The following is a 72,089-nucleotide window of genomic DNA, read 5'->3' on the forward strand; positions in this document are numbered from 1 at the left end:
GATCATGGGGCCCCCGTGTCCTTGCCCATACTCAAACCACTCCCAAAAAAGCTTATGAAAGGTACCAGGGGCATGTCATCATGGGGCCCCCAGACAATAGGGGATCATGGGGCCCGTGTCCTCGCCCATACTCAAACCACTCCCAAAAAAGCCTATGAAAGGTACCAGGGGAAGGTCATGGGGCCCCAACTGATCCCGGGCCCTCGGGCAGTGCCCGAGTGTCTGAATGATCAGTCCGCCCCTGTCCCTGCGTTGTATCCACACACCACCGTGCCACCCGGCATCCTCCGACCTCCGACCTCCTGCATCAGATACATTGGATGACTGGGGAACCCCACCAGATCTATTGTATCATCAGACATGGTGTAGGCAGGATTGAGGTACGCTCCACTTCATGAGACTAAGCCCCACGGGGGTCCAGATCCAGCCAAGTTATAGGGAAAGCGGGTCTTCCCTTCCCGGTATGATCCAAGTATCAGTACAGAGGTGTACACACAGTGGGGGGTCTCCAACTGTAATATCTGATCCAATAGCAGTGGAAGAAGAGCAGTTTGAGGATCTCCCACAGCTACAGGGAAAGTTCTGGAACCAACACCTGATTGATATCACCAGTCCCACTCAACTGTCCCGGGGGTGCCTGAGCTCCATGGCCTGGTGACACCCATTTGCCTAATTTTCTTTCCTGGTGTCACAATGACAGGAAGTGAAGGTGAGCATCCCCAGTTGGCTGAGAGGCAACAATAAAAACCCAACAGAGGTTCCAACTCTCCTCCCCTCCAGTCCAGTGGAGCTTTACTGGCCATTTCCATTGTTGACTTTTGCATGTGTTTGGTTTGGATGGCTTCTGCTTTGCATGTGCTTTGCTTCTGGTTTGCATGTTGACGTTCCCCATGCTTGGCCTCTGAACACAATGCAGGGAGGGAGGAACCTGCTGGACGCATTTTGTTAAACCACCACCTATGGGAAGGAACAGTCAGAAGCTTCGCTTCAAGTTCTACACTGTGGACTTTTTCTGGGGGTTTCTTTGGTTACTTCCCAAAAGGCAGCAACAGAACAAACGGGCCGAACCAGAATAACAATTCACACTATGATATCGATTTCAAGGGGCTTTTTCAACATTTTAGAAATTCTAGATATTAGAGATATTGGGTGTAAACATGAATAGGAAAATAGTTATATTGTTGGCAGGGGCGGACTGACCATTTGGGAACTCGGGCACTGCCCAAGCGCCCTGGGTCAGTAGGGGGCCCCATGATCCCCTATTGCCCGGGGGCCCCATGAATTGTCAGTCCGCCCCTGATTGCTGGCAAGGTTGGATAAAGACACCAGTCCACCTGAGAGTCCAGTCCACCTGAGCGTCCAGTCCACCTGAGCGTCCAGTCCACCAGAGCGTCCAGTCCACAAGAGCATCCAGTCCACCAGAGCGTCCAGTCCACAAGAGCATCCAGTCCACCTGAGCGTCCAGTCCTACAGAGTCCAGTCCACCGGAGCGTCCAGTCCACCTGAGAGTCCAGTCCACCTGAGAGTCCAGTCCACCTGAGTGTCCAGTCCATCAGATTCCAGTCCACCGGAGCGTCCAGTCCACCGGAGCGTCCAGTCCACCGGAGCGTTCCAGTCCACCGGAGCGTCCAGTCCACCAGATTCCAGTCCACCGGAGCGTCCAGTCCACCCGAGTCCAGTCCACCCGAGTCCAGTCCACCTGAGAGTTCAGTCAATCAGATTCCAGTCCACCTGAGAGTCCAGCTTGAGGAGGTCCGAAGTGTTGTGAAAGTATGGGTCTTCTCTTTTCTCCAGGTTTGGTAATCCCACATCGGGGTCTGGAATCTGAAGCCTTCAAAGAGCCTTGGGTGGGACAAAACCTTCAATCCCGTGTCCAGGTCATAATGAAGAACCAAGACATACTTTGACGCGGTTGGTCGGCTCAAACGTGTATTGCAATATGTGTGAAGTGAAAATTCCTGTTTTATATCGCGAAGCTTGCTCAGAAAAGGGGTACACAGCAGTGTGCAGGGGGGTTACCTAGCATATCCCGATCTTATTGAAGGCCTGGAGGTGTCCACACTCGTTATAAGCAAACACCTGACCAACAGGGGTGTATTTAGGGTTTGTGCTGCCCTAGGCAACACAAAAATTGTCCGACTACCACCTACACCCCCCCACCGAGAGGAGAGAGCCTGACACCGACCAACACCACAGCATTCCACCCCATCCCCCCTGTGGCCACTAACACCTGCCAAAAGCCCTCCCACCAGCCGAGAGAACCTTCCACTAACAGCCCCCAAGCCAGGGGCAGACTGACCAATTGGGAACTCGGGCACTGCCTGAGGGCCTGGGGTCAGTAGGGGGCCCCATGAGATGCCCCTGGTACCTTTCATAGGCTTTTTTGGGTGTGGTTTGAGTGTGGGCGAGGACATAGGGGCCCCATGAGTTGTCAGTCTACCCTGCCCCCAGCCAAGAGAACCACCCTTCATGCACCCACAACCACCCCACTCCCCCCTGGCGAGAGAAAGAAGAACACCCACCTTTGCAGCTCCAGACATCACCGGGAGATGCAACACTGGCCCACAGCCTCTCTCGGATCCCACCTGGTCCCCATGCTACAGATGTTCATTCTTCTGGGGGGTGACCCCGCCCCCCCTGTAAAATGCCACCCTAGGCAACTGCCTTGTGGTAAATATGCCCCTGCTGACCAAAGGTGTAGGTTCCCTGTCCAGGAGACAAATGGCAGTGCGTGTGTCCAGCTCCGTCCAGGGATCCCCTATTCAGAGGCTAGGGTGTAGGCCCATGCAACTGAAGGCTGAGAGCCAGGAGAGCTGGGTGAGATGGTCTGAGGGATCAATCAAAAGCCAAAGGTGAAGGTTTGGGGCCTACGCCATGGAACGGCTGAGAAGAGAGTTGGGTGGCTCGATCATTGACTCTTGTATCTTGTAGAGCATTAGTGTGATATCTGAGTTCCGTCCTCCTAAACCTCACTACTTCTTCTCCTGGGAGGAGAGTACGGGGGTGTGGAGGCCTATTTGCAGCCCTATATATGAGCCCTTGGTTCTCACGGGTCCTTCTCCTTCCAGGTTCTCCTCTTGTTTTTTTGGTTTTCTCTCCATCCACCCTTTTTGTTTTGTTTTTTTATACATTTAGATTGTGCCCAGGGGCAGACTGACCATTTGGAAACTAGGGCACTGCCTGAGGACCTGGCGTCAGTAGGGGGCCCCATGAGATGCCCCTGGTACCTTTCTCATAGGCTTTTTTGAGTTTGGGCGAGGACACAGGGGCCCTATGATCCCCTATTGCCTGGGCGCCCCATGAGTTGTCAGTCCACCCCTGATTGTGCCTAGTGCCATGCCTTTATTGTGGGGTTTCACATCCTATCAAGGCCCTCAGTGATTTGAAGGACTGGAACCAGCGTAACTCTCAGAACCGCTTCTTTATCTGTGTTCCGTATTTTCTATTGTTTGATGGTTAATTTGTGTCTTTTATTGATCTCCTACCTCTGGCATATCCAAGTGTTGAAATTCTTCATTTTGTTTATCACTTATTGTTCCCACTTCCTCCTACCATTGTGTCCTAAAGATGTGATTCCTCGTATGTCTTTCTGTATTTCCAGTCATCTGTTCATTTACTATACTGGAAAAGCTTTGACTGGACATTGTACCTACTTGTGTTATTAATAAAGCTTTTACGGAACAAAAAAAAAAAGAGAGCCAGGTGGCTTGGTATTATTTTGACTGTGTCTGTGATTTCAGGGTGAAGACCCCTGTGTGGGCTTTGCTTTCATTTATTTATTAAAAGGGGACTGACAAGCCCTGAACCACAGTTGTGAGGGGCGTGGTGTCACTAAAAACACAATTATCACCCCCAGAATATCACACCCTTTGCATATCTGTATTCACTAAGAAACACATTTGTACAATAAGTTGACCAAAAAACATTGAAAGTTTTTTTGAATGAATCTACACTGTCTTCTGACACCACCAACTGTGGAAGGGAGTGCCGCATCCGTACCGCTCTAACAGTAAAGAACCCCTTACTCTGTTTAAGATTGAACTGATTGTCATCCAACTTCACCGTGTGGCTGTGTGTCTGCCTTATGCAGGCCATAGACGGGTCAAAAACCGGCCGTTTTAAAAAAAAAAAAAAAAAATCGTCTGTCGTTACCACCAACGGTAAAAAAAATCGGCCGGCATTTTTACTTCTGTCCCTGCAGAGAGCTCCGCTATTATATTTGACATGAAAAGTCTTGCGGTTGCAACAATGTATCCATTTGTATCTATTTGTATCCATTTCGGATACGGATGTTTTTATTTGGATACAAATAGATACATTGTTGCAACCACAAGACTTTTCATGTCAGATATAATAGTGGACTGGAATTCTTTTTTTTTTTCTTTTTCTTCTTTCTTCTTCTTGCAGGTCACGGCTCATGAGCAGATTTTTTTATCGGTAAAAAATGTGCCAAAACCCCGAAAAACGGCCGACCAATTAACCAATAATGGTGCAAAAATCGGTCGATAGACCCATCTATGGTCGGCATTAGAGACCTAAACCGCTCTAAACTGCATTGCAGGAAAATCATTGTAACCGCAACAAATACATTGAATGATAATCATTGTATCAATCCATCCGATGACACAGCTACAATGTCATTGTCATGGTTACAATGTATTTGTCGCGGTTACAATGTATTTCTCGCGGTTGCAATGTATTTGTCGCGGTTGCAATGTAATTGTCACGGTTGCAATGTATTTCTCGCGGTTACAATGTATTTGTCGCAGTTGCAATGTAATTGTCGCGGTTACAATGTATTTCTTGCGGTTACAATGTATTTGTCGCGGTTGCAATGTAATTGTCACGGTTGCAATGTATTTCTCGCGGTTACAATGTATTTGTCACGGTTACAATGTATTTGTCACGGTTGCAATGTAATTGTTGCGGTTACAATATATTTGTCGCGGTTACAATGTAATTCTCGCGGTTGCAATGTATTTCTCGCGGTTGCAATGTATTTCTCGCGGTTGCAATGTATTTCTCGCGGTTGCAATGTATTTGTCGCGGTTGCAATGTATTTCTCGCGGTTGCAATGTATTTGTCGCGGTTACAATGTATTTGTCACGGTTACAATGTATTTCTCGCGGTTGCAATGTATTTGTCGCGGTTACAATGTATTTGTCGCGGTTGCAATGTATTTCTCGTGGTTGCAATGTATTTCTCGTGGTTGCAATGTATTTCTCGCGGTTGCAATGTATTTTTCGCGGTTACAATGTATTTTTCGCGGTTACAATGTCATTGTCACGGTTACAATGATTTTCCTGCAATGCAGTTTAAACATTGTTTTCTCTATCAATCCCATGACGTGTTTTATTGTATTTATACCAGAGTGTGTTTTCCTGTTCTGTGTATATTCCGTACCCCTCCCCCTCCAGAGGATTCCCCCCCCCCTCTTCCTGACCAGGCCATTTTTATTGCGATACGGCGCTACGTTACTGTAACTGACAATTGCGCGGTCATGCAACACTGCACCCAAATTAAATTTACATCTTCTTTTCCCCACAAATAGAGCTTTCTTTCGGTGGTATTTTCCTGTTCGTTTATTTTTTGCACTATAAAAAAAAAAAATAGACCGACAATTTTGAGAAAAAAAAACAATATTTTGGACTTTTTGCTATTAAACACGTCTGGTAAAAAATAAAAACAATTACATTTCGTCATAAATTTCAGCCAAAATGTATTCTGCTCCGTGTCTTCGCTGAACAAAATCCCAAGACGTGTAAATTAATTGGTTTACGTGACAGTTACAGCGTCTACAAATGGCGGGATTTTTTTTTCTACTGGTAATGGCGGCGATCAGCGACTTATAGCGGGACTGCGGTGGGCGTTCTGACACTGGGGGGGGGGGGGGGGGACTGACTTTGTGTCACTGACATCCCCAGTGACACCAATACAGTGATCAGTGCTTATGAAAAGTACTAATGGCACTGGGCAGGGAGGGGTTAACATCTGGGGCCATCAGACAGGTAACTGTGCGCTGGGTGTGTGCTTCACTGTAAATACATTGCTTTGGATGGCTGAGCTATACAGAGCCATACAAAGTAGTGCGCAGGAGCTGACAGGGGAGAGATCTGTATTGTCTGTATGTTTACAAACAGTTCCTCAACCCCCCCCCCCCTTGGCAATCACCGGGCGCTGGTGAGTAGTCACCGTCCAGGCCCGGGGGATTGACAGCCGCGGCCATGAATGATGGTGCGGATAGGGTGCACGCGCACCTCGTCGTCGCCCCCTACCCAGAAATGCGAAATCACGTATATATACATGATTTTGCACACCCGTGCCACCCTGTAGCAGTACTTCTACTACAGGGCGGATGGGAGGCGGTTATTACTACGGGCCATTTTATCGGGTTTATTCCAATTATTTGTTCTAATCTTTGGAGTTAACTGCCATTTATTACTGTCATTTCCCTAAACAATGACTTGTCCTTTTATCCAGCAATGTACATGCCGGGAGGGTAATTGGCTCCTGTGCAGGGGCGGACTGACCATTTGGAAAGTCGGGCACTGCCCGAGGGCCCGGGGTCAGTAGGGGGTCCCATGAGATGCCCCTGGTTCCTTTTTCATTTTTCCTTTTTTTTTGAGTTTGGGCAAGGACACAGGGGCCCCATAATCCCCTATTGCCCGGGGGTCCCATGAGTTGTCAGTCCGCCCCTACTCCTGTGTACACTGGCCCTAGTATCTGTATGTATGTGAGGGACCTTAGATTGTACGCCCCTTGAGGGTCAGGGACCCTCATATATATGTAATGTCGGTGTACAACCATCACCTTCACATTTACAATGTTAGTTGTCCCTATATTTTTACGAGGATCGTTCAAGTCAAACAAAGACTTTTGGGTTCATATAATAAACAAAAAACAGATTTCAAGGAGTGAAAACTGCATTTATTTTCAAGCATCCTCCCCTGCTACATTTATACACTTATGCCAGTGTGACACTAATGCCTGGAAGCAGGGGCAGACTGATAACTCATGGGGCCCCAGGGCAATAGGGGATTATGGGGCCCCCGTGTCCTCGCCCACACTCAAACCACACCCAAAAAAGCCTATGAAAGGTACCAGGGGCATCTCATTGTACCCACTTCGCACAAAGAACATTTGTGAGGTCAGGTACTGGTGTTGGATGAGAAGAACTGGCTCCCAGCTGACATTCCAATTCATCCCATAGATGTTCAGTAGGGTTGAAGTCACTGCCACTTGAGTTCCTTCACACCAAACTCATCAAACCACGTCTCTATTGAGCTGGCTTTGTGCACAAGGGCATAGTCATGCTGGAATAATCATGTCATAGGTAAAGGTGTGTGTGCACAACTGGCCATCAAGCCTCTTTGAGCTTGTTGGAGATCCCAATTAAAATACCATGGGGTTTCATATCCACTTTTCTGGGAAGGCACCTGGACACCTGACCATCAAGCCTCTATGTGCTTGTTGGACATCTCAATTCCATAACCATGGGGTTTCATTTGCACTTTTCTGGGAAGGCTTGCCATAACCGAACGTTCCTAACCCCAGAAACCACTAAACAGCTCATCCACTCCCTCATCATATCACGACTCGACTACTGCAACTCCCTCCTCACTGGCCTGCCTCGCCGCTGGCTATCCCCGCTTCAGTCCATCCTGAATACGGCTGCCAGACTCAATCCCTCCACTGGCCTCCATTCAGTGTCCGCCACCCCTCTCTGCCAATCCCTCCACTGGCCTCCACTCAGTGTCCTCCACCAATCCCTCCACTGGCCTCCACTCAGTGTCCTCCACCCCTCTCTGACAATCCCTCCGCTGGCCTCCACTCAGTGTCCTCCACCAATCCCTCCACTGGCCTCCACTCAGTGTCCTCCACCCCTCTCTGCCAATCTCTCCACTGGCCTCCACTCAGTGTCCTCCACCCCTCTCTGCCAATCCCTCCACTGACCTCCACTCAGTGTCCTCCACCTCCCTCTGCCAATCCCTCCATTGGCCTCCACCCCCCTCTGCCAATCTCTCCACTGGCCTCCACTCAGTGTCCTCCACCCCCCTCTGCCAATCCCTCCACTGGCCTCCACTCAGTGTCCTCCACCTCCCTCTGCCAATCCCTCCACTGGCCTCCACCCCCCTCTGCCAATCCCTCCACTGGCCTCCACTCAGTGTCCTCCACCCCCCTCTGCCAATCCCTCCACTGGCTTCCGATTGCGCAACGGATCAAATTCAAAATCCTAACACTGACGTACAAAGCTGTCCACCATACTGCCCCGAACTACATCACCGACCTAATATCCAAGTACCGCCCAACACGCACAGTCCGCTCCTCACAAGACCTCCTTCTCTCTAGTTCCCTGGTCTCCTCCTCCCATGCCCGCCTCCAGGACTTCTCCAGGGTGTCACCCATCCTCTGGAACTCCCTGCCCCAACCCATCACACTGTCACCTACTCTCCTCTCCTTTAGGCGCACCTTGAAAACCCATCTCTTCAGGGAAGCCTACCCCCCCCCCTGCTAACTTGACAACCTCCTCCACTCTGCCTACCACTCCATCCCCCACAGCTATCTCCTCCTGTACCACCATCCCCTCCCTCCTAGATTGTAAGCTTCAAGGAGCAGGACCCTCAATCCCCTCATGTATCACATTGTATTGGTATTGTTCTGTCACATGTTCTGTCCCCCTCTGTAATGTACAGCGCTGAGCGAACCATTGGCGCTTTATAAATACTGTATAATAATAATAATAATCTCATGGGGCCCCCTACTGACCCCGGGCCCTCGGGCAGTGCCCAAATGGTCAGTCCGCCCCTGCCTGGAAGTCTTCAGCATAGAAAGATTTGTCGGTACGCCTGAACCATCCTAGGACATCCAGCTTCACTTCCTCATCATTGTGTTCACCGTTCCCACAGAAAGATTGGTCTGTTGTGCAATTTCACGATCGATGACCCAGGATCAGACTTTCCACACGCTGAATGTTCCCAGGAATGACTTCTGTGGGCCGGGAACCACCACATGGAAGAAAAATATATTTGAAATATACTTTAAAAATGTTCTTCCCAAATATATTGACAAATATTTGAAATGCTACAATTTTGGCCATATTCAATATATTTCAATAAATATATATATATATACACACACATATATATACATACATATACACACAGATATATATATATATAAATCCACTAAGAGGAGAGCTGATTGGACAATATCGACTCGTGTCGCGTGCATCTGAGATAACGAATGGAACAAAATTTGGATTCATTTGATATTGCAACTCTAATGACTGAATGAATCTGAAAATTGAATTAGTTCCCCCCCGCGGGCCTGAACTACGATTGCATCACGTGACCTGATCCAAATGAAACAAATGCAATCGGTAATTTCGGTTAAAATTTATTTTTAGATTCGTTGACATTCATTTCTCTGTCCATTCGGAGATTTGTTTACGTCCGAATCTCAGAAAATCAAAAAACGAATCGAAACGAAACGCATACATCTAATAACAATGTAACAAGATGGTTTCCTATTCATGATACGAAGGGAACTCTGGAAATGTGGAACCTCTCGGCGAATATCATTGATTACTGATACATAATGAAGGGGCTTCTGTATATCTGCAGCCTGATGTGTGATTGCAGCCAGCTAGAGGTGTGTGTGGGGGGGGGGGAGTAACTCAATTTGTTAAATCCGGGGTGGGGCTCATTAATGATACAATGTTACCAATGACACAGATCTGATCTATGGACCATGCAGTGATAGAAGGGAAGGATAGTTCCTCCAGCAACATAAATGATTCGATTTTCTGTCACTGGGACTCCTTCCTCCTCTATGGCTTCTCCTGACATAATTCGAATGCTCTTCAGATCAATCCCTGCGCAGGGGCGGACTGACAACTCATGGGGCCCCCGGACAATAGGGGATCGTGGGTCCCCTGTGTCCTCGCCCATACTCAAACCACTCCCAAAAAAGCCTATGAAAGGTACCAGGGGCATGTCATCATGGGGCCCCTGGACAATAGGGGATCATGGCGCCCCCGTGTCCTCGCCCATACTCAAACCACTCCCAAAAAAGCTTATGAAAGGTACCAGGGGCATGTCATCATGGGGCCCCCAGACAATAGGGGATCATGGGGCCCGTGTCCTCGCCCATACTCAAACCACTCCCAAAAAAGCCTATGAAAGGTACCAGGGGAAGGTCATGGGGCCCCCAACTGATCCCGGGCCCTCGGGCAGTGCCCGAGTGTCTGAATGATCAGTCCGCCCCTGTCCCTGCGTTGTATCCACACACCACCGTGCCACCCGGCATCCTCCGACCTCCGACCTCCTGCATCAGATACATTGGATGACTGGGGAACCCCACCAGATCTATTGTATCATCAGACATGGTGTAGGCAGGATTGAGGTACGCTCCACTTCATGAGACTAAGCCCCACCGGGGGTCCAGATCCAGCCAAGTTATAGGGAAAGCGGGTCTTCCCTTCCCGGTATGATCCGAGTATCAGTACAGAGGTGTACGCACAGTGGGGGGTCTCCAACTGTAATATCTGATCCAATAGCAGTGGAAGAAGAGCAGTTTGAGGATCTCCCACAGCTACAGGGAAAGTTCTGGAACCAACACCTGATTGATATCACCAGTCCCACTCAACTGTCCCGGGGGTGCCTGAGCTCCATGGCCTGGTGACACCGATTTGCCTAATTTTCTTTCCTGGTGTCACAATGACAGGAAGTGAAGGTGAGCATCCCCAGTTGGCTGAGAGGCAACAATAAAAACCCAACAGAGGTTCCAACTCTCCTCCCCTCCAGTCCAGTGGAGCTTTACTGGCCATTTCCATTGTTGACTTTTGCATGTGTTTGGTTTGGATGGTTTCTGCTTTGCATGTGCTTTGCATGTTGACGTTCCCCATGCTTGGCCTCTGAACACAATGCAGGGAGGGAGGAACCTGCTGGACGCATTTTGTTAAACCACCACCCATGAGAAGGAACAGTCAGAAGCTTCGCTTCAAGTTCTACACTGTGGACTTTTTTTCTGGGGGTTTCTTTGGTTACTTCCCAAAAGGCAGCAACAGAACAAACGGGCCGAACCAGAATAACAATTCACACCATGATATCGATTTCAAGGGGTTTTTTTTTCAACATTTTAGAAATTCTAGATATTAGAGATATTGGGTGTAAACATGAATAGGAAAATAGTTATATTGTTGGCAGGGGCGGACTGACCATTTGGGAACTCGGGCACTGCCCAAGCGCCCTGGGTCAGTAGGGGGCCCCATGATCCCCTATTGCCTGGGGGCCCCATGAGTTGTCAGTCCGCCCCTGATTGTTGGTAAGGTTGGATAAAGACACCAGTCCACCTGAGAGTCCAGTCCATCAGATTCCAGTCCACCTGAGCGTCCAGTCCACCGGAGCGTCCAGTCCACCGGAGCGTCCAGTCCACCAGATTCCAGTCCACCTAAGCGTCCAGTCCACTCGAGTCCAGTCCACCTGAGAGTTCAGTCCATCAGATTCCAGTCCACCTGAGAGTCCAGCTTGAGGAGGTCCGAAGTGTTGTGGAAGTATGGGTCTTCACTTTTCTCCAGGTTTGGTAATCCCACATTGGGGTCTGGAATCTGAAGCCTTCAAAGAGCCTTGGGTGGGACAAAACCTTCAATCCCGTGTCCAGGTCATAATGAAGAACCAAGACATACTTTGACGCGGTTGGTCGGCTCAAACGTGTATTGCAATATGTGTAACGTGAAAATTCCTGTTTTATATCGCGAAGCTTGCTCAGAAAAGGGGTACACAGCAGTGTGCAGGGGGGTTACCTAGCATATCCCGATCTTATTGAAGGCCTGAAGGTGTCCACACTCGTTATAAGCAAAGACCTGACCAACAGGGGTGTATTTAGGGTTTGTGCTGCCCTAGGCAACACAAAAATTGTCTGACTACCACCTACACCCCCCCACCGAGAGGAGAGAGCCTGACACCGACCAACACCACAGCATTCCACCCCATCCCCCCTGCGGCCACTAACACCTGCCAAAAGCCCTCCCACCGGCCGAGAGAACCTTCCACTAACAGCCCCCAAGCCAGGGGCAGACTGAGCAATTGGGAACTCGGGCACTGCCTGAGGGCCTGGGGTCAGTAGGGGGCCCCATGAGATGCCCCTGGTACCTTTCATAGGCTTTTTTGGGTGTGGTTTGAGTGTGGGCGAGGACATAGGGGCCCCATGAGTTGTCAGTCTACCCCTGCCCCCAGCCAAGAGAACCACCCTTCATGCACCCACAACCACCCCACTCCCCCCTGGCGAGAGAAAGAAGAACACCCACCTTTGCAGCTCCAGACATCACCGGGAGATGCAACACTGGCCCACAGCCTCTCTCGGATCCCACCTGGTCCCCATGCTACAGATGTTCCATCTTCTGGGGGGTGACCCCCCCCTGAAAAATGCCACCCTAGGCAACTGCCTTGTGGTAAATATGCCCCTGCTGACCAAAGGGGTAGGCTCCCTGTCCAGGAGACAAATGGCAGTACGTGTGTCCAGCTCCGTCCAGGGATCCCCTATTCAAAGGGTAGGGTGTAGGCCCATGCAACTGAAGGCTGAGAGCCAGGAGAGCTGGTTGAGATGGTCTGAGGGATCAATCAAAAGCCAAAGGTGAAGGTTTGGGGCCTACGCCATGGAACGGCTGAGAAGAGAGTTGGGTGGCTCGATCATTGACTCTTGTATCTTGTAGAGCATTAGTGTGATATCTGAGTTCCGTCCTTCTAAACCTCACTACTTCTTCTCCTGGGAGGAGAGTACGGGGGTGTGGAGGCCTATTTGCAGCCCTATATATGAGCCCTTGGTTCTCACGGGTCCTTCTCCTTCCAGGTTCTCCTCTTGTTTTTTTGGTTTTCTCTCCATCCACCCTTTTTGTTTTGTTTTTTTATACATTTAGATTGTGCCCAGGGGCAGACTGACCATTTGGAAACTAGGGCACTGCCCGAGGACCTGGCGTCAGTAGGGGGCCCCATGAGATGCCCCTTTCTCATAGGCTTTTTTGAGTTTGGGCAAGGACACAGGGGCCCCATGATCCCCTATTGCCTGGGGGCCCCATGAGTTGTCAGTCCACCCCTGATTGTGCCTAGTGCCATGCCTTTATTGTGGGGTTTCACATCCTATCAAGGCCCTCAGTGATTTGAAGGACTGGGACCAGCGTAACTCTCAGAACCGCTTCTTTATCTGTGTTCCGTATTTTCTATTGTTTGATGGTTAATTTGTGTCTTTTATTGATCTCCTACCTCTGGCATATCCAATGTTGAAATTCTTCATTTTGTTTATCACTTATTGTTCCCACTTCCTCCTACCTTTGTGTCCTAAAGATGTGATTCCTCGTATGTCTTTCTGTATTTCCAGTCATCTGTTCATTTACTATACTGGAAAAGCTTTGACTGGACATTGTACCTACTTGTGTTATTAATAAAGCTTTTACGGAACAAAAAAAAAAAGAGAGCCAGGTGGCTTGGTATTATTTTGACTGTGTCTGTGATTTCAGGGTGAAGACCCCTGTGTGGGCTTTGCTTTCATTTATTTATTAAAAGGGGACTGACAAGCCCTGAACCACAGTTGTGAGGGGCGTGGTGTCACTAAAAACACAATTATCACCCCCAGAATATCACACCCTTTGCATATCTGTATTCACTAAGAAACACATTTGTACAATAAGTTGACCAAAAAACATCGAAAGTTTTTTTGAATGAATCTACACTGTCTTCTGACACCACCAACTGTGGAAGGGAGTGCCGCATCCGTACCGCTCTAACAGTAAAGAACCCCTTACTCCGTTTAAGATTGAACTGATTGTCATCCAACTTCACCGTGTGGCTGTGTGTCTGCCTTATGCAGGCCATAGACGGGTCAAAAACCGGCCGTTTTTAAAAAAAAAAAAAAAAAAAGAAAAATCGGCCGACGTTACCACCAACGGTAAAAAAAATCGGCCGGCATTTTTACTTCTGTCCCTGCAGAGAGCTCCGCTATTATATTTTACATGAAAAAGTCTTGCGGCTGCAACAATGTATCCATTTGTATCTATTTGTATCCATTTCGGATACGGATGTTTTTATTTGGATACAAATGGATACATTGTTGCAACCGCAAGACTTTTCATGTCAGATATAATAGTGGACTGGAATTCTTTTTTTTTTTCTTTTTCTTCTTCTTCTTTCTTCTTCTTGCAGGTCACGGCTCATGAGCATTTTTTTTTATCGGTAAAAAATGTGCCAAAGCCCCGAAAAACGGCCGACCAATTAACCCAATAATGGTGCAAAAATCGGTCGATAGACCCATCTATGGTCGGCATTAGAGACCTAAACCGCTCTAAACTGCATTGCAGGAAAATCATTGTAACCGCAACAAATACATTGAATGATAATCATTGTATCAATCCATCCGATGACACGGCTACAATGTCATTGTCATGGTTACAATGTATTTGTCGCGGTTACAATGTATTTGTCGCGGTTGCAATGTATTTGTCGCGGTTGCAATGTATTTGTCGCGGTTGCAATGTAATTGTCGCGGTTGCAATGTATTTCTCGCGGTTACAATGTATTTGTCACGGTTACAATGTATTTCTTGCGGTTACAATGTATTTGTCGCGGTTGCAATATATTTGTCGTGGTTACAATGTATTTGTCGTGGTTACAATGTATTTCTCGTGGTTGCAATGTATTTGTCGCGGTTACAATGTATTTGTCACGGTTGCAATGTAATTGTCGCGGTTACAATGTATTTGTCGCGGTTACAATGTATTTCTCGCGGTTGCAATGTATTTGTCGCGGTTACAATGTATTTGTCACGGTTGCAATGTAATTGTCGCGGTTGCAATGTAATTGTCGCGGTTACAATGTATTTGTCGCGGTTGCAATGTATTTCTCGCGGTTGCAATGTATTTTTCGCGGTTACAATGTATTTCTCGCGGTTGCAATGTATTTCTCGCGGTTACAATGTATTTTTCGCGGTTACAATGTATTTCTCGTGGTTGCAATGTATTTGTCGCGGTTACAATGTATTTGTCGCGGTTGCAATGTATTTCTCGTGGTTGCAATGTATTTGTCACGGTTACAATGTATTTGTCGCGGTTACAATGTATTTGTCGCGGTTACAATGTATTTGTCGCGGTTGCAATGTATTTCTCGTGGTTGCAATGTATTTGTCACGGTTACAATGTATTTGTCGCGGTTACAATGTATTTGTCGCGGTTACAATGTATTTGTCACGGTTGCAATGTATTTCTCGTGGTTGCAATGTATTTGTCGCGGTTACAATGTATTTGTCGCGGTTGCAATGTATTTGTCGCGGTTGCAATGTATTTGTCGCAGTTGCAATGTATTTGACGCGGTTACAATGTATTTCTCGCGGTTACAATGTCATTGTCACGGTTACAATGATTTTCCTGCAATGCAGTTTAAACATTGTTTTCTCTATCAATCCCATGACGTGTTTTATTGTATTTATACCAGAGTGTGTTTTCCTGTTCTGTGTATATTGTGTATATTCCGTACCCCTCCCCCTCCAGAGGATTCCCCCCCCCCTTCCTGACCAGGCCATTTTTATTGCGATACGGCGCTACGTTACTGTAACTGACAATTGCGCGGTCATGCAACACTGCACCCAAATTAAATTTACATCTTCTTTTCCCCACAAATAGAGCTTTCTTTCGGTGGTATTTTCCTGTTCATTTATTTTTTGCACTATAAAAAAAAAAAATAGACCGACAATTTTGAGAAAAAAAACAATATTTTTGACTTTTTGCTATTAAACATATCTGGTAAAAAATAAAAACAATTACATTTCGTCATAAATTTCGGCCAAAATGTATTCCGCTCCGTGTCTTCGCTGAACAAAATCCCAAGACGTGTAAATTAATTGGTTTACGTGACAGTTACAGCGTCTACAAATGGCGGGATTTTTTTTTCTACTAGTAATGGCGGCGATCAGCGACTTATAGCGGGACTGCGGTGGGCGTTCTGACACTGGGGGGGGGGGGGGGGACTGACTTTGTGTCACTGACATCCCCAGTGACACCAATACAGTGATCAGTGTCTATGAAAAGTACTAATGGCACTGGGCAGGGAGGGGTTAACATCTGGGGCCATCAGACAGGTAACTGTGCGCTGGGTGTGTGCTTCACTGTAAATACATTGCTTTGGATGGCTGAGCTATACAGAGCCATACAAAGCAGTGTGCAGGAGCTGACAGGGGAGAGATATGTATTGTCTGTATGTTTACAAACAGTTCCTCCCAATTGGCAATCACCGGGCGCTGGTGAGTTGTCACCGTCCAGGCCCGGGGGATTGACAGCCGCGGCCGTGAATGATGGTGCGGATAGGGTGCACGCGCACCTCGTCGTCGCCCCCTACCCAGAAATGCGAAATCACGTATATATACATGATTTTGCACACCCGTGCCACCCTGTAGCAGTACTTCTACTACAGGGCGGATGGGAGGCGGTTATTACTACGGGCCATTTAATCGGATTTATTCCAATTATTTGTTCTAATCTTTGGAGTTAACTGCCATTTATTACTGTCATTTCCCTAAACAATGACTTGTCCTTTTATCCATCAATGTACATGGCTCCTGTGTACACTGGCCCTAGTATCTGTATGTATGTGAGGGACCTTAGATTGTACGCCCCTTGAGGGTCAGGGACCCTCATATATATGTAATGTCGGTGTACAACCATCACCTTCACATTTACAATGTTAGTTGTCCCTATATTTTTACGAGGATCGTTCAAGTCAAACAAAGACTTTTGGGTTCATATAATAAACAAAAAACAGATTTCAAGGAGTGAAAACTGCATTTATTTTCAAGCATCCTCCCCTGCTACATTTATACACTTATGCCAGTGTGACACTAATGCCTGGAAACAGGGGCAGACTGATAACTCATGGGGCCCCAGGGCAATAGGGGATTATGGGGCCCCCGTGTCCTCGCCCACACTCAAACCACACCCAAAAAAGCCTATGAAAGGTACCAGGGGCATCTCATTGTACCCACTTCGCACAAAGAACATTTGTGAGGTCAGGTACTGGTGTTGAATGAGAAGAACTGGCTCCCAGTTGAGATTCCAATTCATCCCATAGATGTTCAGTAGGGTTGAAGTCACTGCCACTTGAGTTCCTTCACACCAAACTCATCAAACCACGTCTCTATTGAGCTGGCTTTGTGCACAAGGGCATAGTCATGCTGGAATAATCATGTCATAGGTAAAGGTGTGTGTGCACAACTGGCCATCAAGCCTCTTTGAGCTTGTTGGAGATCCCAATTAAAATACCATGGGGTTTCATATCCACTTTTCTGGGAAGGCACCTGGACACCTGACCATCAAGCCTCTATGTGCGTGTTGGACATCTCAATTCCATAACCATGGGGTTTCATTTGCACTTTTCTGGGAAGGCTCGCCATAACCGAACGTTCCTAACCCCAGAAACCACTAAACAGCTCATCCACTCCCTCATCATATCACGACTCGACTACTGCAACTCCCTCCTCACTGGCCTGCCTCGCCGCTGGCTATCCCCGCTTCAGTCCATCCTGAATACGGCTGCCAGACTCATTCACCTTTCCAACCGCTCCATTTCCGCCACCCCCCTCTGCCAATCCCTCCACTGGCCTCCACTCAGTGTCCTCCACCCCCCTCTGCCAATCCCTCCACTGGCCTCCACTCAGTGTCCTCCACCCCTCTCTGCCAATCCCTCCACTGGCCTCCACTCAGTGTCCTCCACCCCCCTCTGCCAATCCCTCCACTGGCCTCCACTCAGTGTCCTCCACCCCCCTCTGCCAATCCCTCCACTGGCCTCCACTCAGTGTCCTCCACCCCCCTCTGCCAATCCCTCCACTGGCCTCCACTCAGTGTCCTCCACCCCCCTCTGCCAATCCCTCCACTGGCCTCCACTCAGTGTCCTCCACCCCTCTCTGCCAATCCCTCCACTGGCCTCCACTCAGTGTCCTCCACCCCTCTCTGTCAATCCCTCCACTGGCCTCCACTCAGTGTCCTCCACCCCCCTCTGCCAATCCCTCCACTGGCTTCCGATTGCACAACGGATCAAATTCAAAATCCTAACACTGACGTACAAAGCCGTCCACCATACTGCCCCGAACTACATCACTGACCTAATATCCAAGTACCACCCAACACGCACACTCCGCTCCTCACAAGACCTCCTTCTCTCTAGTTCCCTGGTCTCCTCCTCCCATGCCCGCCTCCAGGACTTCTCCAGGGTGTCACCCATCCTCTGGAACTCCCTTCCCCAACCCATCAGATTATCACCTACTCTCCTCTCCTTTAGGTGCACCCTGAAAACCCACCTCTTCAGGGAAGCCTACCCCACCCCCTGCTAACTTGCCGACCTCCTCCACTCTTCCTACCACTCCATCCCCCACAACTATCTCCTCCTGTACCACCATCCCCTCCCTCCTAGATTGTAAGCTCCAAGGAGCAGGGCCCTCGATCCCCTCGTGTATCACATTGTATTGGTATTGTTCTGTCACATGTTCTGTCCCCCTTTGTAATGTACAGCGCTGAGCCAACTATTGGCGCTTTATAAATACTGTATAATAATAATAATCTCATGGGGCCCCCTACTGACCCCGGGCCCTCGGGCAGTGCCCAAATGGTCGGTCCGCCCCTGCCTGGAAGTCTTCAGCATAGAAAGATTTGTCGGTACGCCTGAACCATCCTAGGACATCCAGCTTCACTTCCTCATCATTGTGTTCACCGTTCCCACAGAAAGATTGGTCTGTTGTGCAATTTCACGATCGATGATCCAGGATCAGACTTTCCACACGCTGAATGTTCCCAGGAATGACTGCTGTGGGCCGGGAACCACCACATGGAAGAAAAATATATTTGAAATATACTTTAAAAATGTTCTTCCCAAATATATTGACAAATATTTGAAATGCTACAATTTTGGCCACATTCAATATATTTCAATAAATATATATATATATATATATATATACACACACATATATATACATACATATACACACAGATACAGTTGCAAGAAAAAGTATGTGAACCCCTTGGGATTACGTGGAGTTTTGCATGAATTGGGCATAAAATGTGCTCTGAACGTCATCTAAGTCACAACAATAGAAGAACACAGTCTGCTGAACATAATACTACACAAACATTAGATGTTCCTATGGTTTAATTGCACATAACATGTAAACATTCACAGTGCAGGGAGGAAAAAGTATGTGAGGCCCTAGCTTAATGACTTCCCCCAGAGCTAATTGGAGCCAGGAATGAGCCAACCTTGACTCCAATCAGTGTGATGATATTGGATGTGTTGCTGACACCTGTTTTGGGTTTACTGGTTTCAAGAAGCACTGTCTGATGTGAACCATGCCTCGCAGAAAAGAGCTCTCAGAAGACCTATGATCAAGAATTGTTGACTTGCATGAAGCTGGAAAGGGTTACAAAAGTATCTCCTTGAGCCTTGATGTTCATGTGTCCACGGTAAGACAGACTGTCTACAAATGGAGAAAGTTTAGCACTGTTGCTACTCTCCCTAGGCGTGGTCGTCCTGTAAAAATGACTGCAAGAGCACAGCGCAGAATGCTGCATGAGGTAAAGAAGACTCACAGAGTGTCAGCTAAAGACCTACAGAAATCTCTGGCACATGCTAACATTTTTGTTGACACATCTACAATAAGGAAAACATTAAACAAGAATGGAGTACATGGGAGGACACCACGGAGGAAGCCATTGCTGGCCAAAAAGAATATTGTAGCACGTTTGAAGTTTGCAAAAGAGCACCTGGATGTTCCACAGCACTACTGGCAGAATATACTGTGGACAGATGACACCAAGATTGAGTTGTTTGGGAAGAACACACAACACTATGTGTGGAGAAAAAAAGGCCCAGCACACCAACATCAAAACCTCATCCCCACTGTGAAACATGGCGGAGGGAGCATCATGGTTTGGGGCTGCTTTGCTGCCTCAGGGCCTGGACGGATTGTTGTCATTGATGGGAAAATGAATTCCAGAGTTTATCAAGACATTTTGCAGGAAAACGTACGACCATCTGTCCGCCAACTGAAGCTCCGCAGAGGATGGGTGATGCAACAGGACAATGACCCAAAGCATACAAGTCATTCAACAAAACAATGGCTGCAACAGCACAGAATACGCCTTCTGGAGTGGCCCAGTCAGAGTCCTGACCTCAACCCCATTGAAATGCTGTGGCATGACCTTAAGAGAGCGATTCACACCAGACATCCCAAGAATATTTCTACACTGAAACAATTTTGTGAAGAGGAGTGGTCCAAAATGACTCCAGATCGTTGTGCAGGTCTGATCTGCAACTACAGGAAACGTTTGGTTGAGGTTATTCCTGCCAATCAGTTATTAAATCAAAGGTTCACATACTTTTTCCTCCCTGCACTGTGAATGTTTACATGTTATGTGCAATTAAACCATGGCAACATCTAATGTTTGTGTAGTATTATGTTCAGCAGACTGTGTTCTTCTATTGTTGTGACTTAGATGACGTTCAGAGCACATTTTATGCCCAATTCATGCAAAACTCCACAAAATCCCAAGGGGTTCACATACTTTTTCTTGCAACTGTATATATATATATATATACAGTGGGGATGGAAAGTTTGGGCACCCCAGCTAAAAATTTGTATTAATGTGCATAAAGAAGCCAAGGAAAGATGGAAAAATCTCCAAAAGGCATCAAATTACAGATTAGACATTCTTATAATATGTCAACAAAAGTTAGATTTTATTTCCATCATTTACACTTTCAAAATAACAGAAAACAAAAAAATGGCGTCTGCAAAAGTTTGGGCCCCCTGCAGAGTTAATATCTTGTACTGCCCCCTTTGGCAAGTATCACAGCTTGTAAACGCTTTTTGTAGCCAGCCAAGAGTCTTTCAGTTCTTGTTTGAGGTATCTTTGCCCATTCTTCCTTACAAAAGTCTTCCAGTTCTTTGAGATTTCTGGGCTGTCTGTCACGCATTGCTCTTTTAAGGTCTATCCATAGATTTTCAATGATGTTGAGGTCAGGAGATTGTAAAGGCCATGGCAAAACCTTCAGTTTACGCCTCTTGATGTATTCCCCCGTGGATTTCCAGGTGTGTTTAGGATCATTAGCCATTTGTAGAAGCCATCCTCTCTTTAACTTCAGCTTTTTCACAGATGGCATCAAGTTACCATCCAAAATTTGCTGAAATTTTATTGAATCCATTTTTCCTTCTACTCGTGAGATGTTCCCTGTGCCACTGGCTGCAACACAACCCCAAAGCATGATTGATCCAACCCCATGCTTCACAGTTGGACAGAGGTTCTTTTCATTAAATTCTGTGCCCCTTCTTCTCCAAACGTACCTTTGCTCATTCCGGCCAAAAAGTTAAATTTTAACCTCATCGGTCCACAGAACTTGTTTCCAAAATGCATCAGGCTTGTCCATATGTCCATTTGCAAAGTTCAAACGATGATTTTTGTGGTGAGGACGTAGAAGAGGTTTTCTTCTGATGACTCTTCCATGAAGACCATATTTGTACAAGTATCTCTTTATAGTGGAATAGTGACCACAACTCCAGTGTCTGCCAGATCTTTCTGGAGGGATCGTGCAGTCAAACGTAGGTTTTGAATTGTTTTTCTCACAATCCTGCAAGCTGTTCTGTCTGATATTTTTCTTGGTCTTCCAGATCTTGCTTTAACTTCCACTGTTCCTGATGACTGCCATTTCTTAATTACATTCCGAACAGAGGATATTGACATCTGAATACGCTTTGCTATCTTCTTATAGCCTTCTCCAGCTTTGTGAGCGTCAACTATTTTCAGTTTCAGTTTTCTAGACAACTGCTTAGAAGAACCCATGGTGCTGATTGTTGGGGCAAGGTCAGATGAGTCGGGGCATTTAAAACCTTTGAGATTGACATCACCTGGTCTTCCCAGACGATGATTGAGAACAATCCATGACACTGGCAGGTCTCAGCTTTGCAAAGGGGGCAGTACAAGATATTAACTCTGCAGGGTGCCCAAACTTTTGCAGACGCCATTTTTTTGTTTTCTGTTATTTTGAAAGTGTAAATGATGGAAATAAAATCTAACTTTTGTTGACATATTATAAGAATGTCTAATCTGTAATTTGATGCCTTTTGGAGATTTTTCCATCTTTCCTTGGTTTCTTTATGCACATTAATACAAATTTTTAGCTGGGGTGCCCAAACTTTCGATCCCCACTGTATAAATACAGTATATATATCTGGTGCAGCTCTGCATGGGAACCAATCAGTTTCCAGGTTTTATTGGCAAAGCTTCATTGAACAAGCTGTAGTTGAAGCTGATTGGTTACAATGCACAGCCGAACCAGATTCTGTGTGCTCTGGTTTTAGTAAATCTCCCCCATGGTAATGCATGTGGTCAGAATAGCACCAGTTGCACAGCTCCCGATGTACACAGGATGATGTCTTTTGGCACACTGACTTATGAAGGTCGGTGCTCCCTGTGATTGTGCGTTCAGCCTTGTGCTGCCATCCATTACTGTTACAAAATTAGTCTTGAAACCTTTTGATATCACCTCCTATGTCTTGTTGGGGTCATATCCAAGATGGCGGCACCCTGCAGCAGTCTTGGGCTTTTGGACGTCCATACAGGGAGGAGTTTACAGGATAATAGTAACAATATACTACATTAAATATAATAGGAAGATTGCAGCTGAAATGATGGGTCTGGTGACAGGGTCTCTTTACGTTGCTAAAGTTGCACGATTTAGGGACTTGACATCTGTAATAAATAAAGGGGATCCCTCTAAATTCCAGACTTTCTGCACCAATCCATGACTAACACAGAGCAAGACGCTCGCTGGAGGTACGCTTTACATGCAGCAGACCTACAGACCCCCCTGGGAAGACCTGAGAGCATCTACTGAATATCAAGCTCAATGAGTCCTGGGCCACCTTTTGAGATCATTGAGTTCTGGGCCACCTCTGGAGCTCAGTGAGTCCTGGATCACATAAGGAGCTCAGTGAGTCCTGGTCACCTCTGGAGTTCATTGAGTTTCAGGTCACCTCTGGAGCTCAGTGAGTTCTGGGTCACTTCTGGAGTTCAATGAGTCCTGGGTCACCTCTGGAGTTCAGTGAGTTCTGGGTCACCTCTGGAGTTCAGTGAGTCCTGGGTCACCTCTGGAGTTCAGTGAGTCCTGGGTCATCTCTGGAGCTCAGTAAGTCCTGGGTCATCTCTGGAGCTCAGTGAGTCCTGGTTCACTTCTGGAGTTCAATGAGTCCTGGGTCACCTCTGAAGTTCAGTGAGCCCTGGGTCATCTCTGGAGCTCAGTGATTCCTGAGCCACCTCTGGAGCTCAGTGAGTCCTGGGCCACCTATGGAGCTTAGTGAGTCCTCCTAGATCACCTCTTGAGTTCATTGAGTTTCAGGTATTCTCTGGAGCTCAGTGAGTCCTGGGTCATCTCTGGAGTTCAGTGAGTCATGGGTCATCTCTGGAGCTCAGTGAGTCCTGGGTCATCTCTGGAGCTCAGTGAGTCCTGGGTCACCACTGGAGTTCAGTAAGTCCTGGGTCATCTCTGGAGCTCAGTGAGTCCTGGGTCATCTCTGGAGCTCAGTGAGTCCTGGGTCATCTCTGGAGTTCAATAAGTCCTGAGCAGAGGTAATTCCTGAGTAACAGGGGGTTGTGGGTGATACAATGGGGCAATTACTGGGACCAATGAGGGCCTTGGATGCCACAGTTAGTTATTAGTCCTCATGGGACCAGGCCTCAGGCGTTGTGGTGGTGGGGCCAGCTAGGGTGGGAGCTTCTCCTGGTTATGTATGGCCTGGCCATCTCCTGCACCAGGGCCAGGATGTCACACTGATAGCCAAGTCCTACAAGGAGAGAGCAGCTCTTCCAGTGACCTCAGACTAGAGAGCAGGAGGCCAACTAGAGATCCACTGATTACACGGGATGTGTTAGGTAGATGAGGATACAATGTTGGGTATCCATCACTCATCTTCATAGAATCTTCATCTCCTATAGATCTTATTGCCTCTATTGGACTCTGTAAACATTTACTTTCCATCTGCTTTGTGTAATGGAATTTAAGTAGCAATATACAATCACCGTCCACTTTATTAGGTCCACCTTGCTAGTGTCGAGAAAATCTTCCCCACACCATGACACCACCAGCCTGAACCATTGATACAAGGCAGTATGGATCCACCACACCATGACACCACCACCAGCCTGTACCGTTGATACAAGGCAGGATGGATCCACCACACCATGACACCACCAGCCTGAACCATTGATGCAAGGCAGGATGGATCCAACACACCATGACACCACCAGCCTGAACCATTGATGCAAGGCAGGATGGATCCAACACACCATGACACCACCAGCCTGAACCATTGATGCAAGGCAGGATGGATCCCCCACACCATGACACCACCACCAGCCTGAACCGTGGATACAAGGCAGGATGGATCCATGCTTTCATGTTTACACCAAATTCTGACCCTACCATCTGAATGTTACAGCTGAAATCCAGACTCATCATTGCAATCTTCTATCATCCAATTTCGGTGAGCCTATGCAAATTGTAGCCTCCGTTTCCTGTTCTTAGCTGACAGGAGTGGCACTTGGTGTGGTCTTCTGCTGCTGTAGCCCATCTGCTTCAAGGTTGAACATGTTGTGCATTCAGAGATGGGATTCTGCATACCTTAGGTGTAACGAGGGGTTATTAGTGTTACTGTTGTCTTTCTATCATCTCCAACCAGTCTGCCCATTCTCCTCTGACACCAACAAGGCATTTTCCTCCACACAACTGCCACTCACTGGATATTTTCTCTTTTTCGGACCATTCTCTGTAAACCCTGGAGATGGTTGTGTGGGAAAATCCCAGGAGATCAGCAGTTTGTGAAATCCTCAGACCAGCCCGTCTGGCACCAACAACCATGCCATGTTCAAAGTCACTAAAATCCCCTTTTTTCCCCATTCTGATGCTCGGTTTGAATTTCATCAACTTGTCTTCACCAAGTCTAGATGCCTAAGTACATTTTGTTGCTGCCATGTGATTGGCTGATTAGTGATTTGTGTTACCGAGCCATTGAACAGGTGGACCTAATAACGTGGCCAGTGAGTGTATACTGTATAGATATAAAAACTGATCATTTTGTTGGTTGCTGTGAGATTTTACCACAATCCTAAAACCCAAACAAGTGACAAGCCAAGGGGCCCGAGTGTCACTGCTATCTGCTTTACCTCCGCCACACCTGTCCCAGGAGAGACAATCTATACTTCCTCCATACACAGATATTAATTATCAACCGGAGTCCAATTAGCATCTGACGTCAATGAGCGGACTCTGGACCCGAGCGCAGCTTAAAGATGAAAATCCCAGGAAGTCCAATCATTTCTCAGTGAGGAGTCAGAGAGGAGCCATGAGGGGGATTCTGTACATCTGTGTGACCTGCGGACTTTTACTGGCTTCTGTAGGAGGTAAGATGGGTCCTCCCAAATCTATTACCGGACATTGGGGGGAGGGGAATGATGGGGCTAGGACCAAACTGGTCATTATTATCATCGCAGCCATGAACAGGGACAGTGCCTGGATATGGAGAAGAACCATTCTCACCCGGAGTTCCCCCAGAGGTTACTAGAGATGCTACATGTAATTTCTGCCTCTCGAATAGGATACCACTCACCAATGACTTTACCCAGTATCTGTAAGGGGAGCATTCTTCCCACTGACCCCCAATGTAAGGGACATTCTTCCCACCGACCCCCAATGTAAGGGACATTCTTCCCACCGACCCCCAATGTAAGGGACATTCTTCCCACTGACCCCCAATGTAAGGGGCATTCTTCCCACTGACCCCCAATGTAAGGGACATTCTTCCCACCGATCCCCAATGTAAGGGACATTCTTCCCACCGACCCCCAATGTAAGGGACATTCTTCCCACCGACCCCCAATGTAAGGGACATTCTTCCCACTGATCACCAATGTAAGGGACATTCTTCCCACCGATCCCCAATGTAAGGGACATTCTTCCCACCGACCCCCAATGTAAGGGACATTCTTCCCACCGACCCCCAATGTAAGGGACATTCTTCCCACCGACCCCCAATGTAAGGGACATTCTTCCCACTGATCACCAATGTAAGGGACATTCTTCCCACCGACCCCCAATGTAAGGGACATTCTTCCCACCGACCCCCAATGTAAGGGACATTCTTCCCACCGACCCCCAATGTAAGGGACATTCTTCCCACTGACCACCAATGTAAGGGACATTCTTCCCACTGACCTCCAATGTAAGGGACATTCTTCCCACTGACCACCAATGTAAGGGACATTCTTCCCACTGACCCCCAATGTAAGGGACGTTCTTCCCACTGACCCCCCAATGTAAGGGACATTCTTCCCACTGATCACCAATGTAAGGGACATTCTTCCCACCGACCCCCAATGTAAGGGACATTCTTCCCACCGACCCCCAATGTAAGGGACATTCTTCCCACTGACCCCCCAATGTAAGGGACATTCTTCCCACTGATCACCAATGTAAGGGACATTCTTCCCACCGACCCCCAATGTAAGGGACATTCTTCCCACCGACCCCCAATGTAAGGGACATTCTTCCCACTGACCCCCAATGTAAGGGACATTCTTCCCACTGATCACCAATGTAAGGGACATTCTTCCCACCGACCCCCAATGTAAGGGACATTCTTCCCACCGACCCCCAATGTAAGGGACATTCTTCCCACTGATCACCAATGTAAGGGACATTCTTCCCACCGACCCCCAATGTAAGGGACATTCTTCCCACCGACCCCCAATGTAAGGGAGCATTCTTCCAACCGACCCCCAATGTAAGGGACATTCTTCCCACCGACCCCCAATGTAAGGGAGCATTCTTCCCACTGACAGCCAATGTAAGGGACATTCTTCCCACCGACCCCCAATGTAAGGGACATTCTTCCCACCGACCCCCAATGTAAGGGACATTCTTCCCACTGACCACCAATGTAAGGGACATTCTTCCCACTGATCACCAATGTAAGGGACATTCTTCCCACTGATCCCCAATGTAAGGGACATTCTTCCCACTGACCCCCAATGTAAGGGACGTTCTTCCCACTGACCCCCAATGTAAGGGACGTTCTTCCCACTGACTCCCAATGTAAGGGACATTCTTCCCACTGACCCCCAATGTAAGGGACGTTCTTCCCACCGACCACCAATGTAAGGGACATTCTTCCCACTGACCACCAATGTAAGGGACATTCTTCCCACTGACCACCAATGTAAGGGACATTCTTCCCACTGACCCCCAATGTAAGGGACGTTCTTCCCACTGATCCCCAATGTAAGGGACATTCTTCCCACTGACCCCCAATGTAAGGGACGTTCTTCCCACTGATCCCCAATGTAAGGGACATTCTTCCCACTGACCCCCAATGTAAGGGACGTTCTTCCCACTGACCCCCAATGTAAGGGACATTCTTCCCACTGATCACCAATGTAAGGGACATTCTTCCCACTGACCACCAATGTAAGGGACATTCTTCCCACTGACCCCCAATGTAAGGGACGTTCTTCCCACTGATCCCCAATGTAAGGGACATTCTTCCCACTGATCCCCAATGTAAGGGACATTCTTCCCACTGACCCCCAATGTAAGGGACGTTCTTCCCACCGACCCCCAATGTAAGGGACATTCTTCCCACTGACCTCCAATGTAAGGGACATTCTTCCCACTGACCACGAATAAAGGGGTCACTTTTCTAGTGTCTGTCAATGTAAAGTGTCTCTACAATCAGTTTGTTCACATAATACATATATATTTCATTAATATTACTGAAGATCATTTTGTTGTGTAGAGCCCCCTCCCCCCCCCCGGGTGTTGAATACTCCATCTCAGTCATATCTGCAACGTAGTGTTCATGCTAATATCTGGTGATAATATAACAATCAAGCGTTCCTCTGTGATCACCAGGCAGAGAACGGCAGGTAGAGATCGGGAACACAAGATGGCGGGGAGTCACTGACGGGGAACATGACGAATCAATGACAGGATCTCCTGTAGATATAGATTACTCAGGCACAGAGCGCGCTCCGTGGGGGCCTTCTGTAGGGAGAATCTGAGACCATTCGGGAGCGATTTACAAGTGTTGACAGAATGAAATAAAATACATAAATAAACAAAAAAAACAAAAACGATCAACAAAATGGAAAAATAACTTTGAGCCCCAAAACCAATAAACAGTTTTTGTTGTTTCTGATTCTTGGGTCTCAGGGGGTTATAATCAGGAAAATGCTGATCTTTGTCTGGATGGTGGAAGAGATGTTTATGGCGTTTGATGCCAAAGTGTGAGTCTTACAAAGTTATTATTTATTTTTAACCCCTTCCTGTCCGGCTGCTGTATATAAACGGCCAGATGGTGGCAGTCCAGGGGCGGGTTGGTGTTCATAAATGGCGCCACCTATTTTGGACTGTGCGCGCTCCATGGGAGCGCGCAGCACTGCGATCCCCAGTGCCCAATGTGTCCTCCGGACACAGCAGAACACCGATCATCATAGAGGACCTCTGTATGAGTTCCCGATCATGTGATCACTGATTGGCCAATTAGTGATCACATGCAGAGTAGTAAGCAAGATGTTATTTCTGACATCATTGCTTACTACGTGTGAAATCTGTGAATGATCACAGAGATCATGTGGTATAGGGCCATTCACAACAGCCTTGTACCATGTGACAAGTTGTGACCAATCACAGCTCACACAGTATTTCTCAATGGCTGCAAGGAGAGGAGGAGAAATGATTACTTTTACAGCCTTAATGGGTGTAAAAGTAATCAGTGTAAAAAAAAAAAAAAGAAATCTTCATCACCCACAAAAGTAGTGCAGTGTCACCATGGTGACCCCACACTGCTAGGGTGACAGTATGTAAAAAAAACAAAAAAAAAAACAAATAGTAAAAAATAAAATAAAAATGTAAAAAGTTTTTTAAAAAAAATTATATTTGGTTTTAAACTAATCTGGGTTGTTTTTTTTGTTTTTTTTTACTAAAAAGATGACTGAATAGATCTTGGCCAAGATTTATGATGAAATATCACTTATTTGCTAAATTTTATAAGAAAAATACTTTTTTTTTTAAATTTTGGGAATTTTTCATTTATATTTAAAAAGAATATAAAATAAAGAAAACTCCCAGCGGTGAATAAATACAACCAAAATAAAGTTCTATCTGTCTCAAAAAAATGCAAAAATTCATATGGGTACAGTGTTGCATGACCGCGCAATTGTCATTCAAAGTGTGATAGCGCTGAAAGCTGGAAATAGGCCTGGACTGGAAGGGGGGGAAAGTGTCCGGACTGGAAGGGGGGGAAAGCGTCCGGACTGGAAGGGGGGGAAAGCGTCCGGACTGGAAGGGGGGAAAGCGTCCGGACTGGAAGGGGGGGAAAGCGTCCGGACTGGAAGGGGGGGAAAGTGTCCGGACTGGAAGGGGGGGGAAAGCGTCCGGACTGGAAGGGGGGGAAAGTGTCCGGACTGGAAGGGGGTGAAAGCGTCCGGACTGGAAGGGGGGGAAAGTGTCCGGACTGGAAGGGGGTGAAAGTGTCCGGACTGGAAGGGGGGGGGGAAAGTGTCCGGACTGGAAGGGGGTGAAAGTGTCCGGACTGGAAGGGGGGGGGGAAAGTGTCCGGACTGGAAGGGGGGGAAAGTGTCCGGACTGGAAGGGGGGGGGGGGAAAGTGTCCGGACTGGAAGGGGGGGGGGGGAAAGTGTCCGGACTGGAAGGGGGGAAAGTGTCTGGACTGGAAGGGGGGAAAGTGTCCGGACTGAAAGGGGGGGAAAAACTGTCCGGACTGGAAGGGGGGGAAAGTGTCCGGACTGGAAGTGGGGGAAAGTGTCCGGACTGGAAGGGGGGGAAAGTGTCCGGACTGGAAGGGGATGAAAGTGTCCGGAGTGGGGGGGGGTGAAAATGTCCGGACTGGAAGGGGGGGAAAGCGTTCGGACTGGAAGGGGGTGAAAGTGTCCGGACTGGAAGGGGGGGAAAGCATTCGGACTGGAAGGGGGGGAAGCGTTCGGACTGGAAGGGGGTGAAAGTGTCCGGACTGGAAGGGGGGGAAAGCATTCGGACTGGAAGGGGGGGAAAGTGTCCGGACTGGAAGGGGGTGAAAGTGTCCGGACTGGAAGGGGGTGAAAGTGTCCGGACTGGAAGGGGGTGAAAGTGTCCGGACTGGAAGGGGGGGAAGTGTCCGGACTGGAAGGGGGGGAAAGCGTCCGGACTGGAAGGGGGGGAAAGTGTCCGGACTGGAAGGGGGGGAAAGTGTCCGGACTGGAAGGGGGGGAAAGTGTCCGGACTGGAAGGGGGTGAAAGCGTCTGGACTGGAAGGGGGGGAAGTGTCCGGACTGGAAGGGGGGGAAGTGTCCGGACTGGAAGTGGTTAATAAGAAGTCATTTGTGATTGCAGAGCTCTATATTTGACTACTGATCCCAGAGCACCCTGTCCCTCTGATGTGGGGGATGGTGGGATATGTAGTTCCTAAACTCCCGGGGAGTGCAGGCTGAGCAGGGCCGGCCTATAGGGCAGAGTGACTGATCACATGGATAAGAGGAACAAACGTCATTTTCCAATAATATTTCTCATCTTTTGTTCCAGCCACCACTACTGACCCTGCACCCACTGATGGTACTATGGAGACCTCAAAGCCTACTGCACCTGACGCAAACACCGCCATCACACCCAGCAATGCGCCTACAGACCAGAATGTAACCACACCTCCGGGTTCAAGTGGAAATACAACAGAAGAGGCCACCACCAGCCTCAGCACTCAAGAGTCAAGCAGCTCAAACGTTACAGAAGCCACCGGCATCCCAAATGTCACCACACCAAGGATAAACATCACAGAGGCAGCAGTGACCACAACAACAGCCAGTGAGTATGAGACTGGAGCTGTGCTTATTTCTCTTTACCAGGTAGAGATGACTGAGCTCTCGAGGTGACCCAGGACTTACTGAGCTCCAGAGGTGACCCAGGAATCACTGAGCTCCAGAGGTGACCCAGGAATCACTGAGCTCCAGAGGTGACCCAGGAATCACTGAGCTCCAGAGGTGACACAGGACTCACTGAGCTCCAGAGGTGACCCAGGACTCACTGAGCTCCAGAGGTGACCCAGGACTCACTGAGCTCCAGAGGTGACCCAGGACTCACTGAGCTCCAGAGGTGACCCAAGACTTACTGAGCTCCAGAGGTGACCCGGGACTCATTGAACTCCAAAGGTGACCCGGGACTCACTGAGCTCCAGAGGTGACCCGGGACTCACTGAGCTCCAGAGGTGACCCGGGAATCACTGAGCTCCAGAGGTGACCCGGGACTCACTGAGCTCCAGAGGTGACCCGGGACTCACTGAGCTCCAGAGGTGACCCGGGACTCACTGAGCTCCAGAGGTGACCCGGGACTCACTGAGCTCCAGAGGTGACCCGGGAATCACTGAGCTCCAGAGGTGACCCGGGACTCACTGAGCTCCAGAGGTGACCCGGGACTCATTGAATGCCAGAGGTGACCCAGGACTTACTGAGATCCAGAGGTGACCCAGGGCTCATTGAACTCCAGAGGTGACCCAGGACTCATTGAACTCCAGAGGTGACCCAGGACTCATTGAACTCCAGAGGTGACCCAGGACTCATTGAACTCCAGAGGTGACCCAGGACTCATTGAACTCCAGAGGTGACCCAGGACTCATTGAACTCCAGAGGTGACCCAGGACTCATTGAACTCCAGAGGTGACCCAGGACTCATTGAACTCCAGAGGTGACCCAGGACTCATTGAGTTCCAGAGGTGGCCCAGGACTCAATGAATTCCAGAGGTGGCCCAGGACCTACCGAGCTCCAAAGGTGGCTCAGGACTCATTGAGCTCTGAAGATGACCCAAGACTCATTGCGCTTCAGAGGTGACTTAGGGCTCTGAGCTCCAGAGGTGACCCAGGACTCACTGAACTCCAGAGGTGACCCAGGACTCACTGAGCTGTTCTATCTCAGCATTTGTAAGAATATATATATATTTGTAATCATAAATAAAGCAAGAACATCCCCAGAGCAACCACTCAGCTCCGAGCAGGAGGGGCCGGCAAGGTTTTCATCCAAAGATGCTTTATTTTGAATTAATGATCTGACATGTTTTAGGGGCATTTATTGCCTTCATTGGGGTTTTATACTCTGCATCCCTCATATGGGTTTAATCCATTCGAATCTCCATGACAGGCGTATTTAATAAGAAATGTCACATTGGGGAGCCGTCTACTAGACAGGACAGGCAGAGCAGCAATGTTGGCTCATGACCCATCAACCTATCGACCCATCGACTCCTGGAGTGTGAGATTCAATGACAGGTCCACTTTAGGAGCAGAGTTGAATAATCTCTATAACGTTTGTTAATGGATGAGTTTTGGCAAAGATGACATTTTGTAGTTTTTCTTGTACATAAAAAAACAAATTTGTATCAACCAATCAGGCACAATTATCTATCGGAGGTACAGAAAGAGAAATAATATGTGAAACCGTCACAAAAAAGTTGCAATTGTAACAAATACACTACAATGTTGTAGTGTTTGTAGATTGTAAGGAGTCCAGCGCCACCTACTGCTTGGTACAGGAGTGCACTTATGCTGTGCGTCCAAAATACACGATATTGCCCCAAGTATTGTACCCGCCCTCCAAATCATGTGATTCAGGTGTTCCAATCCCCTCCCAATCATGTGACTCAGGTGCTCCAATCCCCTCCATATCATGTGATTCAGGTGTTCCAATCCCCTCCATATCATGTGATTCAGGTGTTCCAATCCCCTCCATATCATGTGATTCAGGTGTTCCAATCCCCTCCATATCATGTAATTCAGGTGTTCCAATCCCCTCCATATCATGTGATTCAGGTGTTCCAATCCCCTCCATATCATGTGATTCAGGTGTTCCAATCCCCTCCATATCATGTGATTCAGGTGTTCCAATCCCCTCCATGGACACAGGTGTATACAATCAAGCCCCTAGACATGCAGACTGCTTCTACAAACATTGGTGAAAGAATGGGTCGCTCTCAGGAGCTCAGTGACTCCAAGCGTGGTCCCGTGATAGGTGGCCACCTGGGCAATAAGTCCATCCGTGACATTTCCTGGCTATTAAATATTCCACGCTCAACTGTTAGTGGGATTATAACAAAGTGGAAGCAACTGGGAACAACAGCCACTCAGCCACCAAGTGGTAGGCCACGTCACATGACAGAGCGGGGTCAGCGCATGCTGAAGCGCACAGTGCGCAGAAGTCACCAACTGTCTGCAGAGTCAATAGCTAAAGACCTCCAAACTTGGTGTGGCCTTCAGATGAGCCCAACAACAGTGCGTAGAGAGCTTCATGGAATGGGTTTCCATGGCCGAGCAGCTGCATCCAAGCCTTCCATCACCAAGTGCAATGCAAAGCGTCGGATGCCGTGGTGTAAAGCACGCTGCCACTGGACTCTAGAGCATGGAGATGTGTTCTCTGGAATGACCAATCATGCTTCTCTGTCTGGCAATCTGATGGACGTGTCTGGGTTTGGCGGTGGCCAGGAGAACGGTACTTGCCTGACTGCATTGTGCCAAGTGTAAAGTTTGGTGGAGGGGGGATTATGGTGTGGGGATTGTTGTTCAGGGGTTGGGCTTGGCCCCCTAGTTCCGGAAGGGATGAAATTTTGGACAATTTCATGCTCCCAACTTTGTGGGAGGAGTTTGGGGATGGCCCCTTCCTGTTCCAACATGACTGCCCCCCAGTGCACAAAGCAAGGTCCATAAAGACATGGAGGAGCCAGTTTGGGGTGGAGGAACTTGACTGTCCTGCACAGAGTCCTGACCTCAACCCCATAGAACACCTTTGGGATGAATTAGAGCGGAGACTGCGAGCCAGGCCTCCTCCCCCGACATCAGTGCCTGACCTGACAAATGTGCTTCTGGAAGAATGGTCCAACCTTCCCATAGACACCCTCCTAAACCTTGTGGACGGCCTTCCCAGAAGAGTTGAAGCTGTTATAGCTGCAAAGGGCGGGGCCAACTCAATATTGAACCCTACGGACTAAGACTGGGGGGCCATTAAAGGTCATGTGCGTGGAAAGGGCGGGGCCAACTCAATATTGAACCCTACGGACTAAGACTGGGGGGCCACTAAAGGTCATGTGTGTGGGAAGGCCAGTGGCCCGATACTTGGGGCACTATAATGTACTTACCTTTCACATTCATCCATGCGATTGTTCCACTCGGTGTTGCAGTTTTGTTCATGTTTATGGTTGGATTTATACCCAGTATTGGGGGATTTTATTTAAATGTTTTTTTATGACTTTTTTATTGTATATTTTTTGCACCTTAACTAACACTAAGCACATGGAGTGTCCGGGGTGCACATGGAGTGTCCGGGGTGCACATGGAGTGTTGGGGGTGCACATGGAGTGTTGGGGGTGCACATGGAGTGTCCGGGGTGCACATGGAGTGTCCGGGGTGCACATGTAGGGGTGGTGGCTGGGAGTGATACATTTCCAGGTTGGTTAGGCGCAGGATCTATGCATTAGTGGTCAGTAGCCGAGTTAATAATTACCCCTGTTTGCTGCATCACTGGCCAGTGGAGGTGGTAATAGTGCCTCTCGTGCTCATTAGTGGCCACTGGTGGTCTTCATTAACTCCTTCATGCAGCATTATGAAGGGGTGAGTAGCACCGCCGACGAGCACCAATGGGGACGGACGTTGTAAAGAGCGCAGCCACTGACCACCAATGATGGGGGTTATTACTGAGGAAACACGGCATGTTAGGTGTGCAGCGTGGATACATTGTTCAGTGTGCAGCGTGGATACATTGTTAGGCGTGCAGCGTGGATACATTGTTAGGCGTGCAGCGTGGATACATTGTTAGGTGTGCAGCGTGGATACATTGTTAGGTGTACAGTGTATATACATTGTTAGGTGTGCAGTGTGGATACATTGTTAGGTGTACAGTGTATATACATTGTTAGGTGTGCAGTGTATATACATTGTTAGGTGTGCAGTGTGGATACATAGCTCGGTGTGCAGTGGTGGATACATTGTTAGGTGTGCAGTGTATATACATTGTTAGGTGTGCAGTGTGGATACATAGCTCGGTGTGCAACGTGGATACATTGTTAGGTGTGCAGTGTATATACATTGTTAGGTGTGCAGTGTGGATACATAGCTCGGTGTGCAACGTGGATACATTGTTAGGTGTGCAGTGTATATACATTGTTAGGTGTGCAGTGTGGATACATAGCTCGGTGTGCAACGTGGATACATTGTTAGGTGTGCAGTGTATATACATTGTTAGGTGTGCAGTGTGGATACATTGTTAGGTGTACAGTGTATATACATTGTTAGGTGTGCAGTGTATATACATTGTTAGGTGTGCAGTGTGGATACATTGTTCGGTGTGCAGTGTGGATACATAGCTCGGTGTGCAGTGTGGATACATTGTTCGGTGTGCAGTGTGGATACATAGCTCGGTGTGCAGTGTGGATACATAGCTCGGTGTGCAGTGTGGATACATTGTTCGGTGTGCAGTGTGGATACATTGTTCGGTGTGCAGTGTGGATACATAGCTCGGTGTGCAGTGTGGATACATAGCTCGGTGTGCAGTGGATACATTGTTTCTAGGTCTGTATGTTACATTGTATTGATCCGCTCCTGTTGTCTGTCCTCAGATCCCACGACGTGCTCATCCAATCCCAATCCCTGTGGGACGGTTCCGTGTATTCAGCTCTCCAATGACTTCGTCTGCCGCTGCTCGCCGGGCTTCTCTTTCAGCAACTCGTCGTGTCATCCAGGTGAGATCATCGAATTATCGGAGAGATCGATCGGATCGTTCACATTGTCAGCTGATTGGACATTGCATTATGGGGGGAGGGGCCACTGACCTAAAGAAGGACTCTGCTGAGAATGCATCTACATGCAGTGCAGGGCGGAGCCCATAACATACCCCGGGGTAATTCTAGGAGCACGACACCCCTCTCTGTATGTATGGGGTCCTCATATCTTCACATTGCAGGGCCCTCATACCTCTACATTGCGGGGTCCTCATACCTCTACATGGTGGGGCCCTCATACCTCTACATGGTGGGGCCCTCATACCTCTACATGGCGGGGTCCTCATACCTCTACATGGCGGGGTCCTCATACCTCTCCATTGCGGGGTCCTCATACCTCTCCATGGCGGGGTCCTCATACCTCTACATTGCGGGGTCCTCATACCTCTCCATGGTGGGGTCCTCATACCTCTCCATGGCGGGGTCCTCATACCTCTCCATGGCGGGGTCCTCATACCTCTACATGGCGGGGTCCTCATACCTCTACATGGCGGGGTCCTCATACCTCTACATGGCGGGGTCCTCATACCTCTCCATTGTTGGGCCCTCATACCTCTCCATTGCGGGGCCCTCATACCTCTCCATTGCGGGGCCCTCATACCTCATGTCTCCATCTCTCCTCAGCATCACATCTCTGCTCAGGGGGTGAATAATCTCCATAGAGATGATTTCTCCTATAACAGAGAAGCTGACTTGTGGTTCTGGTTCTGGTTCTGGTTTCAGGTGACACTTTCTATGGTTTGCTGAGAATTACCGGCAAGGAGTTCAGTCCAGACCCGGCATCAGCCGAATACACCGCCATCTACAGGGATGTGATCAGCAATGTGAGTATTATATTACACCCCGGTGTACTATGGTCCTGGATTGTGCCGGTACCCCGGTGTACTATGGTCCTGGATTGTGCCGGTACCCCGGTGTACTATGGTCCTGGATTGTGCCGGTACCCCGGTGTACTATGGTCCTGGATTGTGCCGGTACCCCGGTGTGCTATGACCCCGGACTGTGCCCGTACCCTTGTGTGCTGTGACCCCGGACTGTGCCCGTACCCCGGTGTACTGTGACCCCGGACCGTGCCGGCACCCCGGTGTACTATGGTCCCGGACTGTGCCGGTACCCCGGTGTACTGTGACCCCGGACCGTGCCGGCACCCCGGTGTACTATGGTCCTGGATTGTGCCGGTACCCCGGTGTACTATGGTCCCGGACTGTGCCGGTACCCTGGTGTGCTGTGACCCCGGACTGTGCCGGGACCCCGGTGTACTGTGACCCCGGACTGTGCCGGGACCCCGGTGTACTGTGACCCCGGACTGTGCCGGGACCCCGGTGTACTGTGACCCCGGACTGTGCCGGGACCCCGGTGTACTGTGACCCCGGACTGTGCCGGGACCCCGGTGTGCTGTGACCCCGGACTGTGCCCGTACCCTTGTGTGCTGTGACCCCGGACTGTGCCCGTACCCCGGTGTACTATGGTCCTGGATTGTGCCGGTACCCCGGTGTATTGTGACCCCGGACTGTGTCGGGACCCCGGTGTACTGTGACCCCGGACTGTGCAGGGACCCCGGTGTACTGTGACCCCGGACTGTGCCGACACCCCGGTGTACTGTGACCCCGGGCTGTGCCGGTTCCCCGGTGTTCTATGGTCCCGGGCTGTGCCGGTACCCCGGTGTTCTATGGTCCCGGGCTGTGCCGGTACCCCGGTGTTCTATGGTCCCGGGCTGTGCCGGTACCCCGGTGTTCTATGGTCCCGGGCTGTGCCGGTACCCCGGTGTTCTATGGTCCCGGGCTGTGCCGGTACCCCGGTGTTCTATGGTCCCGGACTGTGCCGGTACCCCGGTGTTCTATGGTCCCGGACTGTGCCGGTACCTCGGTGTAGTATGGTCCCGGACTGTGCCGGTACCCCGGTGTTCTATGGTCCCGGACTGTGCCGGTACCCCGGTGTTCTATGGTCCCGGACTGTGCCGGTACCCCGGTGTTCTATGGTCCCGGACTGTGCCGGTACCTCGGTGTAGTATGGTCCCGGACTCTCTGTATATTGTCACCCTGCAGTGCAGTTCCGGCTCTCCGCTCTTTATACTGAAATCTTTTTGTTTCCTCTCCAGTTTAAGAAATGTTTTGAGAACTTTCCGGACTACCTGAGCACCACAGTCCTGGAAATGAGGTGAGTGAGGTCTTCCCCTCAGTCCTCTGATCTGTACAGGACAGACCATAGAGAGAGGACCATAGAGGCTCATAGAGGACCGGATGGAGAGCCATTGCCTGGATAGAGGGGTACTAGAGTACTGGGGGGGGTGATCGGGGGGGGGGGGGGAGGTGAGGTTGACAAAAGGTTCCAGAATTTGAAGAGAGCGAGAGAGGGGGCACATGGGGGCAAATCACACAGAACCCGACGTGAGGGAGTGTAAATATGGGACAGCACAGGGAAATAGTCCATAGGGCAGCAATATGGCCCAGACACACAGTCCATGGAGTAACAATAGGGCCCAGCAAAGGGGTTCAAGAACTCACACTGATTACACCCGACGTTCCTTGGGGGGGGTGGTCTGGGCGACGGAGGGCTTGTCCAGGATGGTCTGCGGAGGCGGGGCCCAGGGCAGGCGTATGCTGGATCCAGAGAGAGGGAGAAGAGCGCTGGGGGCACCCTGGACACAAACTGGGAGCAGAGAAGAGCAGAGGGTGCAGGCAGGGGGGTGGCTGGGCAATGGGGGGCAGAGGGTGCAGGCAGGGGGGTGGCTGGGCAATGGGGGGCAGAGGGTGCAGGCAGGGGGTTGGCTGGGCAATGGGGGGCAGAGGGTGCAGGCAGGGGGGTGGCTGGGCAATGGGGGGCAAAGGGTGCAGGCAGGGGGGTGGCTGGGCAATGGGGGGCAGAGGGTGCAGGCAGGGGGGTGGCTGGGCAATGGGGGGCAGAGGGTGCAGGCAGGGGGGTGGCTGGGCAATGGGGGGCAATGGGGGCAGGCGGAGGGGGAGGTGGCTGAACAATGGGAGGTAATGGGAGGCAGAGGGTGCAGGCAGGGGGTGGCTGGGCAATGGGGGGCAGAGGGTGCAGGCAGGGGGGTGGCTGGGCAATGGGGGGCAGAGGGTGCAGGCAGGGGGGTGGCTGGGCAATGGGGGGCAATGGGGGCAGGCGGAGGGGGAGGTGGCTGAACAATGGGAGGTAATGGGGGGCAGAGGGTGCAGGCAGGGGGGTGGCTGGGCAATGGGGGGCAGAGGGTGCAGGCAGGGGGATGGCTGGGCAATGGGGGGCAGAGGGTGCAGGCAGGGGGATGGCTGGGCAATGGGGGGCATAGGGCAGTTTCTGGAGACCTGACAGTCTGGGGTCCTCAGAGGCACATCCAGGGGGACTGGCAGAGGGCAACAAGCTCCAGGACCACCCCCTCCCCCCTCACTGCGGCGGCCATGACGCCCTCCCAACTGACTTTAATCCGAGTTTCATATCACCTGCAGTAAGGCTCAGCAGGGTTTTCACAGTGCTGCTGGGGGAGCTGTAGTCTCATTATCTGGCTCTGTGCTGTGCAACCTCCCTCTCATGCTGTCAGGTATGTGGGTGGAGCTTCAGTGTGCTCAGACAGAGGGTGGAGCTTGAACCAGGGAACACACGGGCTGTTCTTTCACTGACTCAGAGTCCAGGAAATTCCGATGGTGAGGATAGCTATGACAGCCATTACTGAGAGAGGAGATGAATGAGGATGACGATGGAGTTTTGCTTCTCATACACATCTACACCAGCCTGAGATCCCCAGAGAGAAGTCTTCATTGATCCAGAATATGTTGGTGGGAGGTTGCATGTCCTGGTCTGTTCAGCCAACTTACCATCTGAAGTTGGCTGAACGTGTCTGCAGATTGTCCCGTGTGTGGCCGGCGCTGGGATCACCCTGCAGGTCGGAGGAGTTAGTTTATATGGAATTCTTTCCAGTTTGTCACCTTTATATTGTGAGCTGACACCATCCATACATCCCTGACACCATCCATGCATCCATGACACCATCCATACATCCATGACACCATCCATGCATCCATGACACCATCCATGCATCCATGACACCATCCATACATCCATGACACCATCCATGCATCCATGACACCATCCATGCATCCCTGACACCATCCATGCATCCCTGACACCATCCATGCATCCATGACACCATCCATACATCCATGACACCATCCATGCATCCCTGACACCATCCATGCATCCCTGACACCATCCATGCATCCCTGACACCATCCATACATCCATGACACCATCCATGCATCCATGACACCATCCATGCATCCATGACACCATCCATGCATCCATGACACCATCCATGCATCCATGACACCATCCATGCATCCATGACACCATCCATGCATCCATGACACCATCCATGCATCCATGACACCATCCATGCATCCCTGACACCATCCATATATCCCCGACACCATCCACACATCCATGACACCATCCACATATCCCCGACACCATCCACATATCTCTGACACCATCCCCATACCTCAGACACCATCCCCATACCTCAGACACCATCCCCATACCTCTGACACCATCCCCATACCTCTGACACCATCCCCATACCTCTGACACCATCCCCATACCTCTGACACCATCCCCATACCTCTGACACCATCCCCATACCTCTGACACCATCCCCATACCTCTGACACCATCCAAATACCTCTGACACCATCCAAATACCTCTGACACCATCCACATATCTCTGACATTTTTATTCTGTTTTCCAGTCAGAGTACTACAAAAAATGCTCGAAACACCAGCCCAGTGGACGTCAAGGTGTCACACATTTTTGGCCCGGGCACCACAGACAAGGCTACAGTAGATCAGACCATAATTGACTACGTTAAGACAATCGATAGTTTTGCAGCGTATGCCGGTGAGTGTCAGACATGTGTGCCATGTGAGGGGGAGGTAGTGCTGGACCCCGTCGGTGATCAGTGGAGGGTCCCTCAGACCCGGGAAAGTTGTGGAGATCGGTGAGGAGCGAAGAAAACGCCTAAAATCGTCTGAAACACCAAAGGAATAAATTGTGTTTATTGGTATATCAAAGTTCATAAACAATACCAGCGCTTTTACTGACACCATACAATAGCCAGCGCTTTTACTGACACCATACAATAGCCAGCGCTTTTACTGACACCATACAATAGCCAGCGCTTTTACTGACACCATACAATAGCCAGCGCTTTTACTGACACCATACAATAGCCAGCGCTTTTACTGACACCATACAACAATAGCCAGCACTTTTACTGACACCATACAACAATAGCCAGCGCTTTTACTGACACCATACAACAATAGCCAGCGCTTTTACTGACACCATACAACAATAGCCAGCGCTTTTACTGACACCATACAGTAGCCAGCGCTTTTACTGACACCATACAGTAGCCAGCGCTTTTACTGACACCAGTAGCCAGCGCTTTTACTGACACCATACAGTAGCCAGCGCTTTTACTGACACCATACAGTAGCCAGCGCTTTTACTGACACCATACAGTAGCCAGCGCTTTTACTGACACCATACAGTAGCCAGCGCTTTTACTGACACCAGTAGCCAGCGCTTTTACTGACACCATACAATAGCCAGCGCTTTTACTGACACCATACAGTAGCCAGCGCTTTTACTGACACCATACAGTAGCCAGCGCTTTTACTGACACCATACAGTAGCCAGCGCTTTTACTGACACCATACAGTAGCCAGCGCTTTTACTGACACCATACAATATCCTGAAGAAGGGAGGTTATAATCCCCCGAAACACGTTGGTCCCAGCTTTATGAACGTCGATAAAACAATGAGCACAATGATACCCTTGTTGGGGTCATGGGGGCCGAGGTTGGGGCCACCTTAATAGAGGGGTGTCATCCTGTTCCCCCCCAATGATCACCCCGATCCCTACACTTGGCCTCCACCATCCCCATGAAATTCTGGCGATGTAAATGTGATGTAAATTACGGTACTCCGGTGAAATCCAGCAAGTTCCCAGCCGTGATCACCCAGAATATCATCCTCCATAATGTAGACGGCACAGAGCTCATCATGGAACAATCTACCGATTCTTCTCCTCTTCCCCAGATCAAACCATCTGCACGTCTGGAGTGTACTGTGACGGTACAACCACGACATGTACAGCCGACAGTTCCGGACAAAGTGCTGTATGTACATGTAATGGCGGGCTGTACTCCTCCCAGCTGACAGTCACCACCTGCAGAGGTAAGTCACATGTAATGATACAAAACCAGCACAAGGGGGTGCCCCATACACAGTGTCTGGGGATCCTGGATTGTGCTAATGGGGGTGTCTGATTTCTGGGGATCCTGGATTGTGCTAATGGGGGTGTCTGATTTCTGGGGATCCTGGATTGTGCTAATGGGGGTGTCTGATTTCTGGGGATCCTGGACCATCCTAAAGTGTTACTAAACCCCAGACCCCGCATTCACTATATCCGCTCTCCCCGGACCCCGCATTCACTATATCCGCTCTCCCCGGACCCCGCATTCACTATATCCGCTCTCCCCGGACCCCGCATTCACTATATCCGCTCTCCCCGGACCCCGCATTCACTATATCCGCTCTCCCCGGACCCCGCATTCACTATATCCGCTCTCCCCGGACCCCGCATTCACTATATCCGCTCTCCCCGGACCCCGCATTCACTATATCCGCTCTCCCCGGACCCCGCATTCACTATATCCGCTCTCCCCGGACCCCGCATTCACTATATCCGCTCTCCCCGGACCCCGCATTCACTATATCCGCTCTCCCCGGACCCCGCATTCACTATATCCGCTCTCCCCGGACCCCGCATTCACTATATCCGCTCTCCCCGGACCCCGCATTCACTATATCCGCTCTCCCCGGACCCCGCATTCACTATATCCACTCTCCCCGGACCCCGCATTCACTATATCCCATCTCCCCTGACCCCGCATTCACTATATCCGCTCTCCCCGGACCCCGCACTCACTATATCCGCTCTCCCCGGACCCCGCACTCACTATATCCGCTCTCCCCGGACCCCGCACTCACTATATCCGCTCTCCCCGGACCCCGCACTCACTATATCCGCTCTCCCCGGACCCCGCATTCACTATATCCGCTCTCCCCGGACCCCGCATTCACTATATCCGCTCTCCCCGGACCCCACATTCCCTATATCCGCTCTCCCCGGACCCCACATTCCCTATATCCCCTCTCCCCGGACCCCGCATTCACTATATCCGCTCTCCCCGGACCCCGCATTCCCTATATCTGGTCTCCCACAGTACACAGAACATGGAAATGCAATTATTTTAGTAAATAAACTGCTAAATCCCTTTTCCCATCAGCAGTATAGAGCAGTCTTGTGACTTCTATCAGTGTCCAGCAGAGCACTGGATAAAGTCCTGACCCTCTTTCTGGACAGTGCTGATTGGCCTTGTGCTGATCACATGCACTCTCCCAAGAAAAAAAAAACAGGATCAAACAGCCTTTTTACACAGTGCGGAGGATTAACCCCTTAGGTTTCACAGTGAGTATAACCAGCACGCTTTACTGCATCTACAGACTGATTGTACTGTGGGGGGTTCAGTAACACTTTAATGGGAATGTCTGATTTCTGGGGATCCTGGACCTTGTTAATGGTGGTGTCTGGTTTCTGGGGATCCTGGACCTTGTTAATGGTGGTGTCTGGTTTCTGGGGATCCTGGACCTTGTTAATGGTGGTGTCTGGTTTCTGGGGATCCTGGACCTTGTTAATGGGGATGTCTGGTTTCTGGGGATCCTGGACCTTGTTAATGGGGATGTCTGATTTCTGGGGATCCTGGACATTGTTAATGGGGATATCTGATTTCTGGGGATCCTGGACCATGTTGATGGGGATCTCTGATTTCTGGGAATCATTAACCATGTAGATAGGGGTGTCTGAATTCTGGGGATCCTGAACCTTGTTAATGGGGGTGTCTGGTTTATGGGGATCCTGGACCTTGTTAATGGGGGTGTCTTACTTCTGGGGATCGTGGACCTTGTTAATGGGGATGTCTGGTTTATGGGGATCCTGTACCTTGTTAATGGGGATGTCTGATTTTTGGGGATCCTGGACCTTGTTAATGGGGATGTCTGGTTTCTGGGGATCCTGGACCTTGTTAATGGGGATGTCTGGTTTCTGGGGATCTTGGACCTTGTTAATGTATGTGTCTGGTTTATGGGGATCCTAGACCTTGTCAATGGGGATGTCTGGTTTATGGGGACCCTGGACCTTGTTAATGAGGGTGTCTGATTTCTGGGGATCCTGGACCTTGTTAATGGGGGTGTCTGATTTATGGGGACCCTGGACCTTGTTAATGGGGTGTCTACTGAATTGCAATTTTCCAGCCATCTAATTTTTGGAGAATAATTCATCAGATGATCGGAATTCACTAACTGAATTGTCATTCACTGGAAATTGTTCCAGCCAATCACTAATCAATTTGCTCATCACCCCCCCCCACCCACCCCAGCCGTATAACACCACGATGTAGCCGCCTGTCGCTGTGACGTCATGCCGCAGGACTCATTGTCCTCATTCATTTGTTGCAGAATGCGCTCCTGACTGCACGTCATCTGCTGGGCGCCAGTGCAAGCAAGGAGGGGACAACAACCTCCCCCAGTGTGTCTGCCTGCCGGGCTATAAATCCAAGGACAACCAATGTACAAAGTAAGTGACCCCCTGAGCACCAATCACCAGGGGGACAAACGTCACCTACCTGAGGATACTGGGGAGCTGGGAGACCCCCGACAACCGCTAACTGACACCTTGACACCCCCTGGGAGGAGGAACAATAGGCTGCTAGGTGTGAACGGGCCCCTAAAGTTGCTGGAAGACGGCGGGTAAGGTGACGGTTTGCTAGGAGGGAGGATTATGGGGGAGTTGTGTTTGGAGGGGGGATTTGTACTAAGAGGGGGGATTGGGTAGAATCTGTGCTAGGAGAGGGGATGGGGGGGGGAAGTCGTGTTAGGAGTGAGGGATGGGGGGGTGGAGGGATTGGGGGGGGGAATTTGTACTAGGAGGGGGTATGGGGGGTTGCAGTTGTGCTAGGAGCGAGGATTGGGGGAGGGAGGTTGGGAGGAGGGATTGGGGGGAGATTTGTGCTGAGAGGGAGGATTAGGGGGGAGTTGTGTTAGGTGGGGGGATTTGTACTAGGAGGGGATATTGGGGGGTATCTGTACTAGGAGAGGGGATGCGGGGGAGTTGTGCTAGGAGCGAGGATTTTGGGGGAATGTTTGGAGGAGGGATTGGGGGGGAATTTGTACTAGGAGTTGGCATTGGGGAGAATCTGTGCTAGGAGGGGGGTTGGGAGAAATGTTTGCTAAGAGGGGGGACGGGAGAATCTATACTATGAGGGGGGATTGAGGGGGGGATTTGTATTAGGAGGGGGGATTGGGAGGGGTTGTGCTAAAAGGGGCGGGATTTGGGGGCGATGATGTGTGCTCAGCGGGGTGAAGTAGAACTACAGTTAGTTTTTTTTGGGAGGGGGGCAAGTAGCTGGTCTTGCCTAGGGTGCATGATAGTCTGGCCCCGGATATGACACACCAGGAAGTGTCGGATGCAGAAGACTTGTCAGTATACATAGCTCCACAAGACTGAGAAGATGGGAGGACCAGGCAGGGGGAGGGGCTTGTGTTTAGTCTCTCCTTATTGGCCGGAGTCACACGTGTGCGGTCATCGGGGGTGCAATATCAACCTTGCGTCTTCATTGGTTGGGGCAGGTCATTCGATCCGTCTGGTCTGCCAGTGCATGGCAATGGACCAATCATCTGCCTCAGGGTGTCATTCGGTTGGCATGTGTAATTCAGGATAACATGTTTCAGCCAATCATTGGAGGAACACGGACGTGTGAAAGGGCCCTTCGGGGGGATCAGTTTAAGTAAGGAGATGAAGGGCCCCTACCTGTCCCCCCCTGTACTACGATGGACTGTGGATGCCATATGATGCCCCATAATGATGGCGCTGCTGGTTCTGGTATTGTAGACACCCAACCCTGGACAGGAGCCACTCCAGAATCCACCACTGGGGGCTCCACCTTGTTTCTCTGAGGACATTTCTGTGGTCGCTGACACTTGTTTCCAGGGGTGACCATGTGATTGAATGTTATTGGCCAATCCTGTCCCTTGTCTGATGTCTCCATTCTCTTTCCTTCCAGATGTGATTTTGGATATTCCGGAGACGACTGTAAGGACAGTAAGTATCAGCTGAATGCTGGAAATAGGTGGCGGCCATGACAGCGCTGTGACATCACACACATTGTGATTCTATTGGCCGCTTCCAACACCCAACACGTCCCAATCCACTGCAGGAACCACAATGTCCAAAGGGGAAATTACCCCCCACAACCTTTCTTTGGTCCTCCCACCACCACATGTCTGAAGTCCCCCTACTCCAGTCCTCTCCTGGGTGTCCACAGCCCCCCTTATCTCGTTCCACCCCCCCAGGAGATCTGGAGTCCCCCTACCCCAGCCCTTCCCCAAATATCTGTAGAACCCCCTTTCTCAAGTCCTCCCCTGAATGTCTTCAGCTCCCCCTATCCAGTCCCCCCCCCCGGATGCCTGCAGCCCCCCTTCTCCAGTCCTCCCCTGGATGTCTTCAGTCCCCCCTTCTCCAGTCCTCCCCTGGATGTCTTCAGTCCCCCCTTCTCCAGTCCTCCCCTGGATGTCTTCAGTCCCCCCTTCTCCAGTCCTCCCCTGGATGTCTTCAGTCCCCCCTTCTCCAGTCCTCCCCTGGATGTCTTCAGTCCCCCCTTCTCCAGTCCTCCCCTGGATGTCTTCAGTCCCCCCTTCTCCAGTCCTCCCCTGGATGTCTTCAGTCCCCCCTTCTCCAGTCCTCCCCTGGATGTCTTCAGTCCCCCCTTATCCAGTCCCCCCCCCCGGATGCCTGCAGCTCCTCTTCTCCAGTCCTCTCCTGGATGTCTTCAGCCCCCCCATTTTCCAATCTCCACCAAATGTCTGCAGCCCCCCAAATGACAGCCTGGAAGGGCCCCTGTATACTGGAGAGATTACCCCCCCTCCCCCTCCCCCATCATATCATTATATAATCAATGACTCCTTCTCTCCACAGACTACCTGCTGATCCTGGTCATCGTTGGGGCTGTTCTCGGGGCCGCTGTGCTCGCCCTGCTGGGGGCCGTTATTGGGGTGTCAGTGAGGTGAGCAGTGCAGCTATGACAAGAACTGAAATGTTAATATTTCCCCTCAGCAGAAATCAGCGACAACCAAAGTATTGTATTCATATTATTACCTGTACGCCCCGGTCAGTCTGGATAGGACTTCCCTTCTCTCCTCCCCTGGCTGCTGCAGAAAGGGTTATGTAGGGAGATTAGGGAGGTACAGAGGAGCTGGGCCAGCACAGACAGTAATTAGAAACCCCCAGAAGAGGAGGGGACTGTGACATACAAGGAGGGAGGGGTCTAGGAGACTCTTCCCAAAGTAGTCCGCTCTTCTAGCATGTTCAGAAGGAAATATAAAATAATCGATGGAAAGGAAAAATACTGAAAGTAAGAAATTTGTGAGTTTTTTACCCGCAATTGTTTAAAATGGTGCATTCCGTGTTGTAAAAAATGTTTATGTATCAGCATCCCCCCCCCCCCATACATACCTGAGTCCTCATTTGATCCAGCGCTTTGCACATCTTCTCTCCCTTTAGTTCCGGGTCTCACGGGCTTTGCTGGGGCAGCCATTGGCTCCCAAGGCTGTCAATCAAACACAGTTGACGAGGGAACAGAGGCGGGGCTGAATCCCACTGTCTGTGTCAATGAATGCAGACAGCTGGGTTCAGGAGCAAGCACACACAAGTTCCCCTATGGGAAGCAGCATCTCGTGGGGGCACTGTACAGTGAGGAGGAGCCAGGAGCATCAAAAGAAACCTGAGAAAAGAAGAATTTGAAAAAAAAAAGGAACGTTTAGAACCTCTTTAAGTTGACCACGGGGACATTCTTTGCACATTGTCACAACATCGGTTCCAATTATGACCAATAAAACAGGACATTGTTCTTTGTGATCCCAGCAGAGGGGGCTGTACTGGTCACCCAGTGTTGTATCTATGGGTTTCATTGGCAGATTGCAGGTGGTTGGGTGCTCTCAGCTCCTGCCCAATAGTCTGAGCCCCCCAGAGACCCCCAGTGACTAAAACATAGACACGAGCCAGTAGTTCTCTTTCATGAACTATACCTTGTATCCTGGGTAAAAATAATGGTGGAGTAACCCCCGGCCGGACCTCTGAGCGATGACAGACTCCACCCGGGTGAAATGCTTGAAGGACTTTGTGGGTGATGTTCAGCTTTGCTCTTTGTGTCCGGCGTGAGGGGCAGTTTGGTGGGGAATCTGGACCTGACTACTGCCTACTCAGCAGTCTCTCAGGGGTCCTTCTACAGGCTTGAACCTCCTACCACCATCTCCACCATTTTCTGTGTCCATGCCTTGCCCAGCATGTGGGCTTTCCCATACTCTGACCACCACTGATCGCTCAACCCAGAATATCCTCCGCACCTTCAACACAAAATTCAACAATGATGTAAAAATTAAAGTGTGAAGCCAAGTGAGAGTTTTCTTGCAACCCTTGTCCATCATAAATCTTTTCATGGTCCATACGAAGGTGACCCCAATATATTTTTTGCCCTGTGCACTGCAGGTCCAGTAAAAGTAAGAGTGGCGAGCGAGCAGAACTGATCGACGATGACAAGCCAGAAAGAAGCAGTCCAGCTCCCGGGAGTTTGTTCCCCAAAGTCCAAGTGAGGTCCGACATGGGCCAGGTGAACCGAGCCTCCAATATGTATGACAATAATGAGGAGCAGTACAATCGCTCCATACCAAAACGGGATTACGATGAGGTAAGTACGAGAGAGCGAGTGTGCTAATGGACATCAGATGGGGAATCGTCAAGGAGAAAATGTAAAAATATTTTCACAAAGTGACTTCAAACACTCCTTTGTTCTTCTGTGTGACCCATGAACCAATGTCTTCTACCAATCCTGGGCCCATCATTGTAGATCTCATAGCAACCATATAGACTGTAGTCTGTTTGGGACACACATTTCTGGTGTCCACTTTGGATACCTTAGTCCACCAGAAGGGGATATGTCCACCATGGGAGCCCCTCACACAGAATTGCACCACTAAAGTATGCATTTTAAGGCTGTTGTCCCTTTAGAAACACTGCTATGTGACCCTGGAGATGGTATCTTCTCCCAATCCTGGGCCCACCATTGTAGATCTCATAGTGACCACATAGGCTGCTGTCCATTTGGGAGGCATAGTTACATAGTTAGTCTGGCTGAGAAAGACAAATGTCCGTCCAGTTCAACCAAAAAAAAAAAATATAATCCTACACCCACTGTTGATCCAAAGGAAGGCAAAAAACCCAGCAAAGCACGATCTAATCTGCTTCTGCAGGGGAAAAAAATTCCTTCCTGATCCCCCGAGAGGCAATCGGATATTCCCTGGATCAACTTTCCCTATAAATGTTATATCCGGTTATATTCTGTGTATCCAAGAAAGGATCCAGGACTTTTCTAGTGTCCACTTTGAACTCCTTAGTCCACCAGAAGGGGATATGTCCACCATGAGAGCCCCTCTGACAGAATCTCACCACTAAAGTGTCCCTTTTGAGAATATCGACCCTTTAGCATCTCCTTTAGAACCTCTTCTATGTGATCCAGGAGCCAATATCTTCTACCAATCCTGTACCCACTATCATAGATCTCATAGCGACCATATAAGCTGTATTGGGAGAATACATTTCTGCAGTAACACAAGTCCACTTTGGACACCTTAGTCCACCAGAAGACAATATGTGCACCACAGGAGTCCCTCAGACAAAATATCACCACTAAAGTGTCCCTTTTGAGGATATTGACCCTTTAGCATCTCCTTTAGAACCTCTTCTATGTGATCCAGGAGCCAATATCTTCTACCAAGCCCACTACCATAGATCTCATAGTGATCATATAGGCTGTAGTGGGTTTGAGAGAATACATTTCTGCAGTAGCACAAGTCCACTTTGGACACCTGAGTCCACCAGAAGAGGATATGTCCACCACAGGAGCCCCTCAGACAAAATCTCATCACTAAAGTGTCCCTTTTGAGGATATTGACCCTTTAGCATCTCCTTTAGAACCTCTTCTATGTAATCCAGGAGCCGATATCTTCTACCAATGCTGGGCCCACTATCATAGTGACCATATAGGCTGTAGTGGGTTTGAGAGAATACATTTCTGCAGTAGCACAAGTCCACTTTGGACACCTTAGTCCACCAGAAGAGGATATGTCCACCACAGGAGCCCCTCAGACAAAATATCATCACTAAAATGTCCCTTTTGAGGATATTGACCCTTTAGCATCTCCTTTAGAACCTCTATGGGGGGGAAGGGGTTGTTATTTTGTTGTCATTGGAGATTTTTTTGTACATGGTATATATTGTTGGAGGAATGTTCTGATCTTCTGTCTCCTCTCCAGAATCCATGGTATGAAATGGCCAGGAAGGACAGGAACTACTAGGAACATGAAGAGAGCTCCCAGCGGATGGCATTTTCCCTAATGGTCTTCTATGTGCTCTGAGCTTATTGGCCGGTACAATAAGTCTGTACAGCGGGTATGACATAAGGAAACATCTGCACCACCCATTGAGTCTGCTGTACAGGAATGTGAACGCGGTCTCCACACCCCCGCTGAGACCAATCACCACACAGAAATAACGTGAAGACCACAGTCCTACTTCATGTAAAGGAACTGATGTGATCCTTATAAGTAATTTATTTTTATTTGTCATTTCAAATGGGGGGGGGGGGGGGGGCGCCATTGTTTGGAGAAAGCCATTATTTCCAGTTGAAGTGACTGCGAGCCTCATGGAGCAGCAATGCCGCCATTCCCGGGGAATTCATAGGAAGATTTTGTAGTGAAGCCAATAAAAGACAGCCGTTGGGCTACAGGTGGAAGACGGTTTACAGGCGGCTGGTTTTATTGAATAACAGAATCCCTCAATATAATAATAATAATAATAAATATTGTATAATAATATAGATTGTATAATAATATAGATTGTATAATATAACTCCCCGACTCCATGGCACCATTATGCTACTCTGACCTTCCATCTGTCAGAATCCAGAAACTCAGAAATCCAGGAAATTGTCATGAGATTTACCAAAATATTCCGATTCATCTCCGAAAAGACAATGTTTTTAGAAGGCTCCCTGTAAGTACTTTTGCCTGAAGACATCATGGAAGTCCCAAACGTCTACATTACGTGCGGATAGTTACGTAAGTAGAGTCTGAATTTCTGGTTGTTTTGGGGTATCTGGAGCCCTAGCCCCTCTGTCCCTGAGGTTATGGTCCTATAATAAACTCTGGTAAACCTTCCTAAAGTTACATAGTTAGTCTGGCTGAAAAAAGACAAAAGTCCATCCAGTTCAACTATTAAAATAAAACAACAAAAGTTATAATCCGACACCCACAGTTGATCCAGAGGAAGGCAAATCACCCAGCAAAGCACCATCCAATGTGCTCCTGCAGGGGAAAAATTCCTTCCTGATCCCCCGAGAGGCAATCAGATATTCCCTGGATTGTACCAATTTTGGGGTGTTGTTAACATACACACCCGCAGCGGTTCGCATGAACGGGGTGAGATTCGGATGCGGTGCAGAATTCACACAGAAAAAGCTGCAAACACCGCACCGCATCAATGTGCACCCAGGGTAAGTCTTGGTTCACATTTTACAAAGTCCGCGTGTTTTCGAGCTGCTCCTTTGCAGATGCGTGAGGAAGCCATTGATCTCCAACCTGTTTGTAAACTTGTTCTACACCGAACCGCGTGATGCCATGGCAACCATATGTTGGGTGCATGCGAAAACGTTTGGTGCCTTTAAGATGGTTGGGAATTAAACCGATTTTGTGTGTTCCCAATGCACGCACCCGATGCACGACACCCAATGCACTCACCCGATGCACGACACCCAATGCACTCACCCGATGCACGACACCCAATGCACGACACCCAGAGCACTCACCCGATGCACGACACCCAATGCATGCACCCAATGCACGACACCCAATGCACGACACCCAATGCACGACACCCAATGCACGCACCCAATGCACGACACTTGATACACTCACCCAATGCACGCACCCAGAGCACGCACCCAATGCACGCACCCAGAGCACGCACCCAATGCACGACACCCAATGCACGCACCCAATGCACGCACCCAATGCACGACACTTGATACACTCACCCAATGCACGCACCCAATGCACTCACCCAATGCACGCACCCAGAGCACGCACCCAATGCACGACACTTGATACACTCACCCAATGCAAGCACCCAATGCACTCACCCAATGCACGCACCCAATGCACTCACCCAATGCACGCACCCAGAGCACGCACCCAATGCAAGCACCCAATGCACTCACCCAATGCACGCACCCAGAGCACGCACCCAATGCACTCACCCAATGCACGCACCCAGAGCACGCACCCAATGCACGCACCCAGAGCACGCACCCAGAGCACGCACCCAATGCACGCACCCAATGCACTCACTCAAAGCACTCACCCAATGCACTCACCCAATGCACGCACCCAATGCACGCACCCAGAGCACGACACCCAATGCACTCACTCAAAGCACTCACCCAATGCACGCACCCAAAGCACTCACCCAATGCACGACACCCAATGCATGCACCCAATGCACGCACCCGGAGCACGACACCCAATGCACTCACTCAAAGCACTCACCCAATGCACGCACCCAAAGCACGCACCCAATCCACTCACCCAATGCACGACACCCAATGCACGCACCCAATGCACGCACCCAATGCACTCACCCAATGCACGCACCCAGAGCACGCATCCAATGCACTCACCCAATGCACGACACCCAAAGCACGCACCCAATGCACGCACCCAGAGCACGCACCCAGAGCACGCACCCAATGCACGCACCCAGAGCACGCACCCAATGCACTCACTCAAAGCACTCACCCAATGCACGCACCCAATACACTCACCCAATGCACGACACCCAAAGCACGCACCCAGAGCACGCACCCAGAGCACGCACCCAATACACGACACCCAATGCACGCACCCAATGCACTCACTCAAAGCACTCACCCAATGCACGCACCCAAAGCACGCACCCAATACACTCACCCAGAGCACGCACCCAATACACTCACCCAAAGCACGCACGCAATCCATATGGTGCGACAGTGACGCCATTTTCCAGAAGGGTCGGGGATTTTGCTGAAATGAACGGTCTGTCCTACACACAAAGCCGATGCCTTGGGATGGATCTCCTCTCATTTCTCATGTAATAGAGGAAGTTTTTACTTTTTTATATTTTTGGTGTCTTACTGTGAACTTTTGGATGGGAACTACTGAGAACAGCAATACGCAGAGGGCAGTGATCCCCCCCCTCACCTGCTCATCAATGACCGTCTCCTTTTGTTCATACTGCTCTAAACCAATGAAGCGTGATCTCCGGTTGCTATGGGTTACTGTGCGGTCATCTCCAGCAGCATAGCTTTATGTAATAAGTATCCAATCTGAGGTTTGGCGCAATGATTCCTCGTCTTGTGGCGATAATGCTGTTGGCTACCAGGCCTTGTACACATTGGCATTGAACATGTGACCCACCCACAGCGCCTGCTGGGATCAGCTGATTGGCTGGACACACACAGAACTTACTGAGTCGCCTTGCGCTGGAGGGTGCCACCACCATTCCACCTGATGCTATGGGTTTCTCTTCTAACATTGCCTGGCCGGATGAGGCCATGTGGGTGCTCAGCGTACAGCGCCTGTGAATACAAAGCCTCAGCGGCCCATCCATACAAGGCGGGAGTGTTGTTTCTGCTTTTCTGACATTTTGTCCCAGTTATGAGTCTCCTTCGGACAATTTCCCTTCAACGTGTCTCCATCCTGGACCAAGGTGACGCTGATCCATCAGAACCTCTGTATATAGATCTCCCTCTATGACGTCATAAAGAATACAATCGCTGATGATGATGAAATCTGCTAGTTACAGTTTGTGTTTTATACGGATGAGGATCTCTGAGTCTGTCGTAACATCTCATCCATTCCTGAGCCATCTGCACTTATCGGAATAAATTATTATACATTCAATGCTTGTCATCCTGTTGTCTGTGTTCTTCTAAATCCTGGGGGGGGGGGGGGGCGGGGGCTAGGGGCCACTTCCACTCAGGTCTACCTGCATCCATCTTAGCCAGTGGTCTCCAAACTGCGGCCCTTTGCTAGAATTTATCCAGCCCTTGGGGTAATATTCCTCCCACCGACTGATATGAAGCACTATTCCTCCCACTGACACCAATGATGGGGCACTATTCCTGCCACTGACACCAATAATGGGGCACTATTCCTCCCACTGACACCCAATGATGGGGCACTATTCCTCCCACTAACTCCAATGATGGGACACTATTCCTCCCACTAACTCCAATGATGGGACACTATTCCTCCCACTGACACCAATGATGGGGCACTATTCCTCTCGCTGACACCAATGATGGGGCACTATTCCTCCCACTGACACCAACGATGGGGCACTATTCCTCTCACTGACACCAATGATGGGGCACTATTCCTCCCACTGATACCAATGATGGGGCACTATTCCTCCCACTGACACCAATGATGAGGCACTATTCCTCTCGCTGACACCAACGATGGGGCACTATTCCTCCCGCTGATACCAACGATGGGGCACTATTCCTCCCACTGACACCAACGATGGGGCACTATTCCTCCCACTGACACCAATGGTGGGGCACTATTCCTCCCACTGACACCAATGATGGGGCACTATTCCTCCCACTGACACCAATGATGGGGCACTATTCGTCCCCCCACTGACACCAACGATGGGGCACTATTCCTCCCACTGATACCAATGATGGGGCACTATTCCTCCCACTGACACCAACGATGGGGCACTATTCCTCCCACTGACACCAATGATGGGGCACTATTCCTCCCACTGAAACCAACGACGGAGCACTATTCCTCCCACTGATACCAACGACGGGGCACTATTCCTCCCACTGACACCAATGACGGGGCACTATTCCTCCTGCTGACACCAATGATGGGGCACTATTCCTCCCACTGACACCAATGATGGGGCACTATTCCTCTCGCTGACACCAATGATGGGCACTATTCCTCCCACTGACACCAATGATGGGACACTATTCCTCCCGCTGACACCAATGATGGGGCACTATTCCTCTCGCTGACACCAATGATGGGCACTATTCCTCCCACTGACACCAATGATGGGGCACTATTCCTCCCACTGACACCAATGATGGGGCACTATTCCTCTCGCTGATACCAATGATGGGGCACTATTCCTCCCACTGATACCAATGATGGGGCACTATTCCTTCCACTGACACCAATGATGGGGTACTATTCCTCCCACTGACACCAATGATGGGGTACTATTCCTCCCACTGACACCAATGATGGGGCACTATTCCTCCTAATGACACCAATGATGGGGCACTATTCCTCCCACTGACACCAATGATGGGGCACTATTCCCCCCCGACACCAATGATGGGGCACTATTCCCCCCCCTGACACCAATGATGGGGCACTATTCCCCCCACTGACACCAATGATGGGGCACTATTCCCCCCACTGACACCAATGATGGGGCACTATTCCTCCCACTGATACGAAGGATGGGGCACTATTCCTTCCACTGACACCAATGATGGGGTACTATTCCTCCCACTGACACCAATGATGGGGTACTATTCCTCCCACTGACACCAATGATGGGGCACTATTCCTCCCACTGACACCAAGGATGGGGCACTATTCCTCCCACTGATACCAAGGATGGGGCACAATTTCTTCCACTGACACTAATGATGGGGTACTATTCCTCCCACTGACACCAATGATGGGGTACTATTCCTCCCACTGACACCAATGATGGAGCACTATTCCTCCCACTGACACCAATGATGGGGCACTATTCCTCCCACTGACACCAATGATGGGGCACTATTCTTCCCACTGATACCAAGGATGGGGCACGATTTCTTCCACTGACACCAATGATGGGGCACTATTCCTCCCACTGACACCAATGATGGGGCACTATTCCTCCCACTGACACCAATGATGGGGCACTATTCCTCCCACTGATACCAAGGATGGGGCACGATTTCTTCCACTGACACCAATGACGGGGTACTATTCCTCCCACTGACACCAATGATGGGGTACTATTCCTTCCACTGACACCTAACTTCCTCCAAGATAACTCTTCTTCTTTTTCATTGCTGATAAATAATGGATTCCAAGCAGAAGCAATTAGCCGTCCAGGGGCGGACTGACAACTCATGGGGCCCCGGGCAATAGGGGATCATGGGGCTCCGGTGTCCTCGCCCACTTTCAAAAAAGCCTATGAAAAAGGTACCAGGGGCATCTCATGGGGCCCCCTACTGACCCTGGGCCCTCGGGCAGTGCCCAAGTTTCCAAATGGTCAGTCCGCCCCTGGTGCCATCATTGAGTTCTTGATAAAGGAGGGGTTCAGGATGTCTGACATCCACAGGTTACAGAATGTTTACGAAAATAACCAGGAATATTTTTCAGTGGGAACGCGGGGGGGCGCAGTCCCAACACCTCCTGCACTGATGTGGTGAGATCCCGCTCAGTGACTACAATCCGGTGGGAGTTCTATGGTGATGTCACGCTGTATTTTAGTAGTGAGACATTCATTCATGTTCCTGGTGTCACTGGGGTTCCAGGTGTCAGTGGGGTTCCTGGCGTCAGTGGGGTTCCTGGTGTCACTGGGGTTCCTGGCGTCAGTGGGGTTCCTGGTGTCAGTGGGGTTCCTGGTGTCAGTGGGGTGGAAAAATATATATATATTTTTTTTAAAAGCGTGGGTTCCCCCTTCCCACCTTCCTATCCATACCAAGCCCTTCATGTCTGGTATGGATTTTGAGGAGATCCCCCACACACAAGAAAAAAAAATGGCATGGGGGCCCCCCAAAAATTCATACCAGACCCTTATCCGAGCATGCAGCCCGGCAGGTCAGGAAAGGGGGGGGCAAGCAAGCACCTCCCCCCTCCTGAACCATTCCAGGCCACATGCCCTCAACATGTTGGGGGGGGTGCTTTGGGTGGCTTGTTGATCATCATGTTGCTGGGTACAAGGGCCTCTTCCCCACAACCCTGGCAGGTGGTTGTGGGGGTCTGTGGGCGGGGGGCAGTTAGAATAACTCCTCGATGGATCTCCAGTCTCTAGTGCTTCTATCGTGCCCCCCCCTCCTCCTCCTCCTCCCCTTTTATTCACTCCGTAAAAAAAGCAGAAATAGGCAGAAATTGTGTTTTATCCTTCAAAATGCTTTGTTATTAAAAACATTACAATGCCGCTCACATTTTCACGGTGATCGATCGCACCCGATATATACAGCATAAAATATCAATCACAGGCTCTCCTTTGGTTACCTGCCTGTTGACCTCAGGAGCGTCATGACGTCAACTTGCTCCTCCCCACACGTTATACCACAGGCCACGTGCGCTTCCTCATGAGGATGTGTTGTTACATAGGTACTACTTCACAGCTACTGGTAGCAACACATTCCCCTGAGGAAGCCACATCACCTGTGGCGTAACGCGTAGGGGAGGGGCAGCTAAAACTAAAACCATTAAAATGCCACTCACATTTTCACGGTGCTTGATCGCACCCGATATATACAGCATAAAATATCAATCACAGGCTCTCCTCTCATTACCCGTCCATTGATCTTGCGAAGCCACGTGACCTGTGGCGTAATGCGTGTGGGGAGGAGCAAGCTAACGTCACGACGCATGTGAGGTCAACAGGCAGGTACGCAGAGGAGAGCTTGTGATTGATATTTTATGCTGTATATATCGGGTGCGATCGATCACCGTGAAAATGTGAGCGGCATTTTAATGTTTTTAATAACAAAGCATTTTGAAGGATAAAACACAATTTCTGCCTATTTCCGCTTTTTTGATGGAGTGAATAAAAGAGGAGGAGGAGGGGGGCTCGATAGAAGATCTAGAGATTGGAGATCCATCGGGGAGTGAACGTCCTCATAGTCCCACTAGGAGGACTCAGGTGCTTTATGACCAAACATTATAAAATGTGAGGTCAGAAAGCTCCAGGGGAGAGCACATCTTGGGTGACGGTGGAGGAACACGATTTACGGTCATGAAGAGTTTGGTTGCATAACACTGAGAATTGGTGCAAAACTGGAAGATCATCAGGAAATACTGTCTTGGAAATTCGCTTTCAACAAATTTTTCCTTACCGTGAGTACTCGCAGTTGGATGCGCAGCAATCCCCCATAAAGCTGTGCGAACTTCGCTTACCGCGACTGCAGCTTAACTCCACGATTCCTGCGCCTCCAACTGGTTTAGCTCTGTTGAGATGTGGGGAAAATGGAGCTCCTGTTACCCAGGAATGATCACACGACACTCTCAGGTTTCAGTTGGAATTCACTCTGTGTCTGGCTCTAACCCCAGACTCCTGTTTTATTAAAAGCACACACACACCCCCCCAACCCGGGGGGGGGGGGGTCAGGTCAATCCCCTCCCACAGAACAATGTATAGGGAGTGTCCATACACAGAATGTACATCCTGATTGGAGTGTAGCATTTCCTCTTATCTATACTGAAAACTAGTTAAACCAGTCCTCTCCTACCCCATAAGCTCTCTGTGGAGAGCCAGCTTCCCATCCTTTACATGCTTTCAGCTCCTAGTAGTATGTTCATTGTCTGTACAAGCATCCCTTAGATTAAACAGTGCCAGTCTGTATCTGGATGGGCCGATACGATCTTTATTAAAACACATCCATCCAGATACAGTTCAGGTCGGTAGCGGCTTGTAGAGATATACATGAGCCTACACACGGAGTTCGCACTGCCCGGCGCCTGGCTATACGAAGTCCATGTGGTACTATGCTGCTGATATGTGGATACAGGCCTACCGCCGGCGGCATTCGCATGGAATGGTGGTATACACACCGGTCTATAAGCGCAGATCTGCCATCTCATCCATTACCGAGCTGAGTACTGTAATACATACATTGTACATGCGCATGGCCCAATTGCACCCTTCAGAGCTTTAATTATACACACCAGAGACATATGAATAACACTCATATATGACACATTTAAAGTTCAACCTGTAAATACAAAATTTCCATGACAATACACATTATTATTTGGGACTTTTCTACACATACGTGATGATGATTTTTTTTCACATCTATGTTATGGTCGGGGCGGACTGACCATTCGGGTACTCGGGCACTGCCCGAGGGCCTGGGGTGTGTAGGGGGCCCCATGAGATGCCCCTGGTATCTTTCATAGGCTTTTTTGGGTGTGGTTTGAGTGTGGGCGAGGACACAGGGGCCCCATGATCCCCTACTGCCCAAGGGCCCCATGAGTTGTCAGTCCGCCCCTCCTTATGGTTCATCGATTTAAGTATTGTATTGTGTAGGTATTGTAGTATTGGGAGGCGCTGCACTAATATATGTTTTGGGTATAATTGGACACATACATATGAGTGTGCGAAGGGTGCGGCGACTTTTATATTGCTGGCTCGCAGGATTAACATCAATATAACTATTTTATATTTTTAATATCTTTATTCCGTTTTTTTTAATACAAATCAACATTTTATGATGCAAAATTCTATATTTAACTACAACCCCAGCTCCCATATTTTACCCCTCCCCTCCCACCCACCTCTTGTCTTCTGTCCTTCCTCTACTTCTTGATCTTCTTTTGTTAATCTATCTTATTATTTCCTCTCCTTATCTTTTCTCTGTTTCCCCCCATATGGAAGAAAAATATATTTGAAATATATTTAAAAAAAAAATTGTTTATATATATATATATATATATATATATATACACATATATATATACATACACATATATACATACACACACACATTATATATATATATATATATATATATATATATATACATATATATATACATACATACATACATATACATACATACACTGAAATGCGTTTTTATTACAAAATATTTGAACAATATGTTTTAAAATACATTTCAAATATACTGTATGTCTTTAAAAATACAAATCTACATTTTTGGAATGGAATTACAAATATATATAAAAATAAATGTTAAAGTGACCTTGCTATATGTTAAAAAAAAAAATCTGAAGAATATATTTAAAAAAAAATATATATGTACTGCATGTTGAAATGCGCTTTTATTACAAAATATATGAAAATATTTTTTAAAATATATTCTTCAGATTTTTTTTAACATATAAAAAGTGTCATTTAACATATATTTTTACATATCTTTATAAATCCAAAAATGTAGATTTGTATTTTTAAAGACATGCAGTATATTTGAAATGTATTTAAAAATATACTGTATGTCTTTAAAAATACAAATCTACATTTTTGGAATGGATTTACAAAGATATGTAAAAATACATGTTAAATTACTTTTTTATATGTTAAAAAAAAAAAAAAAAATCTGAAGAATATATTTTAAAAAATATATATTTTTAAAAATATATTTTTTTAAAATATATTTTTCAAATTTTTTTTTAACATATAGCACGGTCATTTTAACATGTTATTTTTACATATATTTAATTAATTCCAAAAATACAGTATATTTGCAAGGGGTGGCACAGTGGCTTAGTGGTTAGCACGTCTGCCTTGCACCATGGTTCGATTCCTGACCATGGTGCCTCCTGCATGGAGTTTGCATGTTCTCCCTGTGCTTGCGTGGGTGTCCTCCAGGTAATCTGGTTTCCTCTCACACTCCAAAGACATGCTGGTAGGCAGGGGCGAGCTGACAACTCATGGGCAATAGGGGATCATGAGGCCCCTGTGTCCTTGCCCACAAGCAAAGCACACCCTATAAAGGGTATCTGGGGAATTTCATGGGGCCCCCTACTGATCCTGGGCCCTCAGGCAGTGCTCAAATGGTCAGTCTGCCCCTGCTGGTAGGTTAATTGGCTCCTGTATAAATTGTCCTAGTTTCATCCCTGGCCATGTGGGATCTCCTCCATGGTGGGGGTTGGGGAAAGACCTGGCAACCTACCCTGTAGAAATAATTTCATGGAAAAAGTTGCTTACGAGTGACAGTCCATGCAATCGCCAAGGGTCAGATACGAATGAATAGATATTTGAAATGTATTTTTAAAAATATTTTTCATATATTTTGTAATAAAAACGCATTTCAACATGCAGTATATACAGTGGGGATGGAAAGTTTGGGCACCCCAGCTAAAGATTTGTATTAATGTGCATAAAGAAGCCAAGGAAAGATGGAAAAACCTCCAAAAGGCATCAAATTACAGATTAGACATTCTTATAATATGTCAACAAAATTTAGATTTTATTTCCATCATTTACACTTTCAAAATAACAGAAAACAATAAAATGGCGTCTCCAAATGTTTGGGCCCCCTGCAGAATTTATAGCATGCACTGCCCCCTTTGCCAAGCTGAGACCTGCCAGTGTCATGGATTGTTCTCAATCATCGTCTGGGAAGACCAGGTGATGTCAATCTCAAAGGTTTTAAATGCCCCGACTCACCTGACCTTGCCCCAACAATCAGCACCATGGGTTCTTCTAAGCAGTTGTCTAGAAAACTGAAACTGAAAATAGTTGACGCTCACAAAGCTGGAGAAGGCTTTAAGAAGATAGCAAAGCGTTTTCAGATGTCAATATCCTCTGTTCGGAATGTAATTAAGAAATGGCAGTCATCAGGAACAGTGGAAGTTAAAGCAAGATCTGGAAGACCAAGAAAAATATCAGACAGAACAGCTCGCAGGATTGTGAGAAAAACAATTCAAAACCCACATTTGACGGCACGATCCCTCCAGAAAGATCTGGCAGACACTGGAGTTGTGGTCACTATTCCACTATAAAGAGATACTTGTACAAATATGGTCTTCATGGAAGAGTCATCAGAAGAAAACCTCTTCTACGTCCTCACCACAAAAATCATCGTTTGAACTTTGCAAATGAACATATAGACAAGCCTGGTGCATTTTGGAAACAAGTTCTGTGGACCGATGAGGTTAAAATTGAACTTTTTGGCCGGAATGAGCAAAGGTACGTTTGGAGAAGAAGGGGCACAGAATTGAATGAAAAGAACCTCTGTCCAACTGTGAAGCATGGGGTTGGATCAATCATGCTTTGGGGTTGTGTTGCAGCCAGTGGCACAGGGAACATCTCACGAGTAGAAGGAAAAACGGATTCAATAAAATTTCAGCAAATTTTGGATGGTAACGATGCCATCTGTGAAAAAGCTGAAGTTAAAGAGAGGATGGCTTCTACAAATGGATAATGATCCTAAACACACCTGGAAATCCACGGGGGATGACATCAAGAGGCGTAAACTGAAGGTTTTGCCATGGCCTTCACAATCTCCTGACCTCAACATTAGAGATGAGCGAAGAAATGAAAAATTCGATTCGACTGATTCGGCGAATTCGTGGACAATATTCGATTCGAGTCGAATAAATTCGCTGTGAATTTAACTTAAAAAAGGGTGTTTCTAGGCTTCAGAGAGACTTAATATTAGTGCAGAACACTGTACCTTTAATTGAAATGCCCTTGGAGTCTGCTGGGGAAGAGAAATAATACTGTCTGTCAGTATGACATGCAGATGAGTGCCGTCGATCTTAGAATCACTGCACACTTTACTCCTTTGGCCAGTCACGGGGCCAAAACCAGTGTTTGGAGCCACAGTGTGGCGGTGGAGGCAGCAGCAATGGGAGGCCATACAGCAACCTATGACAAAATGGAAACCAGCAGGAGCGTGAGGAGACCTGAAAGTGGCACATGGCAGAGTGGGAGCAATGGGAGGCCATACAGGGACCCAGGTCACACTGTGGGCCCAGCAGCAGCGTGACCAGGCGGTACGGGGGCCCATGGCCGATATGGGGCTTGGTGGCACCTATGGAAGGCCTGTAATCTGCCAGCAACCTATGACAAAATGGACAACCGCAGGAGTGTGAGGAGATTTCAAAGTGGCACATGGCAGAGTGGAAGCAATGGGAGGACGTACAGGGACCCAGGTCACACTGTGGGCTCAGCAGCAGCGTGACCAGGAGGTACGGGGGCCCATGGCCGATATGGGGCCTGGCGGCACCTATGGGAGGCCGCTAATCTGCCAGCAACCTATGACAAAATGGACAACCGCAGGAGTGTGAAGAGATTTCAAAGTGGCACATGGCAGAGTGGAAGCAATGGGAGGCCGTACAGGGACCCAGGTCACACTGTGGGCCCAGCAGCAGCGTGACCAGGCGGTACGGGGGCCCATGGCCGATATGGGGCCTGGCGGCACCTATGGGAGGCCGCTAATCTGCCAGCAACCTATGACAAAATGGACAACCGCAGGAGTGTGAGATTTCAAAGAGGTACATGGCAGAGTGGAAGCAATGGGAGGCCGTACAGGGACCCAGGTCACACTATGGGACCAGCATCAGCGTGAACAGGCGGTACGGGGGCCCATGGCCGATTTGACCTCATTCATCCCATAGTCCTGCCGACTCACGAATAGCGTGGCCTCCTCAAAGGGCCTGAGCAAGCGCAGGTGTCACACATGAGCTGACAATGGCTGACATCTAAGTTACACAGGGAGTACCTTTATCCGCTTTTAACATCAGGAAATCTGTGATGGCCTTTAGCTGTTCGTAAAGGCGGTCTAACATATGTAGGGTTGAATTACACCTTGTTGCAACGTCACAGCATGAGGAGTCGGTACGGGGGCCCATGGCAGATTACATGTCTGGCAGCAGCAATGGGAGGCCCGTAATCTGCCAGCACCCTATGTCAAAAAATTCAACACACCAGCAGTGTGAAGAGACCTGAAAGTGGCACATGGCAGCAGAGTGTGGCGATGGAGACAGCAGCAATGGGAGGCCGTACAGGGACCCATGAGAGACTCTGGACTTGGCAGCAGCATGAGGAGGCGGTATATAGGGGCCCATGGCAGATTAGGGGCCTGGCAGCAGCTATGTGAGGCCCGTTATCTTGCAGCACCCTATGTCAAAAAATTAAACACACCAGCAGTGTGAAGAGACCTGAAAGTGGCACATGGCAGCAGAGTGTGGTGATGGAGACAGCAGCAATGGGAGGCCGTACAGGGACCCATGAGAGACTCTGGACTTGGCAGCAGCATGAGGAGGCGGTATATAGGGGCCCATGGCAGATTAGGGGCCTGGCAGCAGCTATGTGAGGCCCGTAATCTGCCTGCACCCTATGTCAAAAAATTTAACACACCAGCAGTGTGAAGAGACCTGAAAGTGGCACATGGCAGCAGAGTGTGGTGATGGAGACAGCAGCAATGGGAGGCCGTACAGGGACCCATGAGAGACTCTAGACTTGGCAGCAGCATGAGGAGGCGGTATATAGGGGCCCATGGCAGATTAGGGGCCTGGCAGCAGCTATGTGAGGCCCGTAATCTGCCTGCACCCTATGTCAAAAAATTTAACACACCAGCAGTGTGAAGAGACCTGAAAGTGGCACATGGCATGAGAGACTCTGGACCTGGCAGCAGCAGGAGGAGGCGGTATAGGGGCCCATGGCTGATTAGGGGCCTGGCAGCAGCTATGTGAGGCCCGTTATCTTGCAGCACCCTATGTCAAAAAATTCAACACAACTAAAGTGTGAAGAGACCTGAAAGTGGCACATGGCAGCAGAGTGTGGCGATGGAGACAGCAGCAATGGGAGGCCGTACAGGGACCCATGAGAGACTCTAGACTTGGCAGCAGCATGAGGAGGCGGTATATAGGGGCCCATGGCAGATTAGGGGCCTGGCAGCAGCTATGTGAGGCCCGTTATCTTGCAGCACCCTATTTTAAAAAAATTTAACACACCAGCAGTGTGAAGAGACCTGAAAGTGGCACATGGCAGCAGAGTGTGGCGATGGAGACAGCAGCAATGGGAGGCCGTACAGGGACCCATGAGAGACTCTGGACCTGGCAGCAGCAGGAGGAGGTGGTATATAGGGGCCCATGGCAGATTAGGGGCCTGGCAGCAGCTATGTGAGGCCCGTTATCTTGCAGCACCCTATGTCAAAAAATTAAACACACCAGCAGTGTGAAGAGACCTGAAAGTGGCACATGGCATGAGAGACTCTGGACCTGGCAGCAGCAGGAGGAGGCGGTATAGGGGCCCATGGCTGATTAGGGGCCTGGCAGCAGCTATGTGAGGCCCGTTATCTTGCAGCACCCTATGTCAAAAAATTCAACACAACTAAAGTGTGAAGAGACCTGAAAGTGGCACATGGCAGCAGAGTGTGGCGATGGAGACAGCAGCAATGGGAGGCCGTACAGGGACCCATGAGAGACTCTAGACTTGGCAGCAGCATGAGGAGGCGGTATATAGGGGCCCATGGCAGATTAGGGGCCTGGCAGCAGCTATGTGAGGCCCGTAATCTGCCTGCACCCTATGTCAAAAAATTTAACACACCAGCAGTGTGAAGAGACCTGAAAGTGGCACATGGCATGAGAGACTCTGGACCTGGCAGCAGCAGGAGGAGGCGGTATAGGGGCCCATGGCTGATTAGGGGCCTGGCAGCAGCTATGTGAGGCCCGTTATCTTGCAGCACCCTATGTCAAAAAATTCAACACAACTAAAGTGTGAAGAGACCTGAAAGTGGCACATGGCAGCAGAGTGTGGCGATGGAGACAGCAGCAATGGGAGGCCGTACAGGGACCCATGAGAGACTCTAGACTTGGCAGCAGCATGAGGAGGCGGTATATAGGGGCCCATGGCAGATTAGGGGCCTGGCAGCAGCTATGTGAGGCCCGTTATCTTGCAGCACCCTATTTTAAAAAAATTTAACACACCAGCAGTGTGAAGAGACCTGAAAGTGGCACATGGCAGCAGAGTGTGGCGATGGAGACAGCAGCAATGGGAGGCCGTACAGGGACCCATGAGAGACTCTGGACCTGGCAGCAGCAGGAGGAGGTGGTATATAGGGGCCCATGGCAGATTAGGGGCCTGGCAGCAGCTATGTGAGGCCCGTTATCTTGCAGCACCCTATGTCAAAAAATTAAACACACCAGCAGTGTGAAGAGACCTGAAAGTGGCACATGGCATGAGAGACTCTGGACCTGGCAGCAGCAGGAGGAGGCGGTATAGGGGCCCATGGCTGATTAGGGGCCTGGCAGCAGCTATGTGAGGCCCGTTATCTTGCAGCACCCTATGTCAAAAAATTCAACACAACTAAAGTGTGAAGAGACCTGAAAGTGGCACATGGCAGCAGAGTGTGGCGATGGAGACAGCAGCAATGGGAGGCCGTACAGGGACCCATGAGAGACTCTAGACTTGGCAGCAGCATGAGGAGGCGGTATATAGGGGCCCATGGCAGATTAGGGGCCTGGCAGCAGCTATGTGAGGCCCGTTATCTTGCAGCACCCTATTTTAAAAAAATTTAACACACCAGCAGTGTGAAGAGACCTGAAAGTGGCACATGGCAGCAGAGTGTGGCGATGGAGACAGCAGCAATGGGAGGCCGTACAGGGACCCATGAGAGACTCTGGACCTGGCAGCAGCAGGAGGAGGTGGTATATAGGGGCCTATGGCAGATTAGGGGCCTGGCAGCAGCTATAGGAGGCCCGTAATCTGCCAGCACCCTATGTCAAAAAATTCAACACACCAGCAGTGTGAGGAGACCTGAAAGTGGCACATGTTTGAGGCATGATTCATGGCGGATTTAGTCAGTTGTGTCAGGAACTGGTGGTTTGAAATCCAGACTAATCCACGCCTGATTCATTTTCACAAACGTGAGTCTCTCCACACTTTGGGTGGACAGTCGTGTCCTCCGCGGAGTTACAATACCTCCTGCCGCACTAAACACGCGCTCCGATGCCACGCTACTGGCCGGGCATGACAGCCTTTCAAGGGCAAATTCAGCTAGTTGGGGCCAAAGGTCAAGTTTCGTTGCCCAGTAGTCAAGGGGATTGTCTACCTTGGTTGGCAGGGTGCTGTCCAAGTAGGCCCAAGCCTGTTGTTTGAGCTCCTGCTCCAGGTCCACCTGATGCTGCTGCTGCTGCTGCGGCTGGTTAGTAGTTTCCTCACTGCGCTGGTGAAGAAAGCTACTCATCATCGACTGCAGACTGAGGCAGCCGCTGCTGGTGGAGCTGCCACTGCTCCTACCACCCCACCCCTCCCCTGCTGCCATGCCAGCGGAACGCGAGCGCACAGGGCCCACAGTGTCTGAGGATGGACGTTGGCGCACAAAGGCAGAGACCAACTGACTACATAGGTGGTTTTTATAGTACGTAATTTTGGCCTCCCTCTCAGCAGGTGTGAAAAAGGCCACCATTTTGGACCGGTAGCGAGGGTCCAACAAGGTGGACAGCCAAAAGTCATCCCTCTGTCTGATGGTTATTATTCGGCTGTCGCTACGCAAGCAACCGAGCATGCTATGGGCCATTTGTGCCAAGGAATGCGAGGGACTCCCTGCCTCCATCTCCACAGCATACTGCCACGGTGCGTCTGGGTCCTCTGTCTCCTCCTCCTCCTCCTCTACCAGATGCTCCTGCTCCTCCACTCCTGTCCGCTGAGTGGAAAAACCACCCATTTCACTCAATAATTCCTGAGCACAAATGTCCTCCTCTACCTCCTCCTCTTCTTCCTGTCCTGCCCCCACAGGGGTCATGTGGCGTTGACATCTGTGCGCCACGTCTACCGCACCCTGACCAGCCATTGTTAACAGCATTTGTTCCAGGACGTGCAACAGAGGAATGACGTCGTTCATCCCATAGTCCTGCCGACTCACGAATAGCGTGGCCTCCTCAAAGGGCCTGAGCAAGCGGCAGGTGTCACGCATGAGCTGCCAATGGCTGACATCTAAGTTACACAGGGGAGTACCTTTATCCGCTTGTAACATCAGGAAATCGGTGATGGCCTTTCGCTGCTCGTAAAGGCGGTCTAACATGTGTAGGGTTGAATTCCACCTTGTTGCAACGTCGCAGATCAGGCGATGCTGTGCAATTCCGTTCTGCCGCTGCAGCTCAATGAGGGTGTTCTTTGCGGTGTAGGAATGGCTGAAATGCATGCACAGTTTACGTGACATTTTAAGGATGTCTTGCAGTGGGATGGTGGATTTTAGGAACCGCTTGACAACCAGATTGAACACGTGAGCCATGCATGGCGCATGGCACAACCTTCCTTGACGCAGAGCAGACACCATGTTCTTTCCGTTGTCAGTCAACATGGTTCCGATTTTTAGTTTGCGCGGAGACAGCCATCTGTCGATTTCTCTGTTCATTACACTCAGCAGTTCCTCCCCTGTGTGACTACGTTCGCCAAGGCATACCAGGTGCAGCACAGCATGACACCGTTGCGCCCTGCACATGTGATATGCCGGTCGGGTAATGGGACTTGGCACGGGGGTGGCGGCTGAGGACACGGCGGAAAAAGAGGTGGTAGAGGCGGACATGCTTGCTGGACCAAGGACGTGCAAACGTGGAGGCAAAAGCGTCGTGACCTGTCCAAGTTGCTGGTGCGGCTGTGCCGGCACCACGTTCACCCAGTGGGCCGTAAATGACATGTACTGTCCCTGACCGTAGTTACAGCTCCACACGTCGGCGCTGCCGTGCACTTTGGCAGAGACCGACATGCTCAAAGACTGGCCCACCATCTCTTCTACATGTGAATGCAGGGCTGGCACTGCCTTTTGGGCAAAGAAATGACGGCTTGGCACTCTCCACCGCGGCGCGGCACAAGCCATCATTTCTCGGAAAGGTGCTGAGTCCACCAGTTGGAAAGGGAGGGACTGCAGCACCAGCAACTTGGACAGGAGGACGTTCAGCTTTTGCACCGTCGGGTGCGTGCTCGCAAACTGTTGTCTCTTGGATACGGATTCCAAGAAAGACTGTTGACGGAATCCGAGAAGAGGAGTAGCAGGAGAAGGAGCATCTGAACGAGCGGAAGATGCCAATGAGCGACAACTCCCCTCAGCAGAGGTGTTGGAGCCTTGACTGGCTGATAGAGGGCGATTGACAACGTCGGGTGACGGAGCAAGTAACGGAGCGGGTGATGGAGCGGGGGCTGGGGCAGGCAGAACCGCCGTGTCTTTATCACGGTTTTCCCAGGCCACCGAATGGTGACGCTGCATATGCTGACGCAACGCTGTAGTCCCAACATGGGCCCCCTGGCCACGCTTGCATTTCTGGCCACATAGTCGACATACGGCTACGTTTACTTCCTCGGGCGGCTTGACGAAAAATTGCCACACCACCGAGTAGGAAACTTTGCCCCCGCTACTCTTCACTGGCTGACTGCTACTTCCTCCGTGCGCACCGGCACCACTACTGGCCGTGGTGGTAGGCTGCAGTGGAGCTGGTGCTCTACTCCGTGGACGTTTGGCTCCACTGACACTGCTGCGACCCTGCTGCCTCCTGGCCAACCCACCGACTGTTTCGCTCGCTGCCAAGCTGGCACCCTCTTCTCCTGATGATGCGTAAGAAATTGCCTGATGACGACGAGGCAGCCAAGTGCGATCAACCTCCTCATCATCAAGTACGGTCTCCGCCTCACTACTAGCCCCCTCGGCTGCGTCTGGGTCAGGAGACAGGCCTGTCTCTAGACCGGCTACCGAGCCACTCTCCTCGCCAGTACTTGTTCGCTTGGCTGCTGAAAAGGCCGATGTCTCCCCCCGTTCCTGACCGCCCTCTGTTAGCTCTTCCTCACTGTACAGTGGGGCTGAGCCCACAGCATGCGATACTTCGCTTGGTGAGGGAACAGCAAAGGACAGGGGCAGGTAGAGGACACGTGATTTCACTGGGCTTGCTCCCGGGCCATGCCAACTAACGGTTGTGTCTGACGTACCCACCGACCGTTGGCTGTAAGTGTCAGAGGTGACCTGGGAAGAGGAAGACGACCGAGCCAACCAATCAATGACGGCAGGGTTGTCGGTGGAGACACGACCGCTGGATGACACCGGGAGCACTGGCCTCTGGCTGCGAATACTGCTGCCTCGACCCCTTCCTCTGCTGCCACGTCTGCTCGCTCCTAAAACATTGCCTCCTCTGCCACTCCTCTGCATGTTGTCTGACATACTATTTAATTCAACGATTAGGTGTCCCTGAGTAACAATTCTCTGGCACTCAGTAACAATTCTGTCTGTCCCTGAGTATGAATTCTGTGGCCCTGAGTAACAATTCTGTCTCTGTGCGAGTAACAATTCTGTGTCTGTGCAAGTAACAATTTTGTGTCTGTGAGAGTAACAATTCTCTGGCACTCAGTAACAATTCTGTCTGTCCCTGAGTAACAATTCTCTGGCACTCAGTAACAATTCTGTCTGTCCCTGAGTAACAATTCTCTGGCACTCAGTAACAATTCTGTCTGTCCCTGAGTATGAATTCTGTGGCCCTGAGTAACAATTCTGTCTCTGTGCGAGTAACAATTCTGTGTCTGTGCAAGTAACAATTTTGTGTCTGTGAGAGTAACAATTCTCTGGCACTCAGTAACAATTCTGTCTGTCCCTGAGTAACAATTCTCTGGCACTCAGTAACAATTCTGTCTGTCCCTGAGTAACAATTCTCTGGCACTCAGTAACAATTCTGTCTGTCCCTGAGTATGAATTCTGTGGCCCTGAGTAACAATTCTGTCTCTGTGCGAGTAACAATTCTGTGTCTGTGCAAGTAACAATTTTGTGTCTGTGAGAGTAACAATTCTCTGGCACTCAGTAACAATTCTGTCTGTCCCTGAGTAACAATTCTCTGGCACTCAGTAACAATTCTGTCTGTCCCTGAGTATGAATTCTGTGGCCCTGAGTAACAATTCTGTCTCTGTGCGAGTAACAATTCTGTGTCTGTGCAAGTAACAATTTTGTGTCTGTGAGAGTAACAATTCTCTGGCACTCAGTAACAATTCTGTCTGTCCCTGAGTAACAATTCTCTGGCACTCAGTAACAATTCTGTCTGTCCCTGAGTATGAATTCTGTGGCCCTGAGTAACAATTGTGTGTCTGTGCAAGTAACAATTCTGTGTCTGTGCAAGTAACAATTTTGTGTCTGTGAGAGTAACAATTCTCTGGCACTCAGTAACAATTCTGTCTGTCCCTGAGTAACAATTCTCTGGCACTCAGTAACAATTCTGTCTGTCCCTGAGTAACAATTCTGTCTGTCCCTGAGTATGAATTCTGTGGCCCTGAGTAAGAATTCTCTGGCACTCAGTAACAATTCTGTCTGTCCCTGAGTATGAATTCTGTGGCCCTGAGTAACAATTGTGTGTCTGTGCAAGTAACAATTCTGTGTCTGTGCAAGTAACAATTTTGTGTCTGTGAGAGTAACAATTCTCTGGCACTCAGTAACAATTCTGTCTGTCCCTGAGTAACAATTCTCTGGCACTCAGTAACAATTCTGTCTGTCCCTGAGTATGAATTCTGTGGCCCTGAGTAACAATTGTGTGTCTGTGCAAGTAACAATTCTGTGTCTGTGCAAGTAACAATTTTGTGTCTGTGAGAGTAACAATTCTCTGGCACTCAGTAACAATTCTGTCTGTCCCTGAGTAACAATTCTCTGGCACTCAGTAACAATTCTGTCTGTCCCTGAGTAACAATTCTGTCTGTCCCTGAGTATGAATTCTGTGGCCCTGAGTAAGAATTCTCTGGCACTCAGTAACAATTCTGTCTGTCCCTGAGTAACAATTCTCTGGCACTCAGTAACAATTCTGTCTGTCCCTGAGTATGAATTCTGTGGCCCTGAGTAACAATTGTGTGTCTGTGCAAGTAACAATTCTGTGTCTGTGCAAGTAACAATTTTGTGTCTGTGAGAGTAACAATTCTCTGGCACTCAGTAACAATTCTGTCTGTCCCTGAGTAACAATTCTCTGGCACTCAGTAACAATTGTGTCTGTCCCTGAGTAACAATTCTCTGGCACTCAGTAACAATTCTGTCTGTCCCTGAGTAACAATTCTCTGGCACTCAGTAACAATTCTGTCTGTCCCTGAGTATGAATTCTGTGGCCCTGAGTAACAATTCTGTGTCTGTGCAAGTAACAATTCTGTGTCTGTGCAAGTAACAATTTTGTGTCTGTGAGAGTAACAATTCTCTGGCACTCAGTAACAATTCTGTCTGTCCCTGAGTAACAATTCTCTGGCACTCAGTAACAATTCTGTCTGTCCCTGA

The 72,089-nt window shown here is 49.4% G+C and overlaps 1 protein-coding gene across 1 annotated transcript; it reads left to right on the forward strand.

Moving 5' to 3' along the window:
- Positions 1 to 25,372: 25,372 nt before the first annotated feature.
- LOC149428673 (mucin-13-like) lies at positions 25,373 to 50,849 on the forward strand. The gene is given in 13 exon segments (XM_089667126.1): positions 25,373 to 25,399; positions 25,402 to 25,483; positions 30,656 to 30,931; positions 35,721 to 35,843; positions 36,606 to 36,706; positions 37,981 to 38,039; positions 40,619 to 40,767; positions 41,974 to 42,111; positions 44,455 to 44,572; positions 46,059 to 46,096; positions 46,970 to 47,057; positions 48,539 to 48,737; positions 50,362 to 50,849. Coding segments are annotated over 13 exon segments (1,440 nt in total). The 3' UTR covers positions 50,404 to 50,849.
- Positions 50,850 to 72,089: the final 21,240 nt, after the last annotated feature.

Source organism: Staurois parvus, unplaced genomic scaffold (assembly GCF_062004578.1).
Source record: "Staurois parvus isolate SC_StPar_1 unplaced genomic scaffold, SC_StPar_1.0 ptg003047l, whole genome shotgun sequence".
Classification (NCBI taxonomy): Eukaryota; Metazoa; Chordata; class Amphibia; order Anura; family Ranidae; genus Staurois; species Staurois parvus.